Here is a 61029-nt window from a genome sequence, read left to right as displayed (position 1 = left end):
AGGGGCAAAACAGATATGCGGATGTGTCATAATAAAAGAACCAAGGTACTACTATTAAAGCCAAAACAACACATTCCTACCGACAATAGGTGACTATTGGTGATAAGTGGCGGATATCGAATTTTCATTTGTTTATTAAGAAGTTTAAAATGTATGTAGAAGTAAATATACTACGAAATCAAAGGTACAACATTTATTATATATATAAAAAAATTATTTTTAATTATATATAAAAAATATAATTTTTTATCGAAGGGGGTGATAATTGATAACTTTTGTCTGAACATTTCATGACTACTATAATGAGATACTATTATATTTGTATACTGACATTTGACGTTTAAATCTCAGTTCAAAATTAGATGGAGTTGAACGTGTACTTTCTCGGCCCTATCTTGCTCTGCCCCTAGTTGTGATAGAATGATAAGTACTCTTCTTTATCTTTAATCAAAGATTTTGAGTTTGAGCCTTACATCTCTACTCGAAAGGTCACACGAATAAGATCTACGTACATCTTACTTACCCTCCTAGACCTAGGCCATTATGTTTTCTATCGAACATGTTGTCGAGTCGAACCTCTACTTGATATACACTTAAATCGTCTTTATTAGAAAATGTTTTACTTTTGAGGTAAATTAAATTTGATCGATTTTCTTAAGTATCAATGCTACTATGCTAGTACCAAATGTCGTGTGTGAAAAAAAAATACTCGTTCCTATGCACCTGCCAGCGGTTAGTGCAGGCATTAGCACCAATACTCTTTTTTACTTTGCTCATACCGGCCAATCTCAAGTCTCAACAACTCAGATTCCTCGTGCCATTCCACCCTAGGCGCAAAATTTTAAAGTAGATAAGAGTTCGAACTTATATGTAGATGGATAATGTAATTCTTTTTTAATCCTATTATCTCATTTTTATGTATTATAGCATCTAAATTGCTTTATTTTAAAGATAATAAATAATGAAAAATTACTAGAAGTACTAATTTAGACACTTCTCATAAATTTCACACATATGTAAACTAAAAGGAGAGTCAATGAACTTGATTTGTTGGGCAATTCATTTAATTATTTCACAAGAGTACGGTTGTATGTACGAAGTTATTTTTTTATTTAGTAATCTAACTTGTCTATAAGATTATTGTACAATCAAAGCTAACCCACATTATGAATTATTTGTTAGCAAAATTTGTAAAATATTAGAATATAAAAGTCCTTGCATGGACTCGTAAGGACCACATTTTGATAAAGTTGCATTACTTTCTAGCATATACATAATTAAACATATAATTAGTGCATCATAGCAAGCAAAAAAAATTCTTTAAAATGGGAAGAAGACGGGGACAGAGCCACATAGGCGCAAGAAATTCCTCTGAATCACTTATTATATATATCTAGAATTAAAATTATTTATTATAACTATATATAATTATTAATTTGCTTAATGAAAAAGGCTGCATTCGGCGCCATATAAAATGCAAACATCTTGTCCAAATAATTGTCGTTATATTAGCACTAGCTACCAAATTAATATGACAAATAAACGCCTTCTGGAAAGCAACTTCACCAGCAATACTATTATTACTATTTAAATTAATTTACTCTTAACCCTCTAATTTTTAAATATTTTTTGTTCTATGGGTTTAATTTTCTCTCTCTATTTGGGACGATTGCTTATCAAGATTTCAACTGTACGTTGAAGATTGAAGAAGAAAGACCCATTTTCTATCTGTATTTCTCTCTTTTTATTATCTCTGTCACTTTTTTCTTCTTCCTCAAATTTTCCAGATTGAAATTTGTCAGCTGATTCTACAACCAAGTTGAGGTTGAGTTGATTCCTTTGTATTTGCCCTTTCAAAGGGAATTTGGGTTTTGCTCAATTAGGCTAAAGAGTTTCTTATAGTAGGGTTCAATCAATTCCCAGAAAATACAAGCCCATATTTTCTTTTTCTTTTTTCTTTGGATGGAATATTTTGGCTCCTCTGTTTCAAACCAGGTATAATTTTCAATTATACGAATTGGGTCTTATGATTTCATGGTTTTTCGATCATATTTGTACAAAATCTGTGCTGAGCTGCGACAGAATTCAATTGATTTGATTTGATTTTGGAAGCTTTAATACAATTGAATTGAATTGGGTTTCTTAAATTCTCATGCTTATGGAGTTTTGGTAATTGGGGTTGGTTGTTTATCTGCTCCACTTTCGACCCACTTGGGGATAATTTGAAGTTATGAGCTTAGTGCACAAGTTGGGTTTTGCTTATAGGTTCCTTTGCTTTATTAAATGGGGTTTGCAATTCTTTACTCCAATGTTACGTGAATCAGAAGTTTGTGGTTCTCTTTCTTTCATCTTCCTTTTTGGTTCCCCTTTCAAGAGAAGAAAAGGTGCTTTTTTGTGACTTTTTTGTAATTGGGTTCAAAGCCGCCTACTTGTTTGACAAATCTGTCCAAGTTCATTATGGAAGGAGGAAGTTTAAGTTTTTGTTAGAGGTAGAAACACAAGTCTGGTAATGTAGAAAAACCAATGCACCTGTCACTTTTCATGCATTTCTTGTGATCTCCTTTTTCCTCTTTATTTTTACTGCCTGTTTTGCACCTATACTCACATAAATATTCTTTACTTATGATGCAGAAATTACTAGAGAAATTGACCTATTGCCTAATCTGCTGATTATAAAACCTAGGTAAGCTGGTTTGTTTTTATATATTCAGTTTTGTACATATTTAACAGAAGAGTCTGTTGACTTAACAGATGGTTCTAGTAGCAGTCTATGGGATAGTACTCGTGAGCAGCCAACTGTTTGTTGGTTGCTCATTTATTGTGATTTTCACTTTATGACTAGTTTCCAGCCTGAGTCATCCAAATTTTCTTGTGATGATTTTGCAGGGTTATTCATGTTACAAATTTTTTCCTAATTGTGTTCACGATAGAGGTCATTATTTTTATTGACATAATTTTTGTCTTATGACCATTCTGTAATTTATGGTAGTGCTCTGGCAGATACGAGAAAATTTTAGGATATGGGATGCTTTATTTCGACGCCGCAGGATACTGGTGGGAATAGAAGGCGGCCAGGAAACATTGGCGAGGTGTCTGTATTTGTTCCTGGATTACGTATCCCTAAGCCAGTTGATTTCTCTCTTGCACTTGGTGATCAATTGTCGAAAACCCTGGTGGAGCGCCTTTCCGCTCTCAGAACCAGAATAGTGGTTATGGCAGGGCAAGAAGCTCCCACGATTACAAGGACAAGAAGGAAAACTGCTACTCAGCATGGTAAGTTGCAGAGGAAGCATAGATATATCTTTTGGAATTTGGCCATGTTCTTGTTTCTTTCCTCATATGTGGATATGATGCATAGCAGCAATTTCTTGCAGGAGGTTCAACTCTTGCTGATCTTTTGCAGGCTCTCGAAGATTATTTGCCTGTTCTTTTGGGGCTAGTTAAAGATGGTACATACTTTGGCTTCTATCTCGTTAGCATTTGCACTTTGTTGATTTTAGTTGTGAGATGTTGCTTTCTTGGCCATTTTCAGGTAGCACATTACAGCATAAAGTGCAATTTATTTGGGTCAATCAAGAGGATGATGCAGAGGTCGGACTAGTATTATTTTTTCTTTTCATGTTTAGTCTTCTATTTGGTTTTGCTACCATGAGGGAGAACTGTCTTATTTGTCAAAATATTTCAGGAAACTGCAATGTTTAGTGCTTGGTATGAAGTACTATCCGTTTTGCACTTGATGGCAACACTATCGTTATCGCAAGCTAACTTGCTGCTTCTTCCTAGAACATCTCTCGATGGTTATTCGCCAAAGGTATCTGAAGGTGGGTATTTCTCCCATGTTTAACTTTGCAGATCCAGTAAATGCATAGTAACTGTCTTGACGTGTTCTTTTAATTCATAACACACTTGTTTCTTGGCAAAGTCTCTAAACTTCTCTTGGGACTCATCTGTCTTGCTGTTTCAAATTCATCTTTCTTTTTCCTCATTTTGTCTTTAACATCTGACAGAGAGCAGGCGATCTTCTGTTGATATTTTCCTGAAGGCTGCTGGATATCTTGATTGTGCGGTTCGAAATGTTCTTCCTCAGTTGCCAGCCGAACAAAGGTTTTGATACCAATGCAATTCAAATTCATGATTTGAAATTTAAAATGTCAGGGGTTAGATTTTCACTATTATTTGCTTTGTATTTAGGAGAAATCTGCCGGTAGACCTCGCTGAAGGAGTTCTGCGAGCATTGTGCCTCCAAGCATTAGGGCAGGTAATAGCACATTGCTCTACTGAATATTCGCTCTTTCTGCATCAATGAGTATCCAATGATATCTGAGATTGTTATGTAATTATATAAAGCAAATGGATATGCTTCTAGTGATGACCTTTTAGCTTCTCTTTACTTGACTACCATTTCATTAACATCCTAGAAAAGTCAGTAACATTCAAATCGTGTGTCAAAGACACCCCAATTACTGTACGAGAGCTCAGTTCGGAATTCCTATATTAATTAGTAGGATTTGTAGGAGTTGTCTATGACTATTCTTCAGATTTGCCGAAGAAGAAATTGATTATTTTCATGGATTGACTCAATAAACACTGGACTGAAACATGAAATATACATGCAAGGTTAACACTTTTTGTGCTGTCTTACCAATCTCGATATCCTAAATTTTGTAGAGTCTCTGTTCTAGTGTGTAGTTTTACTTTTGCCTTGGTTGTTAGTGGAGCTTGAGTTATTCATGCCTGTTACCTATGCTTTCAAGGGATGGAAGCATACTCTAATGACACTAATTAACAAAGTGCAAGATATGTGTTTAGTATCTAGAGACAGCAAAAGCAATCTTACCCATGCTTTCAAGGATGGAAGCATACTGTAATGCACACTAATTAACAAAGTGAAAGATATGTATTTAGTATCTAGAGACAGCAAAAGCAATCTATTTTTCAAAGATTTGTTGTTATAACTGTGAACAGTTGCGAAGGGGATCCTCTGGATACATGCTTAAAATCTAAATGCAGTGTAAAATTTCTGTTATAGAAATCTGCATAATAGTGAAGGGAATCATCTGAATTCGAGTGACCTAAATTCAGCAGACTTTCGTGCATTTAGCATTGTAATTATGTCCGGTTAGTCCTAATATCATCCTATCCCTCAGCATAAGGCACATGCTTGTTATTTTGGCTGTAATATGGTATTGTCCACTTGCTTCCTTGTGCTAATAGTTATTGTTGAATGAAGAGTTGGCTGTTGGTAAATATCTAGTTAAGAATATGTGTACTATATGGATTGAATTTTCTTCCCTATCTGATGTTACTGTCACCATGATCTTAGGCCGTTGATATTCAACTTGGACTTGCAATTGACAGTGCTAAAGCAACACTGGCTGTCAAAAGAAGGCTTGCATGTGAGATGGTAAAATACTGGCAGCAGGTACTGAATCCTCTTACCAAAGCTTACTCGACTGCGTTGTTTGATGAAGGATTATATGAATCCTCTATATGTTCTGCTATAGTTTAGTTCGTTTCATTCCAATGCTAATTAAATTTGGGCGTCTCTGAATGTCACACTTATTGCTATACGGGTAACTAGTTTACTCCCAACTAGATGGCATTGATTATGTGGATCATTTGCTTTTATTGGAGTCCTTGGTCCTTTTAAACTCCTTCCCCTGACATAGTAATAGAAAGAGGAAAATAAAGCCGTGTTAATCCATTTATATGGAGCATTTCCTTGTTGTCGCCAGATAGTGTCTGAGATATCAACTACCTTGTTTTTTTGCTACCATGCAGGCTCAAGATAACATCATGAACCTTCCATTATCAAATGGTTGGGGAGAAAAGCATAGGCTTTTCGTGAAGTGGAAATATATTGAAGCCAAGGTATCTTGTGATTCTCTTTCTTTTGTTTACTTCTTTATTTCCTAGATTTTAGTATCTGTATGAACAACAAGAGGTAGCAAAATTATAGGTCAAAGTGTTGCTTGATTTTACTTATTGAAGAAAGAAGACTCCCTCATCACAAAACTTTTCCTCTTATAACATACAACATTTTTTTGAGTGATCCATGAGGGGATGACATACATGAGCACACTATTCTGGTTTGATGCTACATGTAACTTTGTCCAGGCAACACCCAGTTGGATTTGGCGATTAGTGCACTGTGCATAAAGATTAGAGTGCTCAGTCTACAATTGTCATTCAGGGGCATGTGAATAGCTTGTGTGTCCTATATATGTTAATAAATAGGTGTCAATATGGAATAAGGAACTCTCAGAGTATCTCCTCCTCCTGTGAGAGTGATGTTTATGTGTTACTAGGTATAGAAAGATGGTTGCTATTTGATGATCACCTTATTTTATCTAGTGTAACTAGCTTATGAATTATCCTAAACTTCTAGTGTTACTAGCTTATGAATTATCCTAAACTAGTTTGGGCCTGAGGTGTAGTTGACTGACTTTACCAACCTTCTATACCATAAAAAAAGGGCATCCCCGTGCACTAAGTCTCCCACTATGCGCAGGGTCCGGGGAAGGGCCCTACCACAAGGGCCTATCGTACGCAACCTTACCTTGCATTTATGTCAGAGATTGTTTCCAAGACTTGAATCCGTGACCTCCTAGTCACATGACAACAAGTTTACCAGTTACTCCAAGGCTCCCCTTCTTCACCATGTGAATATGTATTGAAATGTTCAGCGTTGTCTATTCATTAGCCAATATGCTATTTTGATAGAGATAAAGCACTCAGGACCCAAAAAACACTCTGGAAAATGACCTACAGCTTAATTAGGGTCTGTGAAAATAGTGGTGCAAATGTCAATATGTCATGTAATCCACCCAAATTTCATGCCGTAGATTCATTTCTCATACCTTTTCTTTTGATCAAGTTGGCCTGTGTCTTCTGTGAGGATGTAATGGACAGAGGTGCTTACCTATGTTCAGAATGGACTTTTCTGTAGTTGTATTTCTCTCCTCTATATCCCGATGCTTTGGAAGTGGCTGATTTTATAACCCTGCTGAATGCTCTTGAATTTGACATATGGTGTTAGGGATCTGAAACTTGTATTTCTTGTTCTTCTTGTGAACAGCCTTGTAGATAATCAATAGTGTATCTTGTTGGATACCTTGATTTGTAAGTGCAAGTGCTCTTTAAACTGATGATTTTGTGTGGTCTTTGGCTCTTATAAGGCTAAATGCTTATTATGTTACCTTGATAAAAAAATAAGGCTATCTAAGTTTCTTCACTTGAAGCAACCTAAAGTCCTCTTAAGTATGCCATGGAATGGGTATTTATAGAATAAGTAAATATGGTTCTTCAACATTCCCTGCTATAACATGAAACCTTGTCTCGACTCCATTTTCAGAGCCCGTTTGGATTGGCTTTAAGTTAGTCAAAACCAACTTAAAGCCCCTTTTTAGCTTTTGGACGTGTTTGTCTAATGTTGACTTTAAGCCATAAAGTTCTTAAAGTCAGTAAAAAATAAAAAGTTAGGATTCCTAACTTTTTTTTTCCAAAGTGCTTAAAGTCATTTTCTTTGACCATAGAAATTACTTTTATATCCCTTATATTTTAACTAAATTCCCAAACTACCTTTTTTTATTCTTTTAATCCTAAAATTCACATCATAAGCACTTTTATCCAAACACTCAACTGCTTATTTATAAAAATAACTTTCAGCACTTCAAAGTTCTAAAAGCACTTCATACATAAAAGTTACTTTTTTTAAGCCCATCCAAACGGGCTCTCACTGTTTTGATTAAAATTTGTTCAGAGTTTTAGGGGTTTTGGGGACTAAGAATGAGAGGATCTGGTCAGATATGTAATGTTTAGAGTTCTTGTGCTATTTAATTGATTCCAATGCCTAACCTTCCCACTTTATTAGAATATTCGCTTACCTAGAAACACTTTCTTATCCTGTGGAGACATTGAGGGGCTCTTTGTTTTTTTGAGTTGTTGGTTGACAACGCTGCATCATACATCAGCAAAATTCTTTTTCAATCAAGAAAAGGTGATAGCTCTCAATACTCGCAGAGTGGTGATACAAGAAAAAGTTCTGTCTGAAAATTTCGCATACTACAACTTCGTAATCCATGTATTCCTGCTGGTCTTTGCAAAGTTTCTACAGCTTCTTTGCCTTCTAAGCTATTACCTTATTCTTATCACAAGTTTATGTATGACACATAAAGTTATGTGTAGGCTTCAGCATACTATTATCATGGTCTAATCCTCGATGAAGGAAACACAGAAAAATCTCATGGAATGGCGGTAGCTGCATTGCAAGCAGCAGATGAGTATCTGAAAGAAAGTAAGAAGGCATGTGAAGCTTTCAATGCAGCTATTCCTCTCTCCAGGTAAAGTTGGACGATCAGTTTATCGTTTTCTCTCCTTCATTACTCTTCAACTCCCTGTACTTCCTATATGTCTTTATATCACTTGCTATGCAGTGAAAGAACTTATTTTGGAAAAGACTACTTGTAGCTCTGCTATAGATTAATTATGAGACCAGAGTTATTAAGAACATTGGAACCTATCCATACGTTTAACTCTTTTATTTATCAAATTTGATTAGAAAATAACTCTTCCAATCAGATAGGTTAGTGCAGAGTTTCAGTTATGGCATTTATCTAGTGACTCAGATGATGGAACAGATCTTCAGTTTATCTTCACCTTAGGACTTCCAAAAGGTTTCCTACATTTGGTCTTGTTATTCATCAGTTTGTGTTATATCCCGATTATATCTCTTTCTTATCCTTAGTGTTTCCATCTTTTGGCAAACATCTTTGAGCATACATCGTTTCAACAGAACCTCTAAAATATCACTTCAACTGGTAATCAGATATCCTTGGATGTGGTTTCTCAAGATGTTGCTGTAGCTAAAGCTAGTGTTGTTTAAATTTCGGTGTACATGAAGCAGTGTAATGAATAGTTTGCTTCTGGATTTAATTGGATGACTTTACTATGCATAGGCTCATACTAACTTGTAGAACTGTGTCTAGTGCTCAAAATTTGTCAGACTGGGAAACATCATATTTTCATTTGAGCAACTTCTACCTCCATTGGTATGCCAAACTGATATTTCACCAGAAGCATCTAAAATTAGAAACTGCATTAAGCTATGTTTTGCAAATGAGCTTGCTGGTGCGCAGGAAGACGATCTGCTTTTAGGCCACCTGATTTTTTCTCCCTCCCCCCGCGTGATTGTGGCATGCCATCATAACATTTTTGTTTTCCGCCCCACCTTATTCTCTCTCTTCTGTCTGCCTGACTTCCATTTGCCAATCCAGAAATCCTCCACTCTGGGGAACAATGAAGTTTCTTGCCGAGAAAATCCCAAAGGACACTTCGAGCAAGGTGCGGATCAACAGGGATTTGTACTCTTATGAAAAGTAAGTTTTCTTTTTGTGGCTTTGCAGATATGACAACAATTGGCTGCAGAATCGCTTATCTGAAATAGATTGCTAAAGTTCGCTATTGGTTTTGAGGGACAGCATGTTTTCCTTGTATTTATTTTGAATTTGGATTGACATATTACAAGATAGCTTCTTGACTTTGATGAGGTACAAAATTGTAATCGTAAGGGAAAGTCTTGTTGCTGCACCACCAACTAAACCAACCCCTTTGAGCCAAAATAAGAATTAAATTAAAGATAGAATAAACCATCCCCCCCTCCCCCCCCCCCCACACTTAAAAAAACACAATGCACAGTTATGACAGCCAATTACAAAAATGAGAAGAAATGGAGTGTCAGATATTATTGTCTCTGGAGAAGTTTTTAATGAAATAGTTCATGCATGTTTTTAAGCTTAATCAATGTCCAGTATAGAGTTCCCGTGCTGGAAAAATACTTATACCTGAAGAGGATTGCTGTAGGATCATGGAGACAGCCCCAACGCTGCCAGACTTTGCATTGGCTCTCAAACCTGATGAATATCAACTTCCTCATGTGGATGCATCTTGGGATGATGAAACTTATAGGCAGGGGACAGTTTAACCCAAACAAGCTCAAAGGGTGACTTACTCGACTCATTAGATTTCAGATTCTGGAAAATCTAGGCTGATTGAAAATGCAGGATGACTATCGTCACATCTCCGAGATATCGAACTCTTGCTATTCGCCGAAGGTCCCCTCTTTGCTGCACCTCTAGTTGAATGTGATCTCTATTTCTTCCAGTAAATTTAATCTTTATTTCCTTTTCCTGTCAGATGTATAGTCAATCCTGCGAGTGAGTTCTGTACAAGTCGCATTGCTTTTGTTTGTAATCTTTGATCTACAGGAAAAGGGATGTATTTCTTTGTCAGCCTACCAAATAATTTCTAGTTCCACTTGTCCACCAACATGAAGCCAGAACAATCGTGCAAGTTGTTTGATATAAAATGTTTTTATATAAATTCCACAATTTGTGTCTATGAAGAAGCTTATTAGCTAAAGAACCCATCTGTATGTGTACTTTTTTCAATTCCAATTTCTGACTTGTAAGTGTATAAAATGCAAACTGCTCTCTGGAAATTATTCACATGCTAGATTTCTTTGGCAATGAGCCTTTAATGAGGACTTCAGCTCTTGAAGAACTAGAATCTTCTTATCCTATGCTTGAAACTAGTGGAAAGAAAGAGATGGAAAAGGAAGGGAGAGTCGAGAAAAGTCACTTTCTTCACTGTGAGATTTCTTTGGCAATGACTTAATGGAGAACACGAGAGCTCTTGCAGAATTAGAAATTTGTCATCCTATGCTTGGAACTAGTGAAAACAAGAGTGGAAAAGGGAAGAGGGAAAAATGGAAGGGAGTGATCAGAAAGTCATTTTCTTCCCTTTGTTTGGGTGTTTGGTGGAAGCTGGAAAAAGAGGAAGGGAAAGAGAAGTTTGTGACTTCATTTTTCTTTTTGCACAAATCAGAACAAAGAAGGGGCAGCCCGGTGCACTTAAGCTCCCGCTATGCGCAGGGTCCGGGGAAGGGCCCGACCACAAGGGTCTATTGTACGCAGCCTTACCTTGCATTTCTGCCAGAGGCTGTTTCCAAGGCTTGAACCCGTGACCTCCTGGTCACATGGCAGCAACTTTACCCGTGACCTACCTTCTTTTCTCTAGTTTCTTAAGCAGTTTTAACTGCAAGTGCTTGACAAAATAAACAGCTGGTTGCTGAGGGCTGGAAATCAAAAGCTCTTAGTATTTATGAATAAAGATAAACAAGTTGATTCTCAAGTAAATTTTTCTCAGAGCCCTTTTCCGCGAGTGAGCTATGCTATTAAAATGCTGCATTCGAGTGATGCAGAGTTGAATTACACCTTATAATATATATGAACCACACCCACTGCAACAATAAGTTAATGAAAACGTTTTTACTCAAAGGCTGATGGTTTGACAGTAAAACCATAGTTGGACTAGATTCTGTAACTCTCACCAGTTAAATTACACAAGCTGTTTTCCTTTTTTAATGTAAGAAAACCCCGGTTGTTTCAAGGGATGTAGAGGAATTTAAAGAAAGATATGGAAGAAAAGAGTCTAGGGTGCAGTACATAAAGAGTTTTAAGGAAAAAATATTTCCTTTAAATGGCACCAGTACGTTGGGAACCCTGCAACTTATCAGGTCTTATGAAAACACATTTTTTAGGTGTGTTCCATATCTATAATTATTTCTCAGAAATGACTATAACTTCCACATACACGTTCTACAAAATCTATATAATGAATGTATAGTGAAAAGACAAAAAAGTCAGTACAGAAGGTAGTATTGGTGACATTGCACCTTTTTGTACCGATTCATTTTTTAAAAAAAATCAAGGTACCCTTTAAGGTCAAAACTCAAAATTCCGCAGAACCGGGTGTTCGAGGGAAAGGTATTGCATCTCTGATATTGTCTATTCCAGTCGCAAATTGCACGAGCCTTTCAAAGCCTAACCCAAATCCAGCATGAGGAACTACAGCATAAGAAAAGGCGACATCCAATTAAACCTTATGCCGAAAAGCCAAAGACAAGAAAATGGTGAAATTCAGGATGCCGATTTATTAGTTTCAGCTTTTTTGCTGTAGAGGCATTGCAGGAAGGGTAACTTGATGGCAAGTTGCAGCCAAATTTAATTTAGCAATATGAATGTGGGATCAAGAGTAAGGTGCATGCATTACAATGCAAAAGTTCTTGAACTTGTAGATGACAAATTCAAGCAAGTAAATATCAAATTTATTTAACAAACTCACTCACCTGAACCATAACGTCGCAGATCAAGATACCACCAAAAGCTTTCTTTGTTGAGGTTCAAGTTATCCAAACGTTCTTCTAGGTATTCAAGGCGTTCCTCTCTTTGACTTCCACCAATAAGTTCTCCAACCTGAAGAAGAAAACCTTGAGACATTGAGCTAGAACAATATTATACGTTAGACCTGTCCATCACTTCAACTGGTTCAACTTTATCAAATAACGGAATCTGGACCTTAAGTCACCTAGAAACAACAATTAACAGTCCGGCAGGCATTGCAAAAAAAAAATGTTAGTAGGTTTCTGGCAATCCCAACCTGTAAAACATTGAATTTGCTCAGGATTCAGATCCATACATGAGCATTTCATGCTATGAATAATTTATTGGGTTTGGGGGTGGGGAGATGGTATCCATGACCATCCTTTATATGTAGGATTCCATGTCTCATCAGTTTCTAGATGATACAAATAGGAAAAAAATGATTTACTTTACATTTGTTCGACTAGTAAAAGAAAAAATATCCATGACAAGTAAAGAATTGACTAGGTTTATGGACTCTACCCGAGGTACCAACATATCCATGGCTGCAACAGTCTTTCCATCATCGTTCTGCCGCATGTAAAATGCCTTAATGTCCTGAAATTATGGAACACTGTCAATCATCTGAAGTTCCCTACAGCTTCCATAATAAATGCAGATAGGAAATTAAACCTTCGGATAGTCTCTAATAATCACAGGACAACCACCAAAAGCCTCCTCGGTGATATATCGTTCATGCTCACTTTGCAAATCACATCCCCATTTCACCTACCATATGCAGAAACAGCCATTAAAATTTACGGAAAAGTAACAGAAGTATGGATGGAGAGAGATTGGCCAAAAACTGCATGTGAGAGAGCATGCAAATAAAGCAAACCTACCGGGAAATCAAACTTCTTTTTTGCTTTTAATAGAAGCTCAACGGCATCCGTGTAAGTCAACTGCACAAAGTTCTTCTCAACAACATCCTGTGGAGCATATGATCAACAATAAGACCAACTATTAGGTGCACACTTTAGACCCCAGCGTTGTGGAAAATACATTGAGAAGAAAAAACATCACAGTCATAGAAATTCATACGGTAAGTCTATTGATGATCCCTTTCTCAATCCAAGTGTCGAAAAAATCCATATCTTCTTTGCAATTCTCCAACACATATTGCACCTTCCAAGCAGAGTTACGTCAATGAAAAAGTCTAGTTGTGAGAACAAAGTAATAAATATGCACTAAGGAATAGCGAGATGCGAAAGGTAACATACTACGTACTGGAGATAGGCAGTAGCACAGGCCATGTCATCATCCAAGTCCGCAAAAGCTAGTTCTGGTTCAATCATCTTACGCAATAGAACTCAGTGTCAACATTTTATTGGTTTCTGCCCACATATATGTAAAGAAATATAAAAGAAGTTCCACTACGTTTTATCAGTTTGAGTGTATAAGCTTACCCAGAATTCAGCTAAGTGTCTGGAAGTGTTAGAATTTTCTGCTCTGAATGTAGGGCCGAAGGTATAGATCTGAAAACAGATAGACGACATTGTTAGAATTTGAAAGAATGAAGACAAAAGCATGATGGATTCTGCGACCAAAAGATTAAGTTGAGAAAAATGGTTACAAGCCAGAGAAGGCAGTAGCATATGAAACTGAGAAGTGAGAGGAGACTCTACATCGGAGAGTGCAGTAGCATATGTTTCACCATTGAGTTGTCCAGACACTGTTAAATATGCTCGTTTCCCAAAGAAGTCCTGAGTCACAAAGATGCAATTTACAAGAACTAACTAGACAGTTATTAAAGGAATCCAACATCAAATGCATGCACCTATTAACTTTCAGAATTTAAAAGGTTCACATTGCTTGTAAGGATAGAAACAGACTTGGAGCCTGTTTGGATGGGCTTATAAGTCAAAAGCCATAAGTTCGAATTTCTAACTTATGGCGTTTGGCTTGTTTTTCTTATTTTGGCATAAAAACAAGTGTTTAAAAGGACTTTTTAATTTTACCCAAACACTAAAAAACTGCTTAAAAGCTATTTTGACTTAAAAGCACCTAAAACAAGCCGCCAATCCAAACTGGCTCTTAAACTTCTAGCTAATAGAATTCACTCTAAAATGGGCAAAGCACCCTGGTTGTTACTTACTTGTGACCAGTCAACAGACCCGGATTCAGTAGTAGGAATAGCACTAACTGGTGAATCTCCACCTTCATTGGAGTTTGGAATCTGTTAGGTAAAGAAAACATCTTACTCAAGCACGAGATATTTCATAAAAAAGAGTATAAGCAAAGTTCTACTTAGATATTTGAATCTAACAAAGTATTGTTGGGATTTGAATGAATTAAAAAGAGTCAAATTAACGAGTATATTTTGCAAAGTTACATGCACGGGAGCAAGAAAAAAACTAATCAAGAAGAAAGAGGCCAAGATAAAGTTAACCATAAGAAATCGTCTATATATCGAATAGAAGACAAATAAAAGCATTATTTCCACAAGACTAACAAGACTACAAGTAGACTAAGCTTTAAAGCTGTGTTAAAGCTTTACACGATATAGAATTTCGATCTTTCAATGCATCATCCTCTTAGCCCTCAACCAAGTTCAGAACTTTGTTGTTTGTTTCTTTTTTCCTCCATTTCTTAGTTCTTAGAAGAGGTGATGAATGTGAATAGAGATGGCACACATAGTGCTTGAACACCAATTGGAAGTTTTGGAAAAGACCATATAGTTGATGTAACATATTAAATCAACAATACGTACCAATGTAGTCACACAGAATTGCTCGCCAGCTCCTTCACAATCAGAAGCAGTGATTATTGGACTTGAGACCCAAACAAAGCCATTTTCTTGGAAAAACTTGTGTGTAGCATAGGACAAAGCATTCCTCACCCTCGAAACCTAAAAGAAGCTGACATATCAAATTAGGGACCGGAAGAGATAAGGAAATCGGCTTATGATAGAAGTTTGCATCCAGAGAAACAGAGAAATCAATCAAATGCGGGAAATGTAATGGCTTCTAAGCATGCAAATTTAACTCCCAAAGAATTTATATCCCTTGGGTGATTTCACTAGTCAAGTTATCACCCCTTCACATCAAGTCTAATGCTGTAAATAGAAGACAAATTACCCTATCAAAATACCAAACCTATTGTGGTTTCATTACCAACATCAATGCTACACAGCTACCCTGTACTAGCTTCTCAACAAATGTTTTGAGTTCCACCTAATAATAAACCAATAATTTAGCATTTCCACAAAAAAGGAGTTCGGACAATGTAAGGTAATAGGTAAAATAGAGAATCAGTATTACTTGCCTCAGCAAAGAACAACTAGACAAGAACCTTGAGAATTTTAAGAACTAGAAGAATATGCTGGCTTATCTGATATATTTGCACAAGGTCTATTGTAACTATTCTACAATTCCGTTCCAGATCACTAGTTACATTTTCTTGTCAGTAGTGGACTGTGATCCAAAGAAATGTTTACCTTTTTGGTACTTATATGAGACCTGAAACTGAAGCCATACAGATAAGGGAATAAGGAAGAAGGGGCTGAACAGAAAAGGTAGTTCGGCTCTAGCATCAACTGATCACAGGCTGCTGCGGCAACCATAAATATAAACAGGAATATATATAATGATCATGAAAAATGGATGTAGAGAAAGTAATTATTTTCTTTCTTTCTTACACCACTACAGGTCAGGTAACTAATTTTTCATACAATAGGGAATTGATTTGTAAGTGTTTCAAATTGAAAGGGGTATATCAATAACCACATGAAGGCAAGGTAAACAAACTAACTTAGTGTATGAACGACCAAATAGAATACTTCCTAATTACATGCAATTAACATCATTATCCTACCAAACTACATGAAAATTCCAAAACCTCCCAAAAGAATACAGGTAAAACAAAATGCAAAAGTTGAAAACTAGAAATGACAAACTGCAACTATCCCAACTCATACCGCACCAAAAGTGTTTGTTCGAGGGCGAAGGTGAGCCTTTGTTCTCAAGAACTCTCTGCTGACCCTTTTCTTCTGGATGGGGAAAGAAGGATCACTTTTACCGACCTGTGAGCAAACCAGCATGAGCAAACCTACTGATTAAATGACCAGTGTCACTGGGTATATTGTTGTTTTCATAACGTTAGAAACAATTAGATAAACATGAGAGCTATGCAAACACTCCAATTTTCTGACTATAAATGGCACTACGTGCGCAAGATAAACATGCTTCTTGAAATTTATCTAAATGGAGCCGCTAAAGCGTCCTTGTAGCTTCCTCCATTTCCTTCTAAAAATTTGGCTCATTTTATGCTTAGATAATGAAGGATTAACAGGAAATTAGTTCCGGGGTTCAAAAATTCTCAAGTTATTAAAAACATTAAAGAAGTGTAAACTATGGTATCACATTCAACATTCATAATTTGGTAGCTCAAGATAAAATGATGAATTCTTTTTTGGCATCTAGCAAGCCATGAAACAATGTCATAAGCATTGGATCTTTTGACGAATGTACCCCACCCCCACCCCCTTCTCTCTATACCATGCTCTATGTTGAGCTGTTAAATTTTTTCAGGGAGTTGATCTTATTCGAGCTAGTATAGGAAGAATTTGGACTACCATAGCAGTTCCCCCTCAACTTTCTCAATAACTATATTCAACAAGCTATTAATAAATCGTTGGAGATGGCATGTGATCAAAGTAGTTATTAGCTTAATTATTAGCTAAGGGCAAAAACTTGCAGCAATATTGAAATTCTTGGTGAAAGATTCAAGTAGGCACAGAATTAACTATATTACTCTACTTACTGGTGGAGTAGCGAGGTCTGCTGGAAGACCATGAATATCATCTAACTTCAAATACATTTCAATAACTAATACATATGTTGTGATTTATAATGTTAATGCAATACACAAATACAACATCTAAAATAACAATATAGATAGGCTTATTCGGCAGCAGAAGATGTATTTACATGCATGTGTATAGTTCCTCTTAGGATTTTATAATCTAGTTGCTTCTCATTTCCTCTCTTCAGAAAAAAACTAAGTCAAGAATTCCCTGTCATAGGTAGATGCTCTTTAAGGAATGTTACCAAAAGAAAAGAAAAATACACTTAGAAGTAAGGACGTTTAAGCACACTCATAAGCTTAAGCATTGACCATTAGATGAAATTGATAAAGTCCATACCACTGCAAGCTTCTGAACCTTCAACTCTATTTTCTGCTTTGACCCTTGGCTGCTGACTATAGTACCTTCAATCCATACCGATGCACCAGTTGAAATTAAGCCATTCTCCACCTATAAGAAATGTATGGAACAAAGTAAACGAGCATTAGAGAAGAAACAAGCAGGTCAACCAAGCCAAGTTGAAAACCCCATGAAATTGAATCCAAGTGATGACTATGATTTTTTTCAAGTTAGGGAGACAGCTGAATATGGAGCCTTAAATGTTATCTTCCAAAGAAAGAACAAATATAAAGAAAACGATCTGTAAAATATATTTACATCCATGTTTTTTCATGATCTCAAGTTTTACTGGGTGCAATCTTAAACTAGCATACACAGAAAAATTCTAGAGCCTATGACATTATGTAATCAGCACATACATCCACAACCATGCACCACCTTATCTGGAGTACCTGTAGAACCACATAAAGCAAAATAGTACCCGAGAAAACACATGCATGACACCTTCTTAACCTGCTTCCAATCACATAAAAACTAGAAATTTCCAAGAATGCTATCCAAGGGGCATAACATGTGGTTTGACACCCACAAAAACAATCAAAAGTGACTTTCTAACTGCATGCTTGTAGACCATGTCCAATGTCTTAAGTGTGAGTTAGCTAAATCGTTTCTTCGGAAAGACCTTTCCTTCAACATCGAACTCAAACTAACACAGACCAGTGAAAGTAATCAACTTTCCTGAGGACCAAACTACACTTGTTTTGTTTCTTTTCATATATAAATCAGCATATGTAACTCTGCAGATATCAAAATGTAACTTCAAAACATATGCACGTGAACTTATGACAATAAGTAATCAGCAAAAAATGTAGACTAATGTAGTTTCTAACAACTTTAAGCTAGCTGGTCACTCACTCAGTAAGCTAGAAATAGTCAGTACCTGATCATAACCCTCAGCATCAGAACCCATAACACATTGCATATTTGAAAGACAAGAACCATCATTAATCTGCACATTAGACAAACCAGCCAAGAAAATTACAATCTCAAACCATTACATATGACAAAAAAAAATGCAACTCCCCAGTTGCAAGCTATGACATTACATCGATAAACGTCACACTGCTCTGAGCCCTAACCGTGCGAACCCATCCTCTAACCACCAGAGTCTCACCAAGACGGTCCAAACCTTCGTCAGTCCCTCCCTTTATGTCCGCAATCCTCAACCTTTTCCGAAATTCCTTAACTTGTTCAGTTTTTACACCGTCTTTTGTCTCAATATTTTCAAATTTGAGTCTTTCAACTGCTTCTCCGGATGAAATAGCGGCGGAAACCAGAGAGCAAAAGCTTCGTCGACGGTACAAGTAGGGTGTAAGCTTAGGAGGGTAGGATGAGTAGAGATTGGGGTTTAAGAGTTTGATAGGTCGGCGGTAGTGAGTGAAGAAACGGACGGCGTAGAAGGGTTTAAGGCGGAAAGTGGTGGCCGGAGACAGAGCACCAGCCATTTTTTTCAACAAAGTCTTTTGAGTATTGCTACCACTGCCAATGGTTTTTTACTGCCCCATATCCGGCTATCCGCTCAGAATATTTTTAAAGATTTTTATTTTGGTAAATAAAAGAAGAATAATGTTTGCTTTTCTTCTTCTTTTTGCTACATCAACTATTTATATGTGAAATTTCTAACAACATGTGACAATCATTCATTTTCATAAATCAAGTAGCAAGTTTGCTGCTGCTTCTTTTTGGTACATAAACTTTACATTTACGTGCCCTTTGATTTACTTACGCTTGATGATTGCTACGTGTTGTTTGATAGTGTATATTGTAATGTACTATACTATTTTAATAATATTTAGATAGATTGTATCGTTCTCTATTGTTATATAATATCATATATTCATAATTTAAATGATAAAACTATAAGAAAACTAGGATATACGATACAACTATTATGAAAAGATTGAGTAAATGATAAAATGAAAAAAATATATTAAAATAACGATGCGATCACACCAAATAAACTTTTTCGTCATTATCTAAGATACGATATAATAAAATTTATGTAACAATCAAAATAAATATTATATTTAAACTAACAGTATAATACAATATAATAGATAACAATCATCTAAATAAGGTGTTAGTCAAATGATTAAAATGATAACTAAATCACTCCTAAATAATTTTAATATAGAATAATACAAAATATAAGCAAAGACTAGAAATTAATAACTTGCATATTGATATATAATAAAGTCAATTTAGTTAGATTTTTATTTAAATACCAATTGAACTTTTTTTGGTTTATTTTTAGAAAATTTTAAATAAAATCAAACCAAGTCCAATATAATAAGTTGTTTTCCACTTGGTTCCATTTACCGGGATAAGTTTCGGGACGAATGACGATTGACGACGAACAACAATCTTGTGGTGATTGAAGGGAAGGCTGAACACAATGGTAAGGGAGGAAGGAGCAGTGGAAGAGAGCAAGAGGAGATGTAGAGCCCTCAAAAATCGAATTGAAACCTTCACAACTACTCAACAATCCTCATGGAAGATTACCCTTTTCAGGCTAATCAACTCTGAGCTTTCTTTCCTCAACCGCCTTTCCTTCTCCAAGAACGACTCATCTGTTAAACTCAACACCAACATTGGGTATCTCGAAGCAGTTGTTCACATTCTTCAACACCCATTAGTAACAGCAGTTTCACGGGTCTGCAAACCCATTTCGATATCCTCGAAACTCAGCGTTTATATTGATGTAATTTGCTCTTTTAATGGAAACCCAGTTTGGTTTATAGTATCAGACAGAAACCCCAGGTACGTTTCTTGGGAAGCTTCGGAGAAAATTAGGAATTGCAAGGGTTTAAGAAGTAAAATTATAGAACTCATGTTTGCTGCCTCAGAGTCGTCTGTTACGGTGAGGCCTAGTTCTATTATCCTTTTCTTCTCAAATGGACTTCAAAGTTGCATTCTTGAGAAGCTTCGAGGTGAATTTGGAGCTACTGATCTGGGGTTTGGATTCTGTGATTTTGATTGTGAGTTTTATGATGAATTAGAGGATGAGGATTGGGTTAGTGTACTGGGGAGGTCCTTTGAAAGGGCATGTATTTTGGAAATAAAGGTTGGTTCTTTTTCGTCTAGTAGAGATGTTAAATTGCAGGGTAAAGATGGAGAAACATTCACAGACCTTTCTGGGAGTTTGGGGAAGCTGCGTAGTGATAATTCTAGTAATGATGTAAATTTGGGTGATTCTTTCACTGCTATTGTCTCGGCATTGAGGAGTTGGTGTGGTTTTGATGTTGAAGAAGCTGAATTGGTCAATTTTGATACAACAGCACTGGTGGCTATTGTGTCCGGTATTAGTAATGGTGGTATTGATCGAATTCTGGCTACTCCAGAGAGTGAGTTGAGAAGTCGGTTCAAGGTCAATTATGAGTTCATGATTGGACAGGTGAAACCTCTTACGTTAAAATTTTAGAACCCCTTCTGGTGTTTAAATTTGGAGAGTTTCTTTAATGGTTCTCTGTTCATTTTGATTGCTCGATAGAGGTAACATACTTCAAGAGACTCATATGAGAGATCTACTGGCTTTAAAGCCAGAGATGACTTACATGATACTGGTTGATTCAAATAATTTTGTTATGTGAATATGTATGCCATTTGCCTCTACAGCGACTAATAACAAATTGAAGTCTTATGCCACATCATCTTAGTGTTTGTAAAAAAGAAAAGGCAGCTTAGTGTACTAAGCTCCTGCTATGCATGGGGTCACGGGAAGGGCCGGACCAAGGGTTTATTGTATGCAGCCTTACCCTGCATTTCTGCAAGGGACTGTTTCTATAGCTTGAACCTGTGAGGTTTACCAGTTACTCTAAGTTTCCCTTCCATCATCTTATTGTTTGTGGTTTCACAAAACCTCACTGTTGGATTGTCAGAGTACCGAGTGTGTGAACTGGTTATGGTTATGCTATGTTTCTGCTTCAATTGATGGTCCATGCAATAATTTTGCCTGAAATATATAAGCATAACAAATTGCTAGTTTTGGTTTTCCTTATTCTGCGAAGTCAATAGTGTGACTCAAAGCTCTAAAATTCGTAGTGAGTTGGAAATGATCAACTGCTTATATCCGTGGTCCTTTTGTTTTCAGTCCTAAAGAAATCTCTTTGTATATGAACTGCGAAGACTCATATACTATTCGCTTAATCACTGTACTTTTGCATTTGCCAAACATTGTAGTAACATTTTTTGGTTTATGTTGACTTGGCTTTCACCAGGTGAATTCTGAAATGAAGAAACCAATCCACATGGAGCTGACGCCTTCTATATTGCAAAAGAGAGGCATAGTTTGTGAAAGTGTTTGTTCAGAATTTCAGGAGCTTGTTTCAATGTGTGGTGGGCCTAATGAGAAGTCTAGAGCAGAGCACTTTCTGAACTGTCTTAGGTAAGCTTTTGATAAGTTTCTATATGTTTCTTACAGCAAGTTTCTTTTCCTACAACTTTATTGCAACAATTGTTCTAGTCAACAGTTCATGCTATGCCAATCCCTCTAATAGGAAGAAAGATATGAATTGCTTGCTATCCTCTAATCTGACTTCTGATTATTCTTCAAGATAAATTTGAAGAACTTTTGTTGGTCTTGCTATATGACTTCCAAATTTTAGGTCCCAGTAAACTTTTGTTAGCAACTCTGCTGCATCATAAACATTATTCTTATTCAGTATCTGTTATAGATTTCCTGACATGGTCCTTTGGTCAGTCTGCTACAACGGCTTAGTTCTTTGAAATCTAGGGAGGGCAATGGGGCGGGGGGGGGTACCGAGGGGGGGGGGGGTAGAGTTATGCGAGGCAGGGTGGATGCGGGGCAGTTTGAAGTAATTATTATCAAAATTAATGCGGGGCGGGGCGGGTTGCGGGTTTATGTGGGTTTAAGGTATCAAATAGGAACCCGAAGAAAATTAAATCTTTGTAATTAGTAAAAATCTAAGATATAAACTTTTTATATTAAACTTTGACTTAAATTTTAACTTTTTTTTTAAAAAAAATAAACTAGACAAATGTTAATTAGAGTTAATTAGCAATTAAAAAACAATTGTTGAAATGTTAACTAGAAACAATTAATTAGTAGTTAAGATGTTAATTAGAGAAAAATGAAAAAAAAATGAATTTTATTTTTCATATTAAATTCAATTAAAAAAGAAAAAAACATAACAACTTATGCGGGGCGGTCTATATGGGGCTGGGCTGGGCCGGTTGAAAATGAAAAAAAATTGTTATGCCGGGCAGGGCGGGGCGGTTTAAAAAATTTGCGGGTTGAGCTCAACCCGCCCCACACCTGCCCCATTGTCATCCCTATTGAAATCTGATGCCAAATAGTCAAACTAACCCGAATCTCATGATGGTACATGGTAGTGAGCTAGTAACACCTGTACCTCAAGAAAAAGTAGCTTTGATAAGTTTATGAGCTCCCCTTGCATGGTACATGTAATATTCATTGTATACATGACTTAAGTAGAAAATGAGCGAATCAAATTTCATTCTTATTCAACAGCAAGGATATTAATTTGAGGGCATCAATTGGAACAGAGACAGTTATTGTACAGGTCATAGTTATGTGGACAATTAATGAAGTTGTCAAGAGTCGCACTTGGATTTTTGTCATCTCCATGTTTCTTTTTTTCTTAAATTTTATTTCATAGTTTTACTAGTAACTTGAATTCCATATGCTGATCATCTGATTAACTCAAACAGGGTTGTGCCTGATTGTCCATCAGAACGGCTAATGAGCCTTCCTACATCCAGAAAACTGGCTTTAAAAAACAAAGTGGCTTTTGGGACCGGTGATTATTGGCATGCTCCTACTATAACTGCAAACATGGCATTTATCAGAGCTGTTTCACAGACAGGAATGTCTCTGTTTACCATAGAGCATAGACCACGAGCCTTAGTTGGTGATTAACCCCCTTGTCAATGGCATTTGAAAACAGATATTGATCCTAATTCTGAGACTCCATTGGCTTAATGGAAATGATAACTTTTTCTGTTTAAAGAGATGTTGAGATATCCAAGTGTGACGCATCATTTGAACTAGGAAATTGTGAAACTTGCTTAGCTATTACACTTGTGTATAACAGACTAGCAGAAATGGTTTTATGGGCTTTTTTATGTTTGTATGATTCTTATTAGGCTATCTGCAGTTCTTTCTTGATAAAAGTGTCAAGTAGGAGCAAGTAGCAACACATTTCTTAATCTACTTTGGAAGAACAAAAGCTAAGCACTAAATTTTCTGCAGTAAATCAATTCATATTAAAGCTGCATAACTAAGTAGTAACCAACAGCCAATATTTGGCTTATGAAGATGAATGTAAAAGAATTCTCCTAATGTCAGTGAATAACATCTTCACTAGCAAGAGTAGAGATCCCAAAAATAAAATAAAATACACAACAACTGAACTAGAAGTCTAAAGTAAATACTACTAACAAATATGTTGAATACAATGCAGAAGCTTTTAGAGCTTTAATCCAAACTTGCAAGTACTGGCCTTAATTCGGACCAAACTATTAGCAGAGAGGCTATCGACAATCAGCAAGCAATCTCCCAAAATCCTCACCTTTCTCAACTTGAGCTTCCCAAGTTTAACACTAACTGGAACTTCAATCTTAAGATCTAATGGGATTCTTCCAGTTTGTGCTGCCTCTTGAATTGCAGACATCAATGTATTACCATATTGTGATTGCCCAGTCAAGGCCACGTCGAGTACTGTTTTGTTCTGATGACCTTGATAGAACTTGGGAAGAGACCCTTTACAGAGCTGTGTGTTCTTGTACCACACACTCAGATGACTTCCTTTCTCATAGTAGATTCCAATCTTCTTATTGGGGTTCACAGCAGTGAGTCTGACATTAAATTTTGCATAGAGGCTCATATCGAAATTTAGCCTCAAGTCTGATATTCTGAGGTTGTCTACAGAGTACTGAGGGATCTTTGGTTTGAAAACAAGGTAAAGAATGCCAGCAATTGCTGCAATAATGATGAGTAGGATTATGATGAGGCTAATTGTCCAGCAAATGCATTTGCAACAGCAACTTCTCTTCTTAGTGGGTGGTCTTGAATACATTACAGGAACGGTCCGTCTGAATGGCTGGTTAACTGTTGGCTGCTGCAGCCGCGTTGGATCACCTTTTTCTGATTTAAACGAGCCTCGAGGCACTAAAGGACGTGTTGTTGTTGGTGGTGGTGGTGGTGCTTCCATGTCCACAACTGGATGAATCCTTTGATTTTCTGTCATTTGTTGTCAATTGTTACCGACACAGTACGCTATTGTTTTTGATCAACAACTTACAAATGAACCTCTCTCACGTAATGTGTAGTATATGCTATATATAAGTTAAAATACAAATATTTTGTTATATATTTGAAGTTTAGTTAATTAAATATCCCAAGAGGAGATGGAGGTAGGAAAGTTTTTGGCCTCTTTCACCTAATAGCAAGAAAAATTGAGAGGAGAAGCAAAGTAGGTCAGCTATATGAAGAGCTTTGACTATTTTCTATTCTCACTGCACTAATGACTCATCGCAAATCTAAATAGAGAATCAACCATAAAGAATATAACTTCACTCTTTTAGTTGACCTACAAGAAATTAACCTAGACAGCCACGTCTATAGGAAGGTGGTACTATTCTTACATATTTACATTCATCAATTTACAGGGAAAAAAAGGGTTTAAAGATACTGATTAGCTTTGAGATCCTTAGCTTGAAAGTAGTTAATTACAACAATATACTCAATGATATCCCACAAGTGAGGTCTGAAGAGGATAGAGTGCACGCAAACTCCAGTTGTTATAAAACTTATTGGTAGAAATTATCTACATCAACTCGCGAAGTTGCCTTTGCTTTTGTTGACTAAACATTTTGTTTAGGTTCCAGCTAGTTAAACTCGTGTTCTGCTAAAATCAGGCTCATTTGCAACTTGTACGATTCTTTATCATTTATAATTCCTCCCAAGGAAGACTGGTTTGCAGGAAAGGTCAAAAGGCAGACAGTTAAAATTATGCAGTAAACTAGGACTAACACTTAACACAGTAGTTAAGAACTTGACCATCTCTAATCACTAAAAATCTTGTCACTCTTACAAATTATTTACAAAGAGAATCACTTTTCCAGCCTCATAACCTACACAAAATAGTCAGAACCTTCCCCGCCTCTAGCATAACAAAGGAAAGGGGAAAAGAAATAGAGATAAGGGCAAGCCAAAAGAGGCAGGCAAAGGGCTCTATGAACTCTCAAAATTAAGAGTATGGGTTAGTCTTGATGACGAGTTCCAAACATTATTACATCAGATGAAATGTATCTTCTACCCCTGTGCTAACAGATTACTCAAAGTCAATTCATCCATCTTCACTCTTCAGACTCTGCAGCAAAAAGTAACACACTATTAGGTAAGTGAAAACAGAGTACTTCCCGATGAACTTAACGAGCAAAGTCATCTCTCATATATGCCCATACCATGTATCGATTCCATATTGTCTTCCTTGAAAATACCGAGAGGAGAGCCGTGGACAGATAGAAGCATTTCCCCAGGTTTAGGCAGCCTTAAAGTTTTGGGAGTCATCCCAACAGATAATCTGTTATTATATGCCTGTAGCCAAAAAAATATTGCTCTATGAATAGTCTGTGTTTTCACATCGAGAATTATTTGCAGATGAAGAGATGTCAAAGGGGCTTCTTACTTCCCAAACAGATCCTCCTACATCTATATATAAACGCTGGTTTATCAAGAATACGCAAGAAAAGCACTTCGAATTGTTGATTAATCGTCAGAGATGGCTTAGAACCAATAGTTCATTATCTAATGGATCTTTCCGTTCTAATACTCTATCTAGCACAAAATACTTGCGAAGACATCAACAAGAAACTTGTGCTGATGCAACTTCTGAACAAAATTAGTTTCATCAAAAGCCACTTCATTAAACCATCACAAACGTACGTACGATAATGTTACTAGTATCATAAAATTGTTCCCAAAGCATTAATCAACTAAACAATGTTGTATATCATAAGAGAGTACCAAGAGATGCAGTCTTCCAGATAGAGAAATAAATAAGGAAAAACAATGCTTCATACTGCAGGGTGTATGTGTCACATGAAATATTTCCCACCCCAACATCCCGCTGTTTAAGTGCTTTTAAGGAACGAAATGAATAAAATCAATTGTTAAGTAGAGAAAAAGATATTGCAAACAAGTAATAACAACAAATTGCGAAGAAATTATACTATAGCTACGTACACCAGGTGTCTGCATAGTATCTGGCAGATCAAGCATTTGGGTATCAGATGGCTCTTCCAAGACCTTCAGAAAAGGAAAAAAAAAATAAGGAACAAAAAAGAATAACCAAATACTGATATCATTGCAAGAGCCGAGGGCACATCAATTGCTCATTCAAAAGAAGCATGAAGAAAGCTCAACAACTAGACACCTCTAGAGCTACATGATGAGCCAGTGCAAAGACATAAATGAGTCCACTCCATACCCACAAAAAGAAAAAGGAAAAAAGAGTCTGAAGCACAAAAATATTAGTTGTAAAAGAGACTTTCAGAAGTACCAACTAAATGTTTCTTACTTCCAAATCTTAAATGTGAGAATTTAGCCATACAGCCAAAAAAGGGATCACCATGCAACCTAAGTTACTCGAAAATTGGTATTGTGACATGAATATCACCATGACATAAACTGCAGGAAATAGTAGAATGAAGTGCAATTGAACATACAAATCCCTTGATCTGGAGGTTTTCGACACCACAGAGGGTTGTTTTAACTGCCAAAATGTAGTTAAAATTGAGTCAGCAGAAATAAACTTGAATGTCTAGCATTTTCATTTAAGGATGGGTAAAAAGAGATTCAAAGATACCAGATTTATTTGAGAATTCAAATCCACCAAGTGACGGCATGGCACTGGAGCAATCAGGGTACACCATGGACATGTTGTGAAGAAGAGAAGCATGTAGATTCCTTCCATCAAACTGGTCCATGCTTAAATTACCGTCATTTTCTTTCCATTGCACTTCATACTGGCCATTTTTCCCATTTCTTACAATAGCCAGGTTTGGAAACTTTTCCTCAAAAAATTGCATTACTGGAACTTGCAGCTGTTCATTACTAAAATTTGATCGCAGCAGTCGCAACATATTTTTCAAGTGTTCAATTTCCACATCACGGATAGCCCTGACAGCAGCAGTTTGACGTTCAGCTGAAAACAGATAGTGATCCAGTACAATAAGGTGAAGGACATATTCAGTGAGATTCAAAGTTCATCAGAAACAAACAGGTAACAGCAAAAAATTAAAATAGATGGGGAAACCATGTTTAAGAACTTTATATTTACATGCTTTCGAATATCATTTGATTGTCCGAGTGATTAGTTGGAGGAACCAAGTTTCAGAAGTATAAATTAAGTGCTGCAAAAGTTGAAATATTTGGAAGAGTGAAGCTAATAACTTTATCCACTTTCTTCTAACTTCAAAAATTTCTACTCAAACACATACCAGAAATATTTTCCTTCTACATTTAACTTTGCTTGTGAAATGCATCTTCAATCTTCATACCTTCTCTTGAAATTCAAAGAGTATCACATAAATGGAAGGAACTAGACCTAGCAAATTGATAATTTACCTCTTTGTTCAGCTTGCAAGAATATATCAGAACAAATAGATCACACAGAGAACTTATATCATGCATCAACACAAAAAAAGATGAGAATGGATAAGAGAATATAGCTTCATGCATATGAAGTGCAACCAAACAAATTGAAATTTCCTGCTTCAAGATTTCTGCACCCCAATCTACATATGCAACTATTGTCCTTGTGGTTTTTCCTCTTATATACTCCCTCCATTCAATATTAAGTGAATTTTTGAGGAATTTTTCATTATTCAAAATAATTGAATTGTTCACAATTCAAGATAGATGTTTGAAACTTTTTCCATATTTGTGCTTTCATTTATTGAAGTTTTATAGTTTCTAGGAGATAAATCACACTACTTACAAATTTATATATATGATTTTACAAAGGAAAATAGTGGAAAGTATGGTTCAAATTATGTCCTTGAATGTTTATCTTAATATGTGTACATTGCCTCACAAATTCACTTAATATGGAATAAGGGGAGTTCGGAAACAGCCGTCCTACCTTGGTAGGAGTCAGGTCTGCGTACACTTTACCCTCCCCAGACCCCATGTTGTGGGATTTCACTGGGTCGTTGTTGTTGTATGGAATGGAGGGAGTATATTTTTTTTCAGAAATAAACAACTTACTTTTTCTTTCAAATTTAAGACGAACAAACACTTGAACATTAAAAAGATACCTTCCTGCTTGAATATATCATCTTCCATTTCCTCTTGATGTTGTTCTTCATTAACATCCTTTACAACTTCAGTTGTTTTGCGAGATCTTCCTCTTCGTCTTGGCATGGAGATATATAAATGCTCTGAAAACATTTTTCTCTCATCAAGTTAATAATTACTTGTACTAGATAACGTGCATACACTTATGTAGCATGAATAGTTATTATAATTTAGAAAAACAGGTTTAAACCGAGGTAGTCTGCAAAGAGAATGATCTAATTAACCCTATTCTAGAGTTATTAGCTAGTAAGTTATCTTTCTTTGTTTTTGGTAGTAGATAAATATAAAGTACTCCCAGCAGTTTTCGTGGCATAATGTTGTTCCCAAGGATTATTTGGTTCATACTGATTGTCATAAGAGGAGGTTATGCATTTTTTTGTTATGATGGTGGAGTCAAGGCCGTCTTGCTGGACTACAATCTTGTATTTCTCTTTTATTAATGGGATAAAAGATGAAATATTCATCCTTAACTGCTTAAAAAGAAAATGACACATTTACTCTATTTGTAGCAATAAAAATAAATAGAAAACATGAAGATATAAATCATCGTTAATCCATTCAAAGCTACACTTTTTCATTCGTACGAAGAAACATCACACATTTGTACTTGGAAAATTCCATTCTCTGATAATATTAAATTATTTAGAGATAAATGCTGTCAAGTGGGTAGTCTAATACTACTCTTACTCGATGGTCCATGTGTAAAGAGTCAAGAGTAATTAGAAATTTGGACAATTCAAACTAATTCTTTTTAATAAGCTTACATGACATGCCTTACAAAATTGAAAACAGTCGTTGGGGAACTTAGAAGGATCTGGTAAAATAATATGAAGTTAACTGAGCAACAACTCCCAGTATAATAAATATTCATCTTTTATGCCTTTTTGCTCAATTTTTTCAGAAATTGATGAATAATACACAAAGTCAAATCGGTACAATTTCCACAAAATAGAGCCAATAAAGCAAGTAACTGGGCATGTAAATATTATCAAGACACAGAGCATTCAAAAATCCATCAAAATCACGACATATAATAGAGTAACTTGGATCCGGATAAAAGAGCAAGGAGAACGAACTTACATCTCAAAATAATTTTGTGAAGAGAGACAGAGATTACGACGAATTCAAAGCCGACGGAGATTTGGCCGGAGGGAGAGACGGAAAGTGGCGGAGGAAGATTCCGGCGTGATTTCAAATTTGGGCTCGCACTCAACTTAGTTTTACAAATTTGGTCCTCCTACCTCTTTTCCCTTTGGCCATTATACTTATCCACGAAAATGATAAAAATGGTCCCTTATCTTTGTCATAAATCTGTTTGGGATAGGTTTAAAACAATTGAGTATTTTTTTTTTTATCAGTTTTGATTTTTTGAATGTGCTAAAAATAAATGTTCTTGGTTTTCATCAAATTTTTAACAAATTATGTCAGTTAGATTTGAGAGAAAAGGTAAATTATAAGACAAAAAACTACACTAGATGTCGAAATAGATTAAAAAAATATCAGAAGTTACATTTCAAAAGTTGTTCTAGACTCTCTGAGTAGACCAAAAAAATTACAGTGCGTGTTTTGATATAAATTCCATTACCATATCGAAACTGAAATAAATAGCACTGCTATTTCAATATTACTTCATTTCATATGTATTTTTTTTGAAATTTGATATTTTTTGGTATTTCCTACGATGTATGTTAACAATGTTTTTTTTTTTCAGTGAACGTTTAAAGAACTATTCACCAAGGGCCAGTAAAAAAAACTGGCATGCTCTTTGACTTAGTTTGGTGTGAAATAAATAAAATTAGCACCAAGGGACTTCTGATTATCTAAAACAAGAAAAAATGATAGAAACATAGGCAGCTTATTGGCTCTTAAACACCAATTAACCATCTCTCAATCTCAAAATGAAAAATACAGGTACTTATGTTGTCAAAGATCTATAAGATAGTGCAATAAGCATCCCTTCAATAATCACTTATAATATGACACATTTACTTCAAGGATAAAGTCTTTTTTTCAGAAGCAAATATCTTTAACCACTAGATTCAAGAGAAACATCCTCAGTAGCTGCAACTTCCCATATTTCTAATTTCTAAGTGATATGAAACGTCACACTGCTGATTAGCCCCATAATATTCCCAGATTTTATCTGATTTCGAGTTGTAAATGAACAATAATCTTCAAGTTCAAAGCGAAAATAAAATGTACATCTAGCAAAAATGCAAGCAAGTAATCTAAAGACTAATCTGGTCAAGGTACAATATCACCAATATGACACATTTAGAAAAAATTAATTACGGAACAGATGGGGGGAGCAGCATTCGAGACCATTGTAAATACATAGCACACACTATTTGGAGCCAGCGGGATCAGCCAGACAAGCTAGGGCATATACCACCATCTTGTTGAATGACGTATTCAGTACCCTCCGGACAGACAGTCTCCCTTTAATTTTCCCATTAATAAGGGGTGGCCGGATGAAATGCAGAAATAATATCAGAAGAAAAGAGCGAGCATTCCACTCATAAGAAATAGGGCACTCCTGTCCTGGGTCCTCTCATCTGGTTGTTTTCCTCAGTTTCAGAGAAGAACTTAACCTCTCTCTCCTGATAAAACCATACAAAAATTAGAAAAGAAAGTGGCAAGGAAATAAAGTGAGCTAAAATGCCGAATTTATAAAATTCCAAAATGTTGGAGACTTTGACAAGTCGACACAGCAATTGCCTAATATGCTTCATTTCTTATCCATTTTTCCTATCACCTAACTTGCTGTTCCAATACCACAAGCAGTTCCAGTTAATTCACCTTACTTGGAAATTTCATTTCCATATCTAGTGCAAACATGTTTCAGGTATCAAAAGAGGGCATAAACTCTTGTATTGTGGGTACAAGTCCTATGATTCATCTCATCTACACTTCAAGAACATAGTCGCATGATCTTATCTGCTCTTCTATTTCTTATTTTTCGCTCTGCTCTTCATTTTAAAGGATGAGAACATTTCAAGGTATCCAGATAGAGTCCCGGATAAAAGAGATCTACCCATTTTAGCCACCCTGTCCATTACTAATTTAGCTTCTCCTGCTCTCTAACCCGCCAATTTATTATGTGGTCTTCCATTTGAGTTCAACAGGTCAATATTTTGGTATTCCTCCTGCCGACTTCTCACGTAGAGGTGGCAAAATTAGCCCATGAAATCATAACCCGCCCAAATTTAGGTTGATTATTGACTCACCCATTCATTAGCCCAGCCCATTTCAGCCCAACTCATTTCTTTTCTTTTTTTAACAACCACCCAACATTTCAGCCCATCAAAATTTGGGTTAATATCTAGCCCAAATTGATCCATGAGAAATATTATCAATAAATGAGATAAGAAAGGCTGATGCCAAACATCTTAAAAGTCCTGACTTATAAGGAGTAATCAAGACAACTCTGATCTTCCCGTCTATGACACCAAATACGAGCTTATGCCTTGTAAACTTATTTCAAAAGAGTTCACGGGAGTGAACATATTCATAGCAGTAGATGAAGAGGAAAAAATCCTAGCTCTTTGAGCTAAGATGCTGACATTTTTCACTGCTCTACCTTTGAACATGGAGATTGAATAAAATCAGTTTATGCAGTGAGAGAGACAAGATCTCTATATGTAGATACCCACGAGATTGAATCCTTTAGGAAAAAGATTACGATGGCATTACTCACAAGAAAATTGACAAAAGAAAAAGGTAGAAGTGTGAATTAGGAAACGAATGGACCACCACCAATGCAGATACAAGACAGGCGAGAAGAAAAGGTGAACTACTTTTAATCCAACAGTCAATCAAATGGCAGAAGTGAAGAACAATTTCACCGGGAGCTCCAGCAAAAACAACTAACCGAAAGTATCTTTCTTTGATGAATCAGTTAATGATTACAATGTCGCATCACCTTCTCCAGCATTTCACATGGGAAAATATCAATCTATAAAGTAATTTTTTTATAAGTTATGTCGATCTCTAAAGTATTAAAACCTAAAAAGTGGAAAGAGTATTAACTCGTGACTTACCATTCCTTTGGGACATTCTAATTACTCCTTTTTCATTTTTTGTGTCTTACAATCCTTTTTAGTCAGTTTCAGTAAAAATATGTCTTTCTATATTTAGTACATTTTTAATTCCAAAATTCACATTTACCCTTGATGACACTCCCCTACAGGAATTGCATGGCATGTTTAACGCCACAAGATTCACAAATATTTTTGGTATGTTATGCGCACCAATTTAAGACCAAAGATTCGGAGGATACTTTTGGTAAGTCATGCACATCTTTAGTTTAAAACCACAAGACTTGAGCCTTGTTTACATTTTAAACTGCCTAATCAAACTAAGACACAAAATGAAATGGAGGGAGTAGTAGGTTTCTCCTAATATCAGGATGAGGCATTACGTCCAAGGCACAAAATCCTCCTGTGTTATATAACAACACACATCAACTTGAATAGGTCAAATCATATGAGAAAAAAAAAGAAGGATACAACTGTCAACACACAATGATAAACAGAGCATCAAGCAACAAAAAGGGCACCACAAAGTAATCCTGAAATTCGAACAGGCTAAGTAGTAGACGGTAAAAAAGGCGTGAAAATAATAGCAATAGTACCATATTCTCATTGAAGCTCAATATAGAAGCAACATTTCCACATCGGTAACAATAGTTGGGAGCAGACCACACCTGCATTGTACAGAAGGCAACAATGACATGATTTCATTTTATGCTACACATCAGATGACCGACACAATCAAGAATAGGTTACTCACTGTCACCAGTCCTTTATCCTGAAACATGTACTTCAAACCTTCCTGGACAAGCTGGTGAGCCCGGCAAACTAGATCTAGTTTATTAATGTGATTATACTGCAAACCATGAGCAAAATTATAATTTGAAACAATAATCACAACTGTAATTAACATCTTAAGCTTACATACCTCAGAGGTAACTCTGGATCCAAAAAGCCAACCTGCTCCTCGAGGACTTACTGCCCATGTTTCAATATCTTCGGGGTCACTCCACATAAGGTCGCAGAAAGGCCCTTCATGGGGAATTTCGCAATTACGGTCAATGACTCTGATCTGCCAGAGCATTAACAAAGAAAGAAGAAACATTAGCTCTGCATGTGCCCCCATTTTGAATACAGAAGCAAGATTATGCTAATTGAAAAAAACATCAAATTAGCAACAAATTTATTAAAAGCATTGACATCATCACAATCAATTCCAGTGAATCCTTAAGTACCACATAACAGAGGATAAGGACCTCATAGGATCTCTAGATACACAACACGTGAGATATTAAATCACTATCATTTTTTGATTGATCTAAGTTCATGCAATTTATTAATTATACTAATAATCTGGTAAATCTTTGACTAAATCAACTGAAAGCGAAACCATTTCGCCCTTTGTTTAATTTTATTCAATAACACATGACACAAGCCACTTGCAAATTTTCATTTCCCCAACATGTATACATACGACTGAATTGGAGTCCGTTTGGAGTAAGAAAGGATTGATTTCTTTCTAATACAGTGAAGATTATATAATCCATGCACTTTAATTTGAAACTATTCACCAAAAAAGAAGCAGAACCACAAATCAAAGTCCAAGTCAACATACCTGATCAATAGTTCTAACATCAGGAGAAAGTCCACCGTGGACACATAATACCTGTATGCGAAGAAAGCTGTTAGTTAATAGGATTAGAAAACATGGCAAGTGGTTAATGTTTATCTAGAGTGCTACAACATACTGTTCCGTCTATGATTGCCGAGAGAGTAAGATAGTCAAAAACATCAGTGCAGTACCGCCAAGCATTCGCATTTCCATACTTCCTTTGGCATTCATCGTAGAATCCATAGACCTATTATGACACGTAAAATGTAAACCTGATCAGAACATAGCATATCTAGAAAATGCTTCCTTCATATACCATGCATGTATCTTCACTATGAGGAAAAAAATTCCCTGAATTTAAGTGGTCCAGGTAAAAAAGCCATAGGCAGCAGCGTTAAGAAATGCTAATGCCATTAACAGCAACGGTAAAGAAACCTTGAACTTGAATTCAACTAATAAAACATCTACATTCAAAGAGTTGTCTGTGCAAACTTGATAATCCACTTGTATGTCCTCTTACTCACAAAGATAGCCAGAAATCTGAGTTGAGAATTTATTTATTTTTGAAGCACGGAAAGAAACACCAATGCTCTTTTTGGATAAAGAAGGACCTTACTATAACTTGAAAGATAGGATCCAAAACAGCAAAACAATGAGCTAATAATATGGATCCAAAATAGCAAAAATACGAGCTAATAGTATGGAGACAAGCAATCATTAGAAAAACTCAAATAAGAAAATTATAGAAACACATTGTCCAGACACCATTTATATGAGGGAAATAACCCTCATGAAGCATGATTTAGCCAAAGATCAGGATCTCTCAAATGATTAATGAAGGCACCACAATGACAGCAAAAACAATTGCCTCTTCAAAAAAAAAATTGAGAGAGAGGAGAAAGTAATGAGGTAAAGATTCTCGACCACATCTATGAGACCTAGTATCTATTACCTACACTTCACATGTAGGCATCATAAATTTAAGGTATAGTATCCATTACCTGTGTTAGTTGCCTGCTCTCGTGATTTCCACGTAAAAGAGTAATGTTGGCTGGGTATCTGATAGCAAATAAAAACCAGGAAAGATAAATAGTTAAGAATGAATGTTATTTCACCTTTTAACAAACAAACCTCCAGAGAGTAAGCAACACGAGCATTTGATTAACTGACGCAGCACAGATAATGTGAATGTGAATCAATCTCGAACATGATTTAACAACTTTATACAAATTGGAAAGGTAAAGAAGGGAAACTCTATCAGAACATTTGGGGGTTGGCTATAACTAATACACGATCAAAGGATCTAACAATAGTGATGCGATTGAAGGCTCAGCGGGCTTCCTAGAAAAAACATGAAATAACAAACTAGTTTCTATCAGAGTCCTCTTGGACATGACAAGTGGTATGCGGTCTTTCTTCTAACTAGTCAAAAGAAAACGTTGAATAATACAAGGTTCCAGGGTCGCAAGCATTATTATTTTCAAGACAAAGCTGACCAGTCAGCAAAAAAAACTATTCGTTCGTGCAGAAAAGAAACATTAACCAACTACGGACAAGTAATATCAAATTGCATTCATATGTTCCATTCCATACCTTGCTTTAAGGAGCAACAAAATCGTAAAAACTTCTAGACTATTGTATCCACGGTCAACAAAATCTCCCTGGACAAAAACAAAAAATCTTACAGCAGGATGACTTAACCAGTGTAGTGGCTAAAGTTCGAGAAAAACTAATCCATATCTAGTGTTATTTTACCATGAAAATATAATTCGTCTCAGGTACATGACCTCCAGTCTGGAAGAGTTTCATTAGATCATGAAACTGGCCATGTATGTCTCCACAAACAGTAACTGGACTATTGACGGGCTGCACATTTGACTCCTCTATCAGGATTTCCTTAACCTGGATAAGAATAGCATGTTTTAACCACAAATAAAGGGGTGAGGTTTCTCAAGGAAAACGACATCGGATGCTCGACTTGAACATGATTCTCACAAATGTTAAAAAGATGGACCACAATATCTGCTCAGAGTGCCCTATTTGGAAAAAAAAACATTTTCCATGGTACAACTTATCAATGCTAAGAACTATCATTACTACAAGTTACAACTAGTAGGCAAGTCGAAGATGCCAAACTAATATACCTCGAGTTATTAATCACAAATGCAATCAGAATATTTTCCTGTGAACAATGCCCATATAAGCAGAAAATTCAGAAATCCTCTTTCTGCAATGAACCATACATCAGAATATATCCTTTAATTTTTTTTACATTCTAGCAACACAGAATAGCCACACCACATATGCCAGAAAAAAGTTTAGACATTACAATTTCCAAATTATCAGATTTTGTTTTTGATGACCTAGGAAATCCGCGGGGGGGACAACCTAGGACCAGTGAAGCCTTTGAAAGTCAGGGATACTGGGCAAACCCCTCTCAACCTTTGACACTTGAACCAAACCCGATCACCTACAACCCCCATGTAACCCAGACCCCACCAGCTACAACAACTTTTTTTTTAACCCCCACCCCCACCCCAACTGGCTTACGACTGACGGCTAACCTCTATCATCATCATTCAGCCACAAACTTTAGAGAGTTTATCATTGCTTTAAAATAGGCAAGAAAAGGAGAAATACTCAGCTAGTTCAGCCGCTCTAAAAGTTTTAACAAGGATAACTAACCAACTGTGCTCCAACAAAGCATTGTTCTTTAGAAATTAATGGATCCCGTCTTGTCAAAGTGAAACCAACAAATTAAACCCAAACAGTCATTGCAAGTAATGCGAATGTAACTTTTATTGATAATAGCATATTTTTCTTCTTGGATCCCTTACATGCAAAAAATCAGGTCCTTAAAATGTGAATGTAACTATCCCAGAATCCTACTTGAGGGGATTTGGATATGAGCAAAAGTAACAAACCAAGCCTGCACCCACAATAATATCAATTCTTAATCAATAAGAAAATATATGCCCCTATGATCTCCCATAACGGTTTCCATCAAACTCCTCTTCTCCCACACAAAAAGCCCAAAATCCATAATATCCGCAAGACAGAACCCAACAAAAAGTTAGGGTTTTTGTATTAACTGGTTTAGTAAATCACAATAATTCAACTAACTCATTATTCTTATCAGGCAAACAAACCCTAGCCAATCCAATAACAAGTTTTAGAAGTACAAAAAAAAAACATTACATATTCACAAAGGAGCTGAAGCTCGTCCTCTGCTAAATGCTGCCCCTCTTTCACTGTCGTAATCCACTGATCCAAATCCATCGCCCCTTAATGCCCTGCCGCCTTCTTTGTTGCAAATCGACAAATTTCTTCGTTTATGAATACAATAATTTGCACAAAAATGCAGCGTCGACTGATTGAACAAAAGTGTTTACAGTGAATCTCTCTCTCTCTCTCTGTGTATCTTCCCGCTCTGTTATCAGAACACAAAACGAAGAGTAAAGTGAATCTGCCTTCAGATTCACTGGATTTTGAAACCCTGGCAAACTGGAGATTTTACGAAAGCCGAATAATGATAGGACTCTTTTGCCCTTTCAGTCGTACCCCAATTTGGAAACAGCACCACTTTAGTTGCCAGAATTTTTCAGCCTAATTATGAGCCCGTTTGGATGGACTTTAAGTTGGTCAAATCAAGTTATAAGTCTTTTTTTAGTTTTTGGACGTATTTGCATAATACTAATTTTAAGCCATAATGTTCTTAAAGTAAGTCAAAAATGAAAAGTTGGATTTCTAACCTTTTTTTTAGTGCTTAAAGCCATTTTGTTTGACCATGAAAATTATTTTTATATTCCTTATATTTTAACTAAATTCCCAAACTACCATTTTTATTTTTTTAGCCTTAAAATTCAAACATTTATTTTCATCATAAACACTTTTATTCAAACACTCAATTACTTGATTTAAAAATAACTCTCAGCACTTCAAAATTCTAAAAGCACTTCATACATAAAAGTTATTTTTTTAAGCTCATCCAAACGGGCTCTATATTTTAAAACTGTTAAACTTGTTGAGATATTTTATTTAAATACTTAAATTTTTTTAAAAAAAGTAGTTCGATGCACTAAAGCTTTCGACCTTCTGGTCACATGACAACAATTTTATCAGTTACTCGAAGGCTCCAATTCAAAAAGAGGGATTTAACACAAGGACTTCCCAGGGGTCACTCATCCTAGTACTACTCTCGCTCAAGCACGCTTAACTTTGGAGTTCTTATAAAGTATTTTAATTAAATACTTTCATAATAAACTTTGGAAAAAAATAATTGTGTACATTACTAATCACTTAAAATATACCATTTATTTAATTATACGTATTTGGTTCAATAAGTCAAAAAACTGCACACATATTCTACTTGAGGTTGATGTGTATAACTAAAAAAGAGGACATTATGTGGTTAACTTAAGCATCTAATAGACGAATAAAAATATATGTGCAAAATTTTAAAAAAAATTTACATCGAACGTATTTAATTGAAACATTTTATTAGTAATTGAAATGTTTGATTAAAAGGGAGCTTGTTTCGAGTGTTCAAAGTATGTATATAAGCTAGAAGAACAAAATAGTACTACAAGTGTGATGATACTCTTATAAAGAAAATTCTACTAATTGAATTAGTTGATCAAATTGATATTGTACAACTGTAAGACGTACGCAAAAAATAATAATTAAGTTTTAAGTATAGTAAATAAGCTATTTAATAGTAATTGTGTTAACGGAAAAAACTAAAACTACACGTATTATATGGTACATGCTTGAAAGCTCACCGGTTAGCATCAATTTTGGAGTTCAATTGCATTTTTTAAGCTATTGGCTTCTACGTACGGTGCCTTGCACGTAAAATATCCCAAAATAAAAAATTATATTGTAATTTATAATATTAGGTAATTATTTAAAAGGAAAAAAATATCACAGTTGAATAACTCTTATATAATTGGGCATCAAAAAAAAAAATCTATAATAGAATTCAATTTTTTTAACATTAGCAGGTGCTGAAAAAGAAGTGAAATGACTGAAAACATATTATTAGATATTGTAACTAAGTTATGGCCACAATCAATATCAGTCATTCTCATATATTGTGATAAAATAAGGCACTTTAATTTGACCATATTTTTTCAGTGTGGAAAATTACTATATTTAACTGTAAACTTTAGAAATTCAAAGACGACCTACTGCCATCAAGTAAATTTCTTTCATGGTGTATGATTTTAACACAAATTTGGGAGGCGTCATAATAGTTAGAAACACGTCCAACGTACCATCTAAAAGGTAAATCTTCGAAGGAAAATACATGCACTAATATATTCTGGGATCAACAATTTCTAAAGAACACATAATTCTTCTCACAAAAGTGTTTTTTTGTTAAATTTTGAATCTCACAATTCACAATAAATCTTGCATCTCCACTGAATAAATATGAATACTTTGTCTTTCAAACATGAATATCCAAGCTTATCTTCATCTTCTGAGAGAATAGAGGCAGTGGTGATGCTTAAACAAGACATCAGTAATCATATCTTAAACTTCAAATCATAGACGGAAGAAGGAATAGCAGATTTTTCTGCTATGTAAGAAAGGTTTAAGAATGAGCATTTCTGTAGCAAAATATATGAATTAGAATCTGTCATTCATTTTGGGCAATGGCGCTCAGCTGCAATTCACTTCAACAGCAAGTTTCTTTACTGTACTTGGACACAATTGCATGTTAAAGTTTGAGCTCGACATTTCTAATGCACACTCATTTTGGTTCAGGCAGACCTGCAAAACATAAATAGCAATCTGCGGTTATTACAGAAGAGAAAAAGTAGTTGGTCACAGGCTAGTTGTGCTTAGAAATCACTCAGTCAACATAAGCTAGTAAGTTACTTTCTGGTACAGTTTATTGCTCAAGGCCTTTGTTCAACCTAGAAAATTCATGATTCAAGCAGAGGGGTTCGTCAGATATTATGTTACCTTTTCGACCAGTGCTGCAGAATTTGGATCATGGCAGTCTCCTAGCATGTAGGAGCCACATGTACCATTAGGATTTCCAAAGCTGGCAAATTTGACAGCGGAAATATTAGTATTTGTGGGGCATTTCAACCTTAGAGTTGGCCTGTTTTTATCGTTAAGTTCAATTCCTTGCAGATTTTCAACATCAAAGGATGGATGGTCCTCTGATAGATGACCACAAGCCCCAGAGACCTTTCGCATTGAGAATCTAATTTGAGAGGGATCTCCACCTGTCTCCTCAAAGATAATCAAGATATTTCCTGATGACTTGAACCAAGATCGTGGCACATGATACCTAATTAACAAGCAAAATATGAGAATTTCTACTTTAAAAATATGGATGTATATAAAAAGCGAAAAAAACTAGTATTAAGGTTGCAAATAGATGATACACTACTTCGAACACTACTGGTCTTCTATTGATGGCTAGAAACAAAGAAATGCTTCCTTTAAAAAGTAAATAGGAGTAATAAAAATTTTAGGAATTCAACAAAGAAATGCTCCTTTAAAAAGTAAATAGCAGTTATAAAAATTTTAGGAATTCAACAAAGAAATGCTCCTTTAAAATGTAAATAGGAGTTTTAATTTCTTTAGGAATTCGTGCAAAAAGCATAATATGGACAGAGTCCAAAAGAAGTAAACACTCATACTACTGATACTGTTTCAGGCAAGCATCTGGGCTTACCATCTCTGTGAAGGTTCTCCACAGCCAGTGACACATTTATCAGGGTTAAATTTGCCTCTGTAGTCACATTGAGTAACACACTTCTCATATTTAGAAGTTCTCCTCGGCCAATATCTTCCAATTTCCTGTCCATTCAACCAAGCCATTCCTTTTCCCATATGAATCATATCAAGTGCAACAGGTTCATTACCAGGAGGCGCATCTACTACTGCCTGGAAAATCACAGAAAAGTGCCAGCGTGATGAGAAAGTTGGAAGGCGTAAAACAACTTCAGAAGCAACTATATACAGGCTCAATGTTTGGGCGCATTATTTCCTTCTTACCTTATACCATGTGAGGGGCTGTTGCTTTGGTGGCTGTGAAGTCGGTGCCCAGATTTTACTGTTCAAGTTATATGACTTATGTATCCTCAAATGTTCTCCTAGCAATCCAGTCTAGACATAAAATAATAACTGTGAAAATGAGCAATCAACATTTCCTATATTTCAAACAAAATACAGTAGTAAATAAGCCTTTTGGAACAACACTTATTGGTTTAGGGATACCGAACTGTGCATGAGCAACACCAAGATTTATTAAATACGAAGCATTATATGGAGAGAAAATTTGAGTTGGGTAATGAAACATCACATGGATTGTAAACTGAGAAGTATTTGAGACACTTCAAGAGAAATCTCTAAATAAGAACAAATATGAGCAAGGACAAACAAAACTTGATATCAAGCCTTTTATTTATTTACTTAACTTGATATCAAACCATTGAAGACCCATTGAGCGTGTCCAACTGATAGTATAACTGCATTACACAAGAGGCATATTCCATCTTTTGCAATTTTCTATGACCTGCTTCCTATTTTAATTTTCAAAATTTGTTAGGCGTCTTTCTCTTGATGGCAAAATTTTCTTTCTTCATTCATGTAATCAAATTATATGGCACAACACAAATTCATAGAAAAATGTTTGTTATGGAGGAAAATGTTTTCCATGGAAAATATATTTTTCTAGAAAATGTTTCTTGGAAAACAAGTTGGTTTCTTAATTACTTTTTAATGTTTAGTAGGTACACAAAAAAAATATCATCTCAATGGTACATAAATGTTATTGTCAGAGTGGGTAAAAAGTCCCACATTGGTTGGAGAATGGATTGATGGTCTTCTTATATGGACTTGGACAATCCTCCCCTCCTAAGGTAGCTTTTGGGGTTGAGTTAGGCCCTGGTGCCATATCTTTACAGGTATCAGAGTCAGGTCCATTCCCGTTTGGACTTCCGGTCCACGCTCCAGTTGGGCCTGAGCGTGAAGAAGGGTGTTAGAGTGGATAAAAAGTCTCACATTTGTTGGAGAATGAACGGTGGTCTCTTTATATGGACTTGGACAATCCTCCCCTTATGAACTAGCTTTTGAAGTTGAGTTAGGACCAAGTGTCATATCTTTATGGTTATCTAGCAAAACAATATGGGGGTGGGATATGGTGGGGAGTGGGGGTTCAGGGGTGGGAATGGTCAAGGGGAGTGGGGTGAGGGTGTTGGTGGATTGGGAAGAGATAATGAACTTGCAAGTCACTTATGTAACTTTGTTTTCCCTACTTTGATTAAGGAAGTCATTTTCCTCATTTTAAAGAACTTGTTTTCCTAGAGAAAATATTTTTCAAAATATTTTGACCAACCAAACATAGGAAAATTGAAAAACATTTTTTAGAAAATATTTTCCTCCATTACAAAACACACCCTAATTTCTGCAGTAATCAAAAAGGGGCAACTAAAGTCATGTAAAGGGATATTTGTATTGCCAATTTATTATGACATATGAGAAATACCTAATAAGTAGTAATTAGGAATGATTGTGTTATATTTAAAATCTCTATGTCCTCCAACGAAGCCTACGTACCCATAGGCGTGTGCCTACATATCGTAGGCCATAGCTGCATGTAAAACTAACCAACCATATCATTTTTTCATTTGCTAGTAAAGTGAATTCGTCAGGCCACTATTGAGTTGGTGGATCTACAAGTTTTAGGATGAAGATATATAAAAATCAGCCAAATACGGAGAAAATCAAAGAATCATCACACAAGACTAAAAACACATGGGCCTCGTATAAATTAGAAGAATCACAAACCTAAGGACCCTCTAACTGAAGGCTCAAAAAGTAGCAATGTAGAACTAACCCGTTAGCCATATGAGGAGAAAGGAAACAAGGGGCTCCTCTCTACAGACAATACAGGAAAACTTTTCCAGATTTTTACAAAACCAAAGAGTTTTAACTTTTAGTTTAGGTATATGTCAGATCTCATCTCACTCAGGAACAGTATCCTAAATTGTTGGCAGGTGAGATTTAAGCATCATGAGAAAAAATTTCTACATAAGTATCCAATCAGGGATAAGGCTACAACGTCCTACAATCAAAGCTTTGACGTTCACATCAGACTCCAGTACCGTTAGAATAGTCTAAGGTCTGAGAAGACGGTGTTAGATCCGTACATGCCCATAATTGTTTGTTGAGGAATGAGGTATTATAGTTGTAAACATATGTCTTTGCTTACATTTTTCATTTGGTTCTTTTGTGCAGTGTCGCTGCTTTTAGGTTCATGCTATTAATGCACAAAAGGAAATACAACTAAATAGAAGCTATGAGTCCTTTCCTCCATATGCATTCCATGATCCTCAGCCCAAATCTCTTCTCCTCTTGAAGGACAAAAGAGGTAATAGCGCAAGGGCCCACTTTAACAATGTCATTACCTCGCCATGATTAATAAATGGATTTTCCCAACTATTGGAAGAGGGTGTCCAAATAGTTTCAATTCTGTGACAGACCTTTAAAAAGAGGAATACATGCTTCCTAGATAGACAATGATGCAAGCTGGAGCACAAACTTAAGTGAAGGAAAATGCAATACCTTATAGGTCCAAGTACACGCAGACAAGTCCAAAGTCCCACTCTTGAACCCTTCAACTTTGACACTTGTTGGACCAGCTCCAATCCATTCATAAAACGATCCAGCTGTCTTTAAAGAAAAAGCCAAGTACTGTCAGTCTAAGGAAAAGCATTTGGAACAAATAAGAGCTATGCAATATTTGAAGAGTATTAGTCTCTTTCAGCATCTCAAATATTTCAACTGCAGTTAGATTAATACTGTGTGAGCTTCTGCAGAGATCCAAAATGCATTAGTTATCATATCCCCTTTTTTTTTCCAAGAATTGCAGAACATCATTCATCATTATAGATAATAAATTATGCTTTCTTTCGGAGACTTTTACTTGAAAGAGTAAAGATGCTTCATTTTCACTCCCCCCATCAAAGAAAATGTTGGAATTGTCTGATTTTTGCATAATGATGATGTAAATAAGAAACAAAAACAAATGGAAATATGCTGAATACACATCTCTGGATCTAATAAACACACCAAATCCAAAGAAATCATCTTATTTTGTATTTTGGGTTGTTCAATATTGTCCACTTTCTTATAAAGAAAAATTCATACTGAAAGCTCAATACTTTTTAAGTATTATATCATTAAAAAAAGTGCTCCACCCATTTATGATAATAAAAGTACAATTCTTCATAACATCAATTTTCTCTACACTTTTGGACCCACTTTTATTTGAATACAATGAAACTTCAACTATTACCTTAATAATCTCGTCCAGACAAACTGGGATAGGGACAGAGGGAGTAGAAGGTATGTCTATCCTTATCGTAAAATAACTAGAAACAATCCCTTATTATTCACTCTGGGGTTTATTTCTTCTTAGATAATAGTAACTATTGTAAACTTCATATACACAACACTCTTCGTGACCGCAAATTATTATTTTTTGACAAATAGTTAGGTCCTTACTCTCACAAAATCTAGAATACAGCAGTAAGCTATAATTTGGAGTTTTGATTTAACCTCCAATTCTCTAGCATACGATTGGCACATATTCTGCATGGATAATTCTAGCTACAATAAATTTCATATGTGCATGTCATATCATTAGTGAATTTCCAAATTTCGTGACAAATGGTTAGTTCGTAACTCTCAAATAATCTGGAGTGGAGCAGAAACAACTGCTCTGTGATTACTTTAGATGAAGGAAGTTGTAGCCACTTACTTGTAGGCCCACAGTCATGCTTAACAAGGCAATTTCATTCTTCCCTGCCTTGAGAGCAATAGGAGCTTCAAACTTGAAATGTGGCACTGTGCCATTTCCAGATGCACTGGCTATAGATAAATATGCACAAGTAAACAAAATTACTTAAGGGCCACATGCACTTTATACAAAAAGGGATATATTTCCAATTCTAGGCAAAAGAAATGTATATAAAAAGGGGTTTCCCTTTTGTTCTTTTGGGTGTAATTTCCCTAGTATGGAAATAGACATATAAAATACAGACCTTGAAGCTTTTTATTGATGAAGACATGCATAGCATGACCCTTTGATTCAACGAAAAGCATTGCAGTGCCTCTGTTTCTTAGGAACTCCTCCTCCTCATTAACAAAAATGCTGCCAATAATAAAAAGTTATGAGTGTATGTTTATAGACAGGTTAAGAAAAACGATTTCAAAAGGCAATGTCACAATTTCTATGGAGAGTAAACTAGCTTCTTTCTCCCTCATGAAAGTTCATCATCACCTTTCATCCCATTGGTTATCAGAAAACTGAATGCTCCTAATGCTTACCCAAAATTGACAGACCAATAAGTGACTTCTTAAACTGGTTTGAGGATAAATACTCTAAAATACGGGAAATAGTTAATAAAAGACTATATATCAGACATTCGTTCAACCTTCACCTTTAATGCCTGCCTGGCCGCTCCCTCCCAAAATTAAAAAATGTATGATTGAGAAATTACCAGTGATTTTGTGTTTTGGAAACCAAAGAGGGAGGAAAATGGCATCCATCTACTCATATAGTTGTAGTTCATCCATGTAGACAAAGGTATTTAATATTGGTCAAATGCACGTGCTCAGGTAAAATCATGGCAATGTTATCAACCGAGAGTGAGACCAACCTTGTTGTGTACCAGAGGTAGTCTGTAGCATCTTTTGTGGTGTTAATGTGATCTTCAAAGCCGTTTTTAGTGAAATCAGCAACTCCCCATACACCAGCTGTTTCCTTGAAGACTTCCCACTGAAGAGATTTGATGTCTCTCTTTGGTGATCTTGCGGTGGGATGCAAATCTATGGGTGCCATATTGACTACAGAAGTTTGACATCCAACCTGCAAACAGGAGGAATTGCACAAGGCATAGATTGTATTATGAAGCAAGTAAATGCATTCTGAAATGTGATTTATATTAAAACTAAAATATAATAATTTTAATCTTTTGTCTGGAATTACTGGGTTATAACATCTTATTAGAAAAGCCTCTATAATCATTTGTTTTATTTTGACCTAGCGCAATTATTTTAATGTGGGGGAAGGGGGTGTTCTTTTTCAACAATATAACCTTGAAAGGTCTCTTTTTCCAGAAAACATTCATCACTTCAGCAAGTTAATATTTCGCAGCCTTGTAACATTAACTACAATTGAAGCCTTGTAACATTAACTACAATTGAAGCCTTGTAACATTAACTACACTGTTAAAATAATGATTTACTTTCCAGTATTTCAGAGAAAACTAATTACAATCACTACCTATTTTAACTGATATTTGTTTAAAACAGACACACACCTTTGCTGTGTTGAATGCTACATTTTTGCAGTCTGGCAAAATGCTAACAGACCATGCTGGCAAGTGGTATGATACATGCCGGAACTGTACCACCTTGTCATTTTTATCATCCATATTCGCGAGAAAGGCAGCACAAACTCCTGAAGCATCTTCATAAACATCAGCCTGAAGAACCAATGAATAAAAACCAGATTCAGATAGAGTGCACAACAGTTAGTCTTATCATGGAAAAAACAATTAGAACCCACTGCCACTAGTATCATGGTCCTTAATATAATACACAAGCATGTGAAAGAGGATAAAGAGGAAAAGGACATAACTAGACACTACATCAGAGGAAAAGTCATTCCAAGTCGATCTGAGAATGAAAATGCTAGTTTAGATTCAGATGGTTTTGCTGCCTATTCAAATCCAGAACTATTGGGGTATCATCTTTTATTTTGGGATACTTCATTAAATAAAAAAAGGAGCATATATTATGTCTCTGAAGCATTTTGGAGAAGAATTTTCAAGTGCCTGTTCTTGCACGTAGATTCTGATGAACATAGTTCAGCAATAATCATCACAAGCTATCAGCCCCAGAATTTAGGGTGTGAAGCACGTGTGAAGACTTTATGAAGTAACAATTCGACCATTTCTTGAAGCTTGAAAAAGGCAGTATGCATTAATTTCAAATTCTTCTTATAGAAAAACATACGAGGAACAGAAATAGAACCAAATGAAGGAGCAAATGAAAAAAAAATCAAAATGGAAGGGAAGTTACCTCTTGTAGAGGACCTAAGGAAACAAGAGTCGGATCATTGTTCAGTAGAGCATACTCACACAATTTTATGACTTTATGAAGTTCTTTGAGGTGACCCCATTTTGGAAACCTTGCTAGACCTGGAAGCCATATTACACAAGAATGATACTATGTTTCAATTAAACACTTTAGAACTTGTGTTTACTAAGCAATATATTTAACATGCACAAATTATTCTTTTAGCAACAGAGACGGATAGGCTAACCATATTCGTCAATTGGGGCATCATAGTCATAACTTGTGGTAATGAAAGGGCCACCTGCTGTCCTGCCAAAGTTTGTCCCACCATGGTACTATGATGAAAAAAAGTTAATGTGAAAAGGTAAGATACGGAAAATCCCTTAACAATATGTTTGTAACCACTTGTATAAGCTTATATCAAACTAAAATAAGAAGTAATTTACTTATAGCTGATGACGGGCTACAAAAAAATAATAGAATACCATGTAATAATTCTGTACGCTTCCTCCTTTTTGGAAAAAACGAGCCACAGAATACGCAACATCTTCTGCAGGCCTGTGAGGATCTCTGGCCCCAAATGTCTTGAACCTGAAAATTTTATGTTCTTTTTAATTTCAGAGTTAACTACACTTCATCACTTCCTCTCAGATAGCCAGGAACTCATCAACAAGATGCTTTTTTCTACAAGTATTATTGAAATACACATTTTTGAATGGAAAATATTAAATGAGATGGTAGTCTCAGCAATGAAAAGATGAGGGAAATTATTCATGGCACAATCAAATGTAAATACACATTCTGTTAAAGAAATCTACATAAATGCATGTTAGCTTATAAATTCAAAACAGAGAAATAAAGAATGTGAAATCGTACCATCCTGGCCAGTTCTCTGTCCAAATTTTAGGCTTGTTTGGAATGATTGGTTTAAATTGGTCACAGTAAAATGAATTGCATGTGTCAATCTGCAAAGGAAAAATTAGTATTGATGATCTGAGTAGAACCAGAATTCCCAAAACAACATGTTAGCCTATCAAATTTACTTATGGCTAGAAGCTGCTTAAACAATAACGATTCCAGCTTACTCGAAAAGTAGGTGAATAAGTGTTTAATTGCGTGAAAAACTTGGGGCTATAAAGTTATCTTTTTTTGATACATTTACTTTTCCTGCAACCAGCTCTCGCACAACCACTCTTCTCTTTGAAATGTGTGGATGGCTAATAGCAGAAGCAAAGAAAATGTAATCTCACACTAGATTACAAGATTGCACCAACCAAAGAAAGTTTGAACTTGACAAGCAAAACCTAACATGTTACTGGAAAGAGTAGAAAAGGCCCATCCTAGAGCATGGAACAAGTTCTCACCACAGGATCAGGAGCATCATACTGCTGGCACATTATCCAAGGTACACCAGTATTTTGAGAAACAGCCATTTTAGCAGCCCATAAGGCATACCTTTTCCCCCCTTCTCCATATGCATTTTCATAGTAGCCGTACTCATTTTCTACCTGCAACAAAAGATTTTGAGCAAGTGAAAACCCTCATCAACAGGATGCAGTGGCAAAAGGAAAGACAACAAGCATAATCTTATCAAAAGCCTAAAACTAATTGCAAAAGAGTCGTCCTGCAGTTGCATACCTTTCCTGAAAATTCACTAACAAGTTACTAGATAGCTATAGATGCTTGATGAGGTAAGAGGATCTGCAATTTACATGTCTTTTATGTTTCTTAATAATTCTCTGAATGGAATATCAGAGAAACGGAGCAAAGTAGGTTTGATAGTTGGGTAAAATACAGTTTTCAATGTTTTGGAAGCAAAACAGATTAGAAGGTGAACCAACAAACTGTGTCAAAGATCTAGGATAAAGAAAGCTACATATATATGCCAGCAAACCTGCCTATAATGCCAACAAACCCAATGTCACCAGGGCTAATTTACGGCACTTGAGGGCTTGCTTGACACGAGCACAACAATCGGCAGAGCAAATAAGGAATTGACTTCTCTAAATTTAAAAAGGAGAAACAACAATTTCATTTGTAGCTGGCACTGCTTTACTTGGCTTCGCCTTTCTTGTGCTAGAATTTTAGCTCGGAAACACAAAAGTACTGTATGCAATTTCTGAATCCAATGAGTAAAACTTAAATTAAGATGTTGCGAGGAGCAAAACCAATGCATACAGAGAATGGTTTTTGCCCAAAATTAACTTTCAGATTCCTATCTTGCCTGTGACAAGATGATTGGACCTCCTTGAGATGCAAAAAGCCTCTCTTTCTTCATTAAGTTCACTATATACGTCATGAACTTCTGCATGTGATACTGAAATACCAAGCAGAAGATTGATCAAAAGGAATCCTTTTATAAAAATAATGCAAAATTGGTCTAATAGAGTCAACATTCAATAGATGGTTCTGTTATAGGCTAACCTTGAATGGTTCGCTATCAGTCCGAAAGGTGGTACCTGGCACATAATGCAGCCACACAGGAAGTCCACTGCATGATTAATGATTTGTTAGGATTTCTTTCCTGCTCTTTAATACTTCAAGGAATTAAACTCTGCAAACAAAGTTCCTAAAATTTCACAAAATATTGGTATGCAGTATCTGGAAAGTCCACTATTTACTTTGTACTATGAAGCTCTTCATCAGGGGTGCTTGGTACTAAACTAATTGGAATCTAGAGATCAATATAAAAGTATTAAAACATACCCAAAGTTCCATTCTGCGGCAACAAATGGTCCAATCCGAAGAATCATATACATTCCAGCCTGCTGAACGATCTTACAAAACTTGACTAGATCAAATCTTCCTCCAAAGTAATACTAATAAGTTCTCGCAAGAAAGAACAAAAATATCAGTTCCGAATTTGACGATTCACTAAGAAAACTTCAATTTTTAATTGAACTAGTCTTACATTGCCCGGGGAAAGTTCATGACCATTCCAGAAAACATATGTTTCAATAACATCTACCCCTCCTTCCTTCGCCAATTGAACCAAACCAGGCCACATCTATTAATCCCCACACCATTAGAGCAATTACAAAACACAGAAATTGAAAATTAGAAGAGCAATAACTGCTCATTAATCAGACGATTAATCAACTCAAATATATGTCATTGAAGTAGTCTAGTTCCAGTAGAGACTCACGGCAGGGACACTGCGAGGATAGTGAATAGAAGCGGAGATGAGCAGCTTCCTCTTGCCGTTAATGATCAACGAGCGTCGATCGTACGTCACACTACCAGTACCAGTAGTAACATTGGAAGCATCTACAGCTGCTAACGACGACGACATTACTGATATCCATATCGCCGTCGAGGCAAGGAAAACGAACTTGAAATTAGAGGAGAAATAACTCATTATCTTCATTGCAACGGCAAAAGTTAGCTAGCTAAGCTGCTTAGATAAGTATTCAGATTCCGGCGAGAGTTGGCATTGGCCGATTAGTTTGCCTGTGTTATTCACCGGAGTAGTCGCCGGGGTAAAGCAAATGGGAGATGCGGCAAAAAGAAGCTTAAATCGCGTTTATATAAGTGTGTGGGCGCACTTATTTAAAGCTCCGCGTTTAGCTTTCCTAGCTGCAATAGTAGAGGATATTTTTTTCTATAATTCATATGTACAATCTCATATACGTAATGTACAACCTCCTTAATGATTTGTTTAATAAATTTCCCAAGATGAGAAAAACATTAACCGTCGTTTTGCCCACTTAACTTCTCTTGTAACTACTCACGTGCACTTTAATTATTTGTCAACAATTATATAAGTAAAAATTCACCTTTATATCTCCTTTGATAAATTGTATTTTATTCAAGGACAAGACTAATCTAATTTAGGAAACAAAGTATGTAGGAAATGAAGCGGCTAGGATGGGCAAGACACTACCTTATGTTCCTCCAAGCGCAAAGGATGGGAAGATTGTAGTGAACATTGAGTAGGGAATCTCTTAGAGCAGAAAAAAGTATTAAAAAAATTCGTTTATAGATTAGGTGATTCATCATGTTAAAATTTTGAAGAATCATGTACTAAATGCTTGTCATTCTATCAAAATGCCCATATACTAATGCATGATGATAGTTATATACTAAACCTTATACATTTTTTAATAAACCCTTTATCTTGCAAAATTAGAACATTGATTTTATATTTGACCGTGATTGCCTCACAATAATACCATTGTGGGTGACACTCCCAGGTCTTCCTGTGGGTTATTGGTCAGGTGAAGTTTTGAGTAAAGTAGCTAGTGCTATATGGAGGTCATTGTGCACCGATAGTTTCACAGCATCTATGGAAAGGATCTCTTATGCTTTGATCATTGTGGAAACTGTTGATATGGAGGCCATTGTGCATATGGAAAGGATCTCTTATGCTATAATTATTGTGGAAACTGACGTGTCTCAACCACAACTTGACTTCATTAGAAGTTGCAATTCCCCCTCGTGCATTTCAGCAGTTAATTGAGTATGATTGGAGGCCTTGATTTTGCATAAATGTATGAAATTTGGACATAATACTAAATGATGCTTGACTAATTGCAATTTATAGTACTTTTTGTATAATCTTTAAATATTTATATTTTAATTATTAGATATTGAGTTGATTTAATTCAATAAAACTTCAAAAAATTAATCTGGTACTTCTAGTAATATTTAAAATCGCTATTTCTTAATCTTAACTCAACAAACTCCAAAACGCTGGCTCCCTGACTAAATTTTTTGAAAAAATAAAAAATAAAAATTTTTCGCTCAAGAGACTATAGATTCTAGTATATTAAGAATAAATAAGAAAGAATTAACCAAAGTTGGTACTCTGTCATACTCGTTCAGTGTATTTCATTTTTATTTGTTCAGTGAAAAAATTAATATAATTTATTATTTATTTTATTCATATGATTAAATTCTATCATTATTTTCAATTTGTTTTTCTAACATAATCATTAAAAGCTATCCTAATATGTAGAGTTACAATTTTATTTACACATAATGCATAAAAAAAAAATTAATTTAGGCTCGCCTGATATTTATATCATTTATTTTGGACGTGTACAAATAGTCACTTAAATCTGTATAAAATTGAACAAGTATTTATACATATGACGCATCATATATAAATCAATTTTTGTATATCTCATACAAATTGCCACGTATATATATTTACTTATTTAAATTTGTATAAATTTAAATATTTGTTTATATATATTTAAAATTAAGAATCATAAATATCAATCAAGATCAAATTTAAAAATACGATATATATTATGCTTTATATTATTATTAGGAGTGAGTATTAACAAAGGAAGGTGGGGTGGGTGATTAAATGAGAAAACGTGTTGATGTAAGCACGGTGTTCGGTTGGCGGGAAAGAAGCATTGCCCTCTGAATGAAAAGTTAACTGCCCGAATACTGTTGACCAATTACCAGAATTGTCCAAATTCTCTTCATATTTCTCTTGTCCATCTTTACTATTTTATTTTTAGAAAAAAATTAAATTTATTATATTTAATGAATGATATAATAAAATTTCATTCTATTAATGACTTTTTAAGTGTGTCAAGTGAATACAAAAAATATAATATAAAATATAACAATCTAAATAATATTAAGGATAGAAAGACAAAATAATAATAATAAAATCGTCTTAATTTTTAAAAATTAAATATTTATGTTAATATGAGCCAAGTAATATAGAGGTCGTTTGGATTGGCTTATAAACTGTTTTCAGTTTTTTTTTGAGTGTTTGATTAGCTAACTTAATGTCATTTTGTGCTTAAAATAAATCCCAATAAATAATTGAGTTTATTTGGATGAACTTATTTTAAGCCGTTTATAAGTTGAAAACAGCTTATAAGTCAAAAAAAAAGTTGACCTGCATCTATTTTTTTTTAAACTTATAAACAATTTTCAACTTATAAGCTGCTTAAAATAAATCAATCCAAACCAGGTAATAAAACTATAAAAGTAACAATCATGCAAACAAGCTGTGAGATACCCCATGATACTACTGAAACTACTGCAGTAGTTAAGATAGCGTTGGGAAGTGTGGGGTAAGGAGAGGCCCACAGAAGATTGTTTCACAGGCACAGCTAAGTCTGGTCTGGTTTACTACAAAACCCCATGGGCTGTGAATGAATACGTGACACTCCACAACTCTTTGTCGTTTTTTTCTATTTTTTTTTACCTTCAATGGTGTTGTTAACGTTGAATTTTTCATCAGCTCGATTCAGTGGCGGAATCAAAAATTTTATGAAAGGGATTCAAAAAAAAATAAACACGCTAATCAGAAAAAAATTATGCTTATTAGGATTCAAACCCATGAGCTGAGACAAGCTAAGACGAAATATTGAACCTCATTTGCCACTGATCTAGTCCTTTGGCTTATGCTCAGAGGGTTCAATGTTAAATATATACACATAAATTAAAAAATTTATCTTATATATACAGTGTAATTTTTTACCGAAGGGGTTCAAATAAACCCACTCACTTGCACATGGGTCCGCCCCTGGCTCGATTAATTAAGATTTACGTTAGAAAAATTTTATTAAGAGATAAAATGTCACGTTACCTTTAGTGATAGCTAGCTAGCCACCTGTTATTGAGATTGGTCCATCATATCTCGTTTTCATCGGAACTTTAAAGAATTTTGCCTTATTTGTCAAACGCTATATATATACAATACTTAGAGTTTGATTAACCAGCTAGCGCGCAACATGAGGAGCATGTGTGAACAGTGTCGCATCGGTGTTAAAAGGAGATATATTATATATGTGTTTTATATATAATTTGGGTAATTTTTATTTTTTTGAGTTAGTTTTTGACGTTAAATTAGATTTAAAATTCACTTTTTGACATGGTATTGAACCTTTATATTATATTGCATAGGTTATTTGGTAGAGTGTATAAACATAATGTTAAATAGAGTGTATTAGTAATGCTTGCATTGGTAGTACTTGTATTAGTTATGCTTGCATTAATTATAGATAAAATATTTCTTATGCATTGTCTGATTTAGTGTATTAAAAAAAACATGCATTGCATAAAAATATTTATTTATAAAAATATCCTCAACAATTATGGTGGAAGAAATGTAAAAAGAATTTTGAGGGATAATTTAGTCTTTAATCATATTAATGCATGCATTAAATCTCTTTGCTTTACTAATACCTGAAAATCCATGGTATTAGCAATATACACCTTAATAGATAATAGAGTGCAAGCATTAGTTATACATAACATAAAAAAGTGTACCAAACAAGAAACTACTAATACATTTAATTAATTCATTCATTAATTTTACTAATACACTCTACCAAACGACCCCTTAAATGTTCAGAGCTCTGACTTGAAGCTAAGGTGTGTGAATAGTCTTACATCACTTGTAAACAGGGATGGTGGTTTTTTTCTTATATAGCTTAGACATTTCTCACATCTTAAGCTAGCTTTTGATATTATTAGGCTCAAAACTCATTTCTTGAAAACATAGTTTGTTTTCTTAGGAAAAGTAGCACTTGGCATATATTTTTTTCACTTGTTTGATACTATTTCGCCATTAATTCATTCAAAACAGGAATGATATATTTTCTTGTTTCGATAATAAAGAATTTTATTGATCATTCAAATATTATGACATATTTAAAATGAATTTATTTATACAAATATTAGTAACATATCTGGAACTTGAAAAGGGAATAGTAGTAACTTTTGAGAAGAGACCGTGGATCTCCGATTAGATTCAGATCGCGTATTGCAGGGATTATTCGGAGGTGACGCTCTTAATATGATTTTTGTCATATCCAGTGTTAGAACTCGAAATTTCTAATTAAGAATAAAACAATCACACCAGTGCACCACAACCCATGTTGGTGGACAAGTTGTGTTTATGTCATTCAATTAGAATACCACAATTCACTAGACAAGTAATAGCGCAAGAGTCGAGACTATTTCAGTATGTCCTCGACTTTCATTATTAAACTTTTTTTATAACTATAGGATGGCAGAAAATTTATTACAACAAATTTTATATTCTTTTGGAAATTAAGATCACGAGTGTTTAGTCAGTCCCATTCTGCTCTGTTTCAGAAAGGAAAAAGGACATTTATGCTTGCCTCCAAAAATTTACCACACCTCAACCAAATAAAACTAGAATCAATAGAACATGTAGAGAGAGGTTGATAGTAAAGAAACTAAGGGCAAGGGATGGCAGAATCAATAGAAAATTTAGTTCAAGAAGCAGAGGTGGCAGAAATTTTAGTAAGATAAGTGGGTGTTGATGGTAAGCTTCCTCCGCCTCCAACCTGTAGGTTGTGGGTTCAAGTCAATGTATGAGCAAACGGTGGGAGAACTTAGAGAGAGACAAATAGGATTAAATAAGATTAAGTAGCATTAGATAAGAGAAAGTAGAGTTAAGTAGCATTAAGAAAATTCATATGTAGCTAATTGATAACCTACAATTAGAAGATATCGCAACTTGCGCAAATAGAAAAATGAGGGTTTGCAGTGTTTTTTTTTTGTTTTTTTTGCCTCATCTTCTACAGGGAAGAGAGCTGAATGAAAGAGACATCCACCTTTTTAGCTCCAGAATTCAGTGTTTGCGAGAAGTAACAGCAGAACAATAGAAATGTATGTTCGTGTTTCATGTATTTTTTTCGATTTCTATAAGAGTACACATTATATGTTATACGACAATTATTGTATTTTTACAAGAGCATTGGCAACACAGATTAGAAAAGTCATTCAATTTCTATCTGTTGTGGGGTGTCCTCTGCTTGGTCATCACTGGCCTCAATTTCTTCAGCTGTAACTCCTGAGGCCTCAACTGTTCTAGCAACCCATTCCTTCAGAGGATCTTCATTCAAATCAAGTCTTAGAAGCCCAGCAAATATCCCTCCCGCGAAGGCAACAGGTTCCTGCATATTTGGGGGGAAAGTTCCATCATGACAAAGCTTGACAAAAGAAGTGTCTTCACATGGGATTTTCCAAGTAATTAGATACTTGATCATCATCTGTGACGTCTAAACAGACATGAATTTAAAGCATCAAATCTTCTTTTTATTTTTCGTAACATCATATTGTCCAGCTTTACCTGGCATCCTTCCGTGAAAGAGTCCCATGGATTTGTGCAACTAACTTTGATGTTGGAAAATGACAGTAAATTCAACTAGGTGACAAGCTGTATAGTCCCACAATGAAACGCGGAGAAATAATCTAAGCCTCTAAATGATACTTTTTCCTCCAAAGAGCCGATTTTCACAAAGTTGACTCAAGTTTCTTTACCATACTCTAGTTATTCTTCCATTACATAGTCGTATTGAATTTTAATATCAGAACAGTGAATACACTCAACTCAAAGAAAATTTTGAAGAAAGAGAACTTTTATTTCTTGAACAGTCCAGGGAGATGCGGTTGTTTGCTGCCATGTTTAAATGGCTAGTACAGAAAAAACCTTTCCCTTTACTTTTGCTCTTACACTTTTATTTTGTCACAGTTTTTCCTTCTCTTTTTACTTATTCTTGTTCAATTCAAACTAAATTCTCTTTTTTCATCCCTGGATGACAAACAAATTACCGACCATCAGCAAGATCATGCAACTGCCTTTTTTATTTAATATGGAACAATTGCATAATAATGTAAAATGCCATTCATCTTGCGATTTCTGGTTATATTAAGCACATTTGACCTTCAATTGATTGATATATATGTGCATGTGCACTTTTAATCCGTCTGATTGTGGATATTCTCAAATTTAACTAATCACTAAGTGCTAAAATGTTTAATTATCGATGTGATGTGTTAAATTTTTGTTATTGCTCCATATTTAATTCAAGGGTAATATAGTTTTAAAAAATAATCTAAATTTCACATGTTTTTGCCTAATGAGATTAAAAAAATACATATTTTATATAATTGAAGGTTAAATATATATGCTTAATCAACTCAATAAGCATTGCATCATCACACATTAAAAAAAGATTTTAGTAGCAGAAGAAACACTTAAACAAAACTACTAAACAAATGTCTCAGATTTTTAGGATCAAAATTCAGCTTTAAGGAAAAAATTAAGCCTGAAATGAACATTTAAGAATTAATCTAACTTCTACCTATTATGATCAGTGGCGAAGCCAGGATTTTCGTCAAGGGTGTTCATACTTTAGGACAAGTAAGAAAAAAAAGTGTCAAATGTACTAAAATGTCTTTTAATCTTATGGTCTAAAGGGTGTTCATACTTTAAAATAAAACGGAACTAAAATTTTTAAATAAAATGCCCCTGTCAAGGCTGAATTTGCACACCCTTAATCACTAGGCTATCTTTCTTTACTATGTCAAGAGTGTTCAACAATTAGTACAAATCCGACAATATCAATATTTAACATATATACTCGCAAAAATTTTCCGACGAAGGTTATTCATCTGACCACCCTTAACTAGGTGTAGCTCCGCCCCTAATTATGATATGTCCATCAGGATTGTCATTCTACAGTTTCTAACATTCCCAGCAAGGCTGGAAAGTTAAACCGTTTCTTTCATGGTTTTCAGTGTACGCACTCTGCATTGTGTTCTTAACCAGAAGTTCCTAATTTATATCAGGACTATAGGATCAAATTGGCAATAACTACAGTCTACATGCTACACAGCTACACTTCAAAGTTCCATGCCCCAAAGCATATGAATTATTCTTTCACCTTTTCCAGAGGGAATCCCCAACATAAAATTGAATAGCTCTTAAGTACCAGTAAATGGGATCATTGGTTCAAGCTGTGTAAACAATTTCTTGCAGAAATCAATGTAAGAGTACATACAATAGAACCAATGAGGTCAGGCTCTTTCTGGACTCAGTCCACAGTGGGAGCTTAATGCACCAGCTTCCTTTAACTAAATGAACTAAAGGTTAAATTTTCATCATAAAGTTACCTATCCACAGTCTCATTGCCAAAATCTATGGGTTTTTTTATAGAAAAAATAGGACCTTCATCATCTTCTATGTGCCAGAGCTGATGTATAGTAAATATGAGTTCTTACATACTCCTTTGACACCAACTCTAATCTAAGTCGGGTGCATCACCTATTCACCTTCATTCTCTAGGTCTGGCAGCCGATTAACAACTGCAAGACTAGTAGTACGAACAATCATTTTAGTGCAGTCCCTGGGCAAGGACTTCAATCCAGTAACCAATCACACCAAGCCTTAGGTTTCTTTATTGTTCAAAGAAGCTAAGCAATACACTAGCTTAGCAGCATATACCTCATCTTGGCAGCAACCACATACTAAACCATGTCAAATACTGCTAAACTGGAGAACAATGTACCAAAAGTAAAGTAACCATGGCACTCTGAAGTTTCGAGCAGAAATGGACATAAGTTGAACAGCTCACTGAGAACTTTGATACCAAGAGGAGGCTTGGATGGTTCATTCTGCTATGCTCCATTAAGAATTATATAAAGCTAAATGGCAAGGATGAGCTCGCATATTTTGATTACAGAAGATATTAACAGTAGGAACACCCTTCCTCCACCCCAACCCTGCCACCCAACATATTGAGCTAAACACAAGTAATGTCCACTACTCACCAGGAAATATTAATTGTCTGGTAAGGTTTAAACAATACTCATTCAATTTCAATTTGCTTGTCTTACTTTCATTTTCAGCCCGTTTCAAAAAAGGATGCTTCTTTACTTTGTTGGCAACTTTTTAATTCTAATTTCCACGTGACATGTTTAAGACTACAAAATTAAAAGACATTTTGGTACATACTTCGTATCTTTAGTTTAATGCACACAATATTCAAAAATTATCTTTATTTTCTTAAATTCCACGAGGTGGGATTAACTTGCTGGAAGGATAATTTTCAAAGAAGCAGATATGGTAGACTTGTATGAAATGATTTACTAAAAACTTCTCTACATAATTGCAAAAGTTCCCATTCTTTTTGTGTGTGAATACATACAGCACCATTTCGTGCTCCTGGGAGGAACTGGAACTGGAACTTTCATGATAACACAGACAAAAAATAAAGAACACAGCAGTATATTGAGATATCGAATTGAAGCAACCACAGCAAACTTTCTAGATTTATAGGTTTAATGAAATTACCTTGAGAGCTTCTTTGAGAATGGGTTCCTGGATGGGATTGAAGAAAAACGCATCGACCCGAAACTTTCCATAAGGCTTAGCATACGCTGAGAACGGTGATGTTCGAGTAGTTAACTGTTTCCCAAGCACGCCAGCTTTCCATTTCCTCTGTAGACGGAAAAATAAGTTTCAGTCACCGGAATTAACAAGAGCTAACGGTAAACAGTACAATATACAGTGAAAATGAAATTGACTAACTCTGGCACAAGAAGGTGAAGTAGAAGAAACAGCATAATTCAGAACCATAGACATCTTCTTCAACTATTGGTTCTGCTTGGGGTTCCCTCTCCGGCACCTGTGAGAAGGAGGTGTAACAGACGAAACGGGCAGGATAAACGCATCAGGGTTCAACCCGAGACAACATGGGCCAAAATAGATACAGCCCAAAACGAACTTCGGCCTATTATGACAGGACGGACCGGCCCAATAAGGCTAGGGTGAAAGAAAGGGGGCTGGTCTTGAATTTTTGGACCCAATAAGTAGGGATGGGCATAAATCATCAAAAATAAAAGAGGAAACAACACAAAAAAAGTGTTTTTAATTACATGCTGAAATAACATTTCCCTAATACCATTTTCTGCAAGGAATATCGTTTTGGATACATAGATCTTAGGTCAAAGTAGATGTAATTTGTTCCAGATATATTGTATTCAATTGTGATTCACTTGTATTTGTCATACACTAATTTTCTCGCTCTTACCTCTCTCTTTATGTATATGTATTTCATAATGTATCTGAGTTTCACAAATTTTATGTATATCTGTGCATCTAAAATCAATTTCATTTAGTGTATTTGATATCAATTTCATTCCATATATCTGATATCAATTTCACCGGTGTATCTGGTATCAAATATTATAGATACATGTACTCCCTCCATCCCATTTTATATGATGTAGTTTGACTTGACACAAAATTTTAGAAAAAAGGAAAGAAAATAGAAAAAAACAATAAATAAAGAAAGAGAAAAATGAAAATAGATAAAATAAAATTGAGAGATAATTGAGCAAGATAGTTTTTTAAAAATATTTGAGATGTAGATGGATAAAAATGTACATTTACTCTAGTCAAAGTGGAAGGGAAATCATTCTTTAAATACTTTTCTTATGGAGAACAAAAAATCAAGACCATAGGAACACTTTGTGTAATTTCCCGGATGATTTTCCCAAAACAATACGGGCTTCTTTAGTTGGGCTTACACACTCTCCTGCTTCTAGTTGGTTTTACATGGGCCGTAAGGTACACGGAGAGACAATTGTGGGATGCCATTTCATTGTAAATTTAGCCATTTTAGATGAATTGCAAAGATTTCCCATATATGTTCTTCGCATTTTCTTCATTTCTCCTT

The 61029-nt window shown here is 35.4% G+C and overlaps 8 protein-coding genes across 15 annotated transcripts; 2 read left to right on the top strand and 6 right to left on the bottom strand.

The window, feature by feature from the left end:
• The first annotated feature begins 1577 nt into the window (after nucleotides 1–1577).
• Nucleotides 1578–10380, top strand: LOC129893737 (uncharacterized). Of its 6 annotated transcripts, none has more exons than XM_055969091.1 (13): nucleotides 1578–1995; nucleotides 2632–2683; nucleotides 3001–3273; nucleotides 3375–3449; nucleotides 3533–3591; nucleotides 3686–3821; nucleotides 4008–4104; nucleotides 4192–4258; nucleotides 5324–5422; nucleotides 5782–5871; nucleotides 8188–8342; nucleotides 9276–9377; nucleotides 9862–10380. In XM_055969091.1, the coding sequence occupies exons 3-13, from the start codon at nucleotides 3021–3023 to the stop codon at nucleotides 9980–9982; spliced, it is 1254 nt and encodes a 417-aa protein (XP_055825066.1). In that variant the 5' UTR covers nucleotides 1578–1995; nucleotides 2632–2683; nucleotides 3001–3020; the 3' UTR covers nucleotides 9983–10380. The 6 variants fall into 6 exon arrangements, with proteins under 6 accessions (XP_055825066.1, XP_055825067.1, XP_055825069.1 ...); XM_055969092.1 differs by having other exon boundaries at nucleotides 2990–3273; XM_055969094.1 differs by having other exon boundaries at nucleotides 1589–1730.
• Nucleotides 10381–11552: 1172 nt separating this feature from the next.
• LOC129895187 (asparagine--tRNA ligase, chloroplastic/mitochondrial) lies at nucleotides 11553–19034 on the bottom strand. The gene is made up of 15 exons (XM_055970866.1): nucleotides 18510–19034; nucleotides 18344–18412; nucleotides 17404–17514; nucleotides 16177–16281; nucleotides 14971–15108; nucleotides 14356–14436; nucleotides 13886–13963; nucleotides 13667–13735; nucleotides 13481–13555; nucleotides 13302–13385; nucleotides 13103–13189; nucleotides 12894–12989; nucleotides 12744–12818; nucleotides 12188–12314; nucleotides 11553–11906 (listed from the first exon to the last, which is right to left on the bottom strand). Exons 1-15 carry the CDS (start codon nucleotides 18906–18908, stop codon nucleotides 11791–11793), a joined length of 1710 nt encoding a protein of 569 aa, XP_055826841.1. The 5' UTR covers nucleotides 18909–19034; the 3' UTR covers nucleotides 11553–11790.
• Nucleotides 19035–19740: 706 nt separating this feature from the next.
• LOC129895465 (uncharacterized) lies at nucleotides 19741–23591 on the top strand. Its single transcript, XM_055971187.1, has 3 exons — nucleotides 19741–20857; nucleotides 21681–21847; nucleotides 23155–23591. The coding sequence occupies exons 1-3, from the start codon at nucleotides 19859–19861 to the stop codon at nucleotides 23360–23362; spliced, it is 1374 nt and encodes a 457-aa protein (XP_055827162.1). The 5' UTR covers nucleotides 19741–19858; the 3' UTR covers nucleotides 23363–23591.
• A 162-nt stretch (nucleotides 23592–23753) lies between these two features.
• LOC129895468 (NDR1/HIN1-like protein 6) lies at nucleotides 23754–24889 on the bottom strand. The gene has a single exon (XM_055971189.1). It carries the CDS (start codon nucleotides 24690–24692, stop codon nucleotides 23913–23915), a length of 780 nt encoding a protein of 259 aa, XP_055827164.1. The 5' UTR covers nucleotides 24693–24889; the 3' UTR covers nucleotides 23754–23912.
• A 602-nt stretch (nucleotides 24890–25491) lies between these two features.
• Nucleotides 25492–30124, bottom strand: LOC129895469 (uncharacterized). 2 transcript variants are annotated; one of them, XM_055971190.1, is made up of 7 exons: nucleotides 29888–30119; nucleotides 28768–28890; nucleotides 27315–27653; nucleotides 27175–27221; nucleotides 26693–26755; nucleotides 25912–26044; nucleotides 25492–25817 (listed from the first exon to the last, which is right to left on the bottom strand). In XM_055971190.1, the coding sequence occupies exons 2-7, from the start codon at nucleotides 28871–28873 to the stop codon at nucleotides 25804–25806; spliced, it is 702 nt and encodes a 233-aa protein (XP_055827165.1). In that variant the 5' UTR covers nucleotides 28874–28890; nucleotides 29888–30119; the 3' UTR covers nucleotides 25492–25803. The 2 variants fall into 2 exon arrangements, with proteins under 2 accessions (XP_055827165.1, XP_055827166.1); XM_055971191.1 differs by lacking the exon at nucleotides 26693–26755 and having other exon boundaries at nucleotides 29888–30124.
• A 798-nt stretch (nucleotides 30125–30922) lies between these two features.
• On the bottom strand, nucleotides 30923–38031 carry LOC129895467 (phytochrome-associated serine/threonine-protein phosphatase-like). Its single transcript, XM_055971188.1, has 10 exons — nucleotides 37649–38031; nucleotides 36206–36352; nucleotides 36044–36111; nucleotides 35452–35509; nucleotides 34587–34697; nucleotides 34454–34504; nucleotides 33767–33910; nucleotides 33599–33694; nucleotides 33441–33512; nucleotides 30923–31407 (listed from the first exon to the last, which is right to left on the bottom strand). The coding sequence occupies exons 1-10, from the start codon at nucleotides 37727–37729 to the stop codon at nucleotides 31324–31326; spliced, it is 912 nt and encodes a 303-aa protein (XP_055827163.1). The 5' UTR covers nucleotides 37730–38031; the 3' UTR covers nucleotides 30923–31323.
• A 1712-nt stretch (nucleotides 38032–39743) lies between these two features.
• On the bottom strand, nucleotides 39744–51079 carry LOC129894187 (beta-galactosidase 10). Of its 2 annotated transcripts, XM_055969747.1 has the most exons (19): nucleotides 50706–51079; nucleotides 50472–50567; nucleotides 50267–50379; nucleotides 49985–50051; nucleotides 49785–49877; nucleotides 48925–49068; nucleotides 48437–48525; nucleotides 48046–48151; nucleotides 47808–47895; nucleotides 47564–47682; nucleotides 46801–46965; nucleotides 46138–46346; nucleotides 45520–45629; nucleotides 45237–45346; nucleotides 44039–44146; nucleotides 41468–41578; nucleotides 41145–41356; nucleotides 40421–40754; nucleotides 39744–40225 (listed from the first exon to the last, which is right to left on the bottom strand). In XM_055969747.1, the coding sequence occupies exons 1-19, from the start codon at nucleotides 50925–50927 to the stop codon at nucleotides 40115–40117; spliced, it is 2607 nt and encodes an 868-aa protein (XP_055825722.1). In that variant the 5' UTR covers nucleotides 50928–51079; the 3' UTR covers nucleotides 39744–40114. The 2 variants fall into 2 exon arrangements, with proteins under 2 accessions (XP_055825722.1, XP_055825723.1); XM_055969748.1 differs by lacking the exons at nucleotides 50472–50567; nucleotides 50706–51079 and having other exon boundaries at nucleotides 49985–50114; nucleotides 50267–50347.
• Nucleotides 51080–56102: 5023 nt separating this feature from the next.
• Nucleotides 56103–60032, bottom strand: LOC129896676 (UPF0426 protein At1g28150, chloroplastic). Its single transcript, XM_055972614.1, has 3 exons — nucleotides 59880–60032; nucleotides 59643–59789; nucleotides 56103–56460 (listed from the first exon to the last, which is right to left on the bottom strand). Exons 1-3 carry the CDS (start codon nucleotides 59931–59933, stop codon nucleotides 56284–56286), a joined length of 378 nt encoding a protein of 125 aa, XP_055828589.1. The 5' UTR covers nucleotides 59934–60032; the 3' UTR covers nucleotides 56103–56283.
• Nucleotides 60033–61029: the final 997 nt, after the last annotated feature.

Source organism: Solanum dulcamara, chromosome 7 (assembly GCF_947179165.1).
Source record: "Solanum dulcamara chromosome 7, daSolDulc1.2, whole genome shotgun sequence".
In the NCBI taxonomy this organism is placed as follows: domain Eukaryota; kingdom Viridiplantae; phylum Streptophyta; class Magnoliopsida; order Solanales; family Solanaceae; genus Solanum; species Solanum dulcamara.
The sequence above is the reverse complement of the archived record's forward strand: the minus strand, read 5'-3'. Positions and strand labels throughout refer to the sequence as shown.

What these genes read in the sequence shown, in the direction of transcription:
- LOC129896676 (XM_055972614.1), bottom strand. Translation starts at nt 59,933, where the DNA reads ATGTCTATGGTTCTGAATTATGCTGTTTCTTCTACTTCACCTTCTTGT. An exon ending in CTTCACCTTCTTGTGCCAGA is followed by an intron (nt 59,790 to 59,879) that starts GTTAGTCAATTT and finishes TTCCGTCTACAG; the next exon opens with AGGAAATGGAAAGCTGGCGT. An exon ending in TTCTCAAAGAAGCTCTCAAG is followed by an intron (nt 56,461 to 59,642) that starts GTAATTTCATTA and finishes CCAAATATGCAG; the next exon opens with GAACCTGTTGCCTTCGCGGG.
- LOC129893737 (XM_055969091.1), top strand. Translation starts at nt 3,021, where the DNA reads ATGGGATGCTTTATTTCGACGCCGCAGGATACTGGTGGGAATAGAAGG. An exon ending in ATCAAGAGGATGATGCAGAG is followed by an intron (nt 3,592 to 3,685) that starts GTCGGACTAGTA and finishes AAAATATTTCAG; the next exon opens with GAAACTGCAATGTTTAGTGC. An exon ending in GGAAATATATTGAAGCCAAG is followed by an intron (nt 5,872 to 8,187) that starts GTATCTTGTGAT and finishes AGTTATGTGTAG; the next exon opens with GCTTCAGCATACTATTATCA.
- LOC129894187 (XM_055969747.1), bottom strand. Translation starts at nt 50,927, where the DNA reads ATGAAGATAATGAGTTATTTCTCCTCTAATTTCAAGTTCGTTTTCCTT. An exon ending in CTGATAGCGAACCATTCAAG is followed by an intron (nt 49,878 to 49,984) that starts GTTAGCCTATAA and finishes TTGGTATTTCAG; the next exon opens with TATCACATGCAGAAGTTCAT. An exon ending in CATCAATAAAAAGCTTCAAG is followed by an intron (nt 45,347 to 45,519) that starts GTCTGTATTTTA and finishes ATTTATCTATAG; the next exon opens with CCAGTGCATCTGGAAATGGC.
- LOC129895468 (XM_055971189.1), bottom strand. Translation starts at nt 24,692, where the DNA reads ATGACAGAAAATCAAAGGATTCATCCAGTTGTGGACATGGAAGCACCA.
- LOC129895187 (XM_055970866.1), bottom strand. Translation starts at nt 18,908, where the DNA reads ATGGCTGGTGCTCTGTCTCCGGCCACCACTTTCCGCCTTAAACCCTTC. An exon ending in ATGCTGAGGGTTATGATCAG is followed by an intron (nt 17,515 to 18,343) that starts GTACTGACTATT and finishes CATTTCTTATAG; the next exon opens with GTGGAGAATGGCTTAATTTC. An exon ending in TGGATATGTTGGTACCTCGG is followed by an intron (nt 12,315 to 12,743) that starts GTAGAGTCCATA and finishes TTTCTTCTTCAG; the next exon opens with GTTGGAGAACTTATTGGTGG.
- LOC129895469 (XM_055971190.1), bottom strand. Translation starts at nt 28,873, where the DNA reads ATGCCAAGACGAAGAGGAAGATCTCGCAAAACAACTGAAGTTGTAAAG. An exon ending in TGAATTCTCAAATAAATCTG is followed by an intron (nt 27,222 to 27,314) that starts GTATCTTTGAAT and finishes ACATTTTGGCAG; the next exon opens with TTAAAACAACCCTCTGTGGT. An exon ending in ATACTATGCAGACACCTGGT is followed by an intron (nt 26,045 to 26,692) that starts GTACGTAGCTAT and finishes TTTTGGCTACAG; the next exon opens with GCATATAATAACAGATTATC.
- LOC129895465 (XM_055971187.1), top strand. Translation starts at nt 19,859, where the DNA reads ATGGTAAGGGAGGAAGGAGCAGTGGAAGAGAGCAAGAGGAGATGTAGA. An exon ending in ATGAGTTCATGATTGGACAG is followed by an intron (nt 20,858 to 21,680) that starts GTGAAACCTCTT and finishes GGCTTTCACCAG; the next exon opens with GTGAATTCTGAAATGAAGAA. An exon ending in CACTTTCTGAACTGTCTTAG is followed by an intron (nt 21,848 to 23,154) that starts GTAAGCTTTTGA and finishes TAACTCAAACAG; the next exon opens with GGTTGTGCCTGATTGTCCAT.
- LOC129895467 (XM_055971188.1), bottom strand. Translation starts at nt 37,729, where the DNA reads ATGGATTTGGATCAGTGGATTACGACAGTGAAAGAGGGGCAGCATTTA. An exon ending in CGGCAATCATAGACGGAACA is followed by an intron (nt 34,505 to 34,586) that starts GTATGTTGTAGC and finishes CTTCGCATACAG; the next exon opens with GTATTATGTGTCCACGGTGG. An exon ending in TGAGCTTCAATGAGAATATG is followed by an intron (nt 31,408 to 33,440) that starts GTACTATTGCTA and finishes TGGTTTTATCAG; the next exon opens with GAGAGAGAGGTTAAGTTCTT.